General features: G+C 42.9%; 1 protein-coding gene across 9 annotated transcripts; it reads left to right on the forward strand.

Annotated features, from left to right (window-relative positions):
• Nucleotides 1–3,352: 3,352 nt before the first annotated feature.
• Nucleotides 3,353–60,737, forward strand: NUCB2 (nucleobindin 2). 9 transcript variants are annotated; one of them, XM_075928070.1, is made up of 16 exons: nt 3,353–3,596; nt 14,609–14,706; nt 15,399–15,468; nt 15,961–16,134; nt 17,944–18,051; nt 19,896–20,022; nt 28,741–28,844; nt 31,917–32,102; nt 32,825–32,915; nt 39,553–39,611; nt 41,215–41,307; nt 42,628–42,717; nt 43,273–43,443; nt 44,038–44,119; nt 56,087–56,128; nt 59,505–60,737. In XM_075928070.1, exons 4-16 carry the CDS (start codon nt 15,973–15,975, stop codon nt 59,648–59,650), a joined length of 1,461 nt encoding a protein of 486 aa, XP_075784185.1. In that variant the 5' UTR covers nt 3,353–3,596; nt 14,609–14,706; nt 15,399–15,468; nt 15,961–15,972; the 3' UTR covers nt 59,651–60,737. The 9 variants fall into 9 exon arrangements, with proteins under 9 accessions (XP_075784185.1, XP_075784188.1, XP_025046219.2 ...); XM_075928073.1 differs by lacking the exon at nt 15,399–15,468; XM_025190434.2 differs by lacking the exon at nt 14,609–14,706.
• Nucleotides 60,738–60,948: the final 211 nt, after the last annotated feature.

Consider the following 60,948-nt stretch of genomic DNA (forward strand, 5'->3'; position numbering starts at 1 on the left):
AAAATAGAACAGATGTGGTTCTTTCAATAAATTACATTTTGCATCAAAGTTATATCTAATCGATCCTCAAAAGGTCACTCTCTTTCTAAACTGCTTAAAACCAAACTCCCTGTGAGCAGAAACTTTGATTACCAACAACATTCACACTGCAGCTATGTCTACACTGGCGGGTTGTTGCGCCAGAAGTATGCAAATGAGGCTAAGTGTGGAATATCACCAAGCCTCATTTGCATACCTAATGAGCCGCCATTTTTGCGGAAGAGGCTCTTGCGCTAGAAGGAGCTGTCTACACTGCCCCTTCTTGCACAAGAAAGCTCTCTTGCGCAATGCCGCTACGCTGATTATTTTCAGGAATAATGGCATTGCGCAAGAGGGTTTTTCTTGCACAAGAAGGGGCAGTATAGACGGCTCTTTCTAGCACAAGAGCCTCTTCTGCAAAAATGGCGGCTCATTAAGTATGCAAATGAGGCTCGGCGATATTCCACGCTTAGACTCATTTGCAGGGGTCAACAAATTATGGAAAACCCTACTCGCCAGACAAAAAAGGGACTTGCCACCCTCCACAAAAAGTGTTTTTTAACGGCATAAATTCCTAATAAGAATAAGAACAGTAATTACTAATAAGTTATAAGTTATTAATAAATATCTTATAAACCCCTACCTTTTCTCTCTGCTACCATGTCTCCTCCCCTTGCTCATCAGCTCCCCTGGTGCCTGCTGGCCCCCAACCCCTCACCCTGACTCTTGCCCCTCTCACTGACCTCAGCCTTCCTGAGACCTGCCCCCTTCCACCAGCCCTTCTCTCCCCCCCTGTGCCCACTCCTCCAGTAGCCCCACTCTGATCATGTGAGCTACCCCTCCTCATCCCCTCTCCTAAAACCTCCCTCTACACACCTGCCCTGCCTCTCTCCTCTGGTGCTGGTCCCACCCCTGCAGGTGTCTGCCCTTCTGCTTCATCCCCAGAATCCTTTGGCACCTGCACCCTCCTGATGCCTCCCCCTTCCCTCACTGCCCCTGCCCCCTTTGCTCTTTTTCCCTGATACCCACCCCCTCACCACCTTCTGCCCCTGTTCCCCTCATGCCCCTGTGCCCTCACAGATGCCTTGCTCCATCCCAGACTTCCTCATGCCCACCCCTTCTTTCAAGCCTTCTTCCAGCACCTCCTCCTCCCCCTCTAACCTCCAGTGCCCTTACCCTCTCCTCTCCCAGCATCACCCTGTCCCCCCTCCCACTGACACCTCCCCTCCTGCCCTTTTCCTCATTGTCTGCACTTGGCCCCCTGGCATTTGTCTCTCCTGTACCCCTGTCCCTTGGTACCTTCCCCTTTCTTCTTCTTCTTCTCCTGACCTCCTCCCCTCAGCACAAGCCCCTTCCCCATATTTTTTCCCTCTCCTCCCCACTCCTCCCTTCCCCACATACCAGCCCAGCCCAGCCCCTTCCCCTCCCCCAGGGCCAGCTCTAGGTTTTTTGCTGCCCTAAGCAAAACATTTTTTGGCCGTCCCCCCCTTTTTTGTTGTCTTTTACACGTTTGCATTTTGCAGTGGGTTTTTTTTGTTTGTTTTTGTCCCGACATTTTAGCCCTATAAATAGCAAATAGCATTTTCATTTGTTTTTTTCCATAAAGGCAAAGGTGCTTCAAATGAACTCCCCCTTTCACTCCCTGCTGGGTCACAGCAGCCTTTTCCCTGCCCTGTCCAGCCCCTTCCTATGGACAAGCTCCCTTCACTCCCGACCCACAGGGGGAGCAGGGTGCAGGGACAGCACATAGCCAGAGGGGTGCAGGGAACAGTGGGGGCGCACGGGGGTAGCGCAGGGAATGGGAGGCACAGAGCCAGAGGGATGCAGGGATCAGGGGGAGCAGGGTGCGGTGGAGGCATGGGTAATGGGACACAGGGAACGGCAGCGGCAGAGGGATCGGGGTCTAGGGGCAGTGCAGGGAACGGGCAGCAGAGAGCTGGGGAGGCAGAGATCGGCGGGAACAGGGTGCAAGGGCAGCACAGAGCCAAAGGGTCACAGGGAAGAGGGAGAGTAGGGGGTCCAGGGTGCAGGGGAGCAGGGTTGGCGTGGCGAATGGGCGGCGCAGAGACAAAGGGGGGCTGGAGCCATGGCAGGACTGGTGCCGGTGGGGCGGGCCCTGGCTGCAGCAGCTCCTAGCTATGGCGGTTCCAAGTGGGAAGTTGGGACTTCTTGCAGAGTGCATTTTGTGTACCTTTTTCCAACAAAAACTTGCAGTCTAGCCGTACCCTTGGTGGTGGCAGCTACCTCCCAAGGTAAGGGAATCTGTAACCTTGAGGAGCTTTTAAGCAGAAGCCTATAGAGGCAAGGTATTTTTAAGGTCTCATGTTGGCCCCAACCTTTGGCACTCGGAGTGCCAAAACACTGACAAATGCTAACTATACTCAATGGGGAAAATACTTATTTGCCACTGCATTTACCATGGAATCACTTCTCGAGTTAGGGGAGAGAAAATGCAGTGGCAGGAATTCACTGTTTACATCTTTGGGGAACTTTATAATAGATGCAACAGCATTCTCATGAATGCAAAGAACACACTAATATAGCTCCCCCACCTCCCTAAAAAAATCTTCTCCAGCAACTCTAAAGTCCTGGAACACAAAACACCACTGTGCTCCGGGACAGTCCTTTCTCTCTGCTGTGCCCTGACAAGTCTACTATTCGGAAAAGTGCTTCTCAAACTTGGGAGGAGGGAACCGCTTCCATAGCGACACTTGGCAGTTTCCAAGCCGTAAGACTCCTACACGTTGGAACCCAGTTCAAGGTGTTTCGGATTCCCAAGGCCTCCTTTGTTTTAAAAACAGACTTAAAAACCCACCTCAGCACCCTGCACAGACATCGACACGGGGGGAGGTTTAACCCCCCCAGAGGACTGGACCAAAGGGCAGAGACTTGGAAAGCGCACAGCCCTGCCGAAGGCAGCCAATGCAAGTGTCAGAGCAGCTTGTACCCAGCAACGCCTCGCCCCCGGGCTCCCCCCGCTGCGCTCCCAGGACAAGGGGCACGCCCCGGCAGGCGGTGTCCAGGCTCCGCCCGCGGTAGCGGGGCCGGGGTCTCGGGATCAGGCGCCCGGGGAAGGGGCCGGAGCACGAACCACGACTCCAGCCGCGCTGCTACCTCTCAGCCCGCGGGCGGGCAGCCCCGCCCCGCCGCGCAGCCGAGAGGTGAACGAGCTCCACCCCCCTGAGCCGGCGCCGCCACGTACCTTCTCGCCTCAACCCTCCTTGAAACCTGCCTTCCCGCCCGCGCAACCTAACCCGCGGCCCTGAGGCCGCCCAATCAGCACCCTACGCGATGACCAGACGGGGGTCAGCCCCCGCCAATCCGCGCTGCCCCAGAGGCGGGACGTATTGCCATAGGAACCGCAGCGGGGTCTGCCGGAGAGCTGTCGCTGCTGCTGCTGGGGGTGCAGGAGAGGCAGCGGCGAGCGGGAGGCTTCTGGTGGCGCTGTCAGTAGCGGCTGCGGAGCCCGGCCCGGCGCGGAGCCTGCCCGAGCGGCGCTGGGAGGTCTCCGAAGGCTGCTCCACCGCAGCAGACGCGCAGCGCCGGGTCTTGCCCGGTGGGGCCCGCGGGAGAGAAAGGTGAGGTGCCCGGGCTCGCCTGGGTCCGCCTGCCTCTGGGCACCCGGGTCCCGGGCAAGCAGGGGCGGAGACCAGCCCCCACGCGCGGTCTGCCCGACAGCAGGTGCCTAGGTAGGTTACTAGGGGAGGAGGTGCGGTGCGCCCAAAGGATGGGGCCGGGATGCCCTCCATGGGGAGCTGGAGGGGGTGAATGCCTGGGCCGGAGCGGTAGTAGCCCAGGCGCCCTGAAGGGGTGGGAAGGGGGCTGGCAGGGGCAAAAGGAAAATGTAGGTTGAAGCTCAGTCAAACGTAGTGAGATCCGCTCACTTGAGGTGTGGGTTCCCCCAGGAAGGCAGTGACAGCCCCAGCCCGGGAGGGAGAGCTACAGAACTGAAAGAGAGCAATCATGCAGTGGGCTAACCTGCCTTGCATGGATTTCAATGTATGTGATGCGCCACAAAACTCCTTTTCCTCTTCTCCTACAAGTTGAGGAAAAGAGTTGATAGTGCTTAAAAAAACTCTGCCTGCCTTGGTGTGCTACTAAATATCAGAAATAATAGATGATTATCTTGTTACCTGTTGACAGTACAATACTCACTAATTAACCTTCATGGTCAAACTCCTGCTCTGCAGTACAGCTGAGCACAGCCAAGGCTACCGCAGGACCAGAAAATTGTTGCATATACTGTATATCATATTGTGTCAGTATGTAACAAGCTCAATTATCCAAAATAGGCTGGATAAAAGAGAAATTTTAGTACATGTCAGATAATGTGACTTTTCAGGGTAGCAGGGAAATATTAGATAACTAGCAGATATTCTTGGGGATTGATCCCTCCTGCACAAATACAAATTATCCTTACTCATCTATGCAGGCCCCATTGAAGAAGTATGTCTGAAGAAATGACACTTGAGCAACCCATGGCTTTGCGTGTGTGTAACCAGAGCTAGTTTTAACATAGTGGAAGGATGGTTGCTTACCTTGCAGCAGCAGACGGTTGACTGACGGTTTATTGTGCCATCAGAGTGAGGGTTGTGGTTTTCCAGGAACCAAGAATCTCCAGAACTGCTGCTACTGCTGCTCTTAAAAATACTATTTTATAGAGTAATGATCCTAATCACTACAACTTACAAAAGTGTTGTGAGCAGCTAAGGTAGAATGTTGTGTAGTGTACGGCTAACAAAGTATGCAAATATCACACAAGAGAAAGTTTAATTGTGTCTATGAAATGTCAGTTTCTTTTCAAACTTTCACAAGAACACAACTGTGTGGCTTTCACAAGAGTTTGGTCTCTGATATTTCAGTGTGGGTGGATGGGATTTACATTGGGACTGTGATGTCGATATTACACATGGGAAAGGATGGCATCCACTATTTTCAAGCTTAATACATCATACTAGGTCAGACACTGAATGAGATATGAAGGCAATTTACTTTAAAGAAATAAATTAATAATCAAAATTATCCTGGTGTGGCCTTGGTGATGCCACTATTGTGGCATAGATCTCCAGCCTAGACGACAGGCAGGAATGGGGAAGACTCTTACTTCCAAAGTTATAGAGCTGCTGAGGAACTATGCCTGAAAGCAGGGTGGAGAACTTGGGATCTAGGGGCCAGATGCAGTCCCTGGTTTGCCTTGATCTGGCCCCAGCTTTGGGAGCCTGTGCTGATGCTCCAGCCCAACACTGTCTTTCCATGGGGCTGGAGCACATAAAATCTATACACCTGAGCCCCTCAAAGATCTGGTATGTGAGGAGAATGTCTTGCTTCTCACTCTGAAGCCACCCTGATTTTTTAGGAGCAGTCCCTGACTCAAAAAAGGTTCCCCACCCTTTCCCTAAAGTTCTCAGGCCCAATTTCTGGAATAGTTCTTCTGGCCCTAACACAATCCCCCACATAAGATGAGGAGAAAATCCACATAGAGATGGACATTTCTGCCCCACTGCCTCCCCTTCCCCCCCTCCCCCATTCTGTAGGCTACCATGTAAGGAACTTGCTCAAAGCAAGGAACCACACAGGCAGTGCCTGCATTATGCAGCAGAACCGTCCTAGTTGTACTGTACAGAATCTCTGCATTTAGAGTAAGGGCTAGATTTGCCCATTTGTATGTGAAACTTCTAAGGAATCAAATAAGTCATTCAGAATTGTCTATTATAAAAATAAGGGATATGAACATACAAAATTATGTTTAAACAATATCACAAACCCACAAAAGCAAGGGAACACTAAATTAAGGATTGCATTCTCCCACATTTTGGTCTGTACATGACTTTCATTAGCATTGAGCATTATTCCTTTAATTTATGTCTCTAATTTAGTTACTGAATGAAGGGTTTCATTAAAAAGCAGTTTTAACATCCAGTACAAAAGCAGACAGGATACATTTGTTGTAGTTTGATGCTGTTACGCAGCTGATAGGTCATCTTTACCTTGGTGCACGAATTGTGTACAAAACCAAAATCTGGGCTCTTAGTCATTTAAAATAAGATATTTTAAGGGAACATGTCAACAAATTGACCGTAGTGTTTCTGAATATAAAACATTAGCTAATATAAAATGCTATAATAAAATATTTAGAATTTTTATACATTCTAGACCTCCGATACCTCCATACAATTCTATTGCAATCATTGTAGTTGTATAGATAAAAGTGAAAAATTTGGCTCTATCACAAACTTGTTTTACATATCACAGATGTGAAAATATTGACCCATATTTCTAGTGATATGTTGACTGAACAAACGTTTTAATAAAGAAAGATAATGTAATTCATTGTTAACTTAAAAGTCCTTATCAGTGTGAACTTCTGTACAATAAAGATGTTTGCCTAGTGAGGTCTTGTACTTATCTTTTTATTTGTTTGCTCAGTAGCCAAAATAAATACCCCAGAAGCTCTTTTAATATACATAGTAAATAACGTGTATATACATCCCTATATAGACATACTTTATGGGAGCATTTTGGCTGTGGAACTGCTTTCCTTTCCTCAAAGTCATTGTAGAGTAGGTGCCATATCCTCCTATTGATGGCAAAACTCACATTAACTTGACTGGCACCTGGATTTGTCTGTTACAGTGAACAATTTAAAGGACACTGGAAGAATTAAACAGTCTATCGTATTAGAACAGTGTCAGCTGTAATCAAGTCCTTGAGCTCAGAGTTCACTTTGTGTTCAAGTGTGATACTGAGAATATGGTTACATATTGGAACTGAAAGATTCAGATTGTGGTTCTGAAGATTGTGTGTTTCGGTGTTATATTTGATTTAAACTAGATGTGAAATGAAATTGTTCTGTATGTTAGTGCTTGCTGAATGATTGCATTGTACAACCTTTTAGGGGAAATACAAATTGTTCTAGGAATATATCTGTGTCAAGATACCAAGACAAATCTAAGAAGTTTTCAAAATAACAGATTTTGAAGACAATACGAGTTTTGTTCAAGTCAGAACTCTAGATCTAGCTAATTGAATTCAATTGGATACTTAAATCAGTAATTGGCCCCAAGAGGATAAGCACATTTTAAACACTGCAGTGAGAGTCAGGGCTTGTCTACACAGGGATGTTAGGATTGTTAGTCTAAATTCAGTTAAGATGCGAGTAGTTAAATTGCATTCCAAGTCTGCATGGACACTCATTTTCAGAATGAACTTGGCCTTAATTTAATTTAGTGAATTCAGATTAACTTTCCTGAGTGTTCCTGTGTGGAGAATCCTCGGTTTTTCTGGACTACCTCTCCTAGGAGGAAATAAAAATAACTTGCTTGAATTGTTCAAAGCAAAGCATTACGTGATCCAAGTACGCATTTTTTCCTCTCAATTAATGAAGCAACCTCATAGGTACGTTGTGCCTTATTCTAAAGAAATAATAGGAAAGTCACTTGGAGGCAGATATTTGGTGACTTTCTTAAAGTAATGAAATGGTACTATTGCTATTCCAAGGGATCAGTGCCGAGAAGAAAGAAGTGAGTAAAGATTTGCAGGATTGACCCTTATGAGGATAAAGTGTACCAGCACATGAGTAAGGGTTCAGGGTCAGGCCCTATATGTAAAGTGCTGTCATGCCATGCACTTTATGCTATAGGTTTAAATGGTAAACAAGGCTCATTTGTTTATTTATCCTGTCCCAGATGTTCATGTGTCTGTGATGCTCAACAGTATCTCCTAGCAACATCTGATGAAGTTTTGCCAAATACTAAAGTGTTTGTCAAGGCCGAATCCCCACTCTGGCATGATGAATACAGAAGTGGGGGCCCGCAAAAGTACCCCAAAACCTTATCTTTCTAGGTTTTGGTATAAAGCTTCCCCCAAAAATCTTAAAAACCTAGATTTTGAGGATAAAAATCTGCTGCCACCATCCAAGTAATGATAAGGAAACCAGGGAAGAGATCACTTGGGAAACCTCAGCCCTAAAGTAAAACCAGGACACACACAAATTAACCAATACCAGGTTAATAAAAAAAGAAAGAGAAAGAACTTTTAGTATGAACACAATACTCCTGTTACAAGCATAATGACCAGATGGAAAAGTCACCAATTAATAAACTCATGGGGGAGTTCCACCATGGGCCAAAACTTAGGTACAAAGGAGAGAAAAACCCATTTTTAAATGCATAGACATCAGATTGCCGTTCCCAAACAATAAAACCGAACAGATTTATCTAAACTTTACCCTACTTACAGATAGTGAAAAGTCTTTTCTTGGAGAGAGAGAAATGTCTGTCTCCCTCAGTATCTGGAGAAAAACTGTCCAGGGACAAAGAAGGGGAAAAACCAAAAATTCCTTTGTCCCAGTTTAAAAATGCAGATAGGGATTTCATTGGCAGACTGCTACCTGGCTTGGGTATAGTTAATCCCTTAATTCCCAGGTTGCTGGCCATCCCTCATGATCATGACAGTGTTGAACTATTGTCATCAAAATTGTATATGTATAGTGTTGTCAATGTATGTTTGCTTTGCAAACCGAACAAGGCATGTTCTTTCTGTTTGGTTGTGAGGTATATTGCAACTAGGGGTGTAAATGGTTAAGCCTCACTCTTAATGGGTGAGACTTACTGGTTCTGGTTAACTGGTAGGAGCTGGAGCAGTTTCCTGCCTGCCCCAGGTGGAGGGCTGCTCCAGCCCCACAGGGCCCATGCAGAGGAAGGGATCCCTTTGACCAGCCAGCTAAAACAGCCTCTGTCTGTGGCAGGCCCACTCACGGCAAGTTACACACTGGTATCCAGGAGCCAGCCACAGAGCCCTCAGTGAAGCCTCCCCAGCAGCAGGGCCAGCAGTTTATTTAAGTTTTATGCTGCAGAACCTGCAGCATGTGTAACTGTTAGGATTTTTAGAGGTTACACGGTTACATTTTTAAATGACTTTTTACATCCCTAGTGGCAGCTATGCTCAGTGGCAGAAATTTACATGCTTAAGGGACTTTTATGATGAAATTGTAGCTGTCAAGGGATTTTAGATATCTACAGGTCCGGTGAGCAGAGGATTTGAGAATCTTAAGGGTTCTTAAATTTTGTGCTGAGGTGCCATGAGTGGGGAGTTGGATGCCTACGTTCCTTTCTAGATCTGAGCCTAAGAGTTGCTCAAGGCTACTGAAGGGGTCATTAAATAAACTGAGCTCAATACAGAAGACCATTAAGCAGATTTACTACCTGTCTGTCACATCTCTTGGATTTTATATGCATCAGATCATGCTCATCTCCAAAATACAGTAATAAAGTAGGAAATCATAGCATGGTTTTGCATACAACCCATATGGCTGGCGTTGCTAGCTGTGCTTTATTGCTCTCACATCAGATGAAGCAGTTAGAGATCAAGTTTTCTAGTGAAGAAGCTCATTTGTGTGTCTTGTAAGCCTGGATCTATGTACACATTTATTAGGATTGCAAAGGCAATCTGGCAAAAGTGCTCATAAAAAATGCCGGTTAGGATGCTTTGGCATTCAGTTGTGGTCTTTGCTATTCAACTGCCAGGTTTACACATGTTGCCATCACTGTGTACACAAATGTTGTTATAAAATATTTGTGAGCCTCAGTTTTTGAGAACTTGGCTTTGAGCATTACTTTTTCCAAGAGATTAGAATTGGAGCTGTTTTCCAATTGTTAACCAACTCTCAAAAGGAAATTTTTAGGCTTGATAATTTCAATATTTCATGTTTAAAATATAATCCTACAGAGGTTTTTTTTTTTTTTTGCTATGTAAGTCACTGAAACATACTTTGCAGTACCTGAGAATGTTTAGTGGTGATCTTCCACAGGCTACAGTTCTTGACAATCTAAAAGATCAATTCCTATTGAAGTCAAAAGGAGAGACTGTCATTTACTTCAGTGGGAGCAGGATTCAAGAGTGCTGTAATATGCAGTCTAATTAATCTTCCTAAAAAAATTTTTTTTTGCATTATCAGTTTTTTCTGCTGAATCCCTCATTATTTTAGATTTCATTCTAGATTTTTGTAAACATTCTCCTGTGACTTAATGCCTGGAAGAGTGTTTAGTTTTCAATGAAAACAGAGTATTTGGTGTCTTTATGGACTTTAATATTTGTAAAATTTTATACCATTACTTTTGTAACTAGCTTTCCAAGAAGAAATCTTTATTCAGTGAATCTGTTAGTTCATGTGGAAAGTATTACAATCCTAAAATTAAATATTACAGAATAGGATTTTTGGTATTTGATCTCAATATCATGCTGACTCTTTAGAGGTAGTAAAACTATTTCACCTTTTCGGCATACTTTTCTAAATGACATTCATATTGCCAGTTGATTGCTTTATTGTACAGTAATTCCAGATTTGAATGCAAATTTGGTGACTAACATGATAAATAACGCAAATATAAAGCATTTTAAATCTAGAAGATAACTTTAATTTCAAGAATATGAAATATGCTTGCTGACAAAAATCAAGTATTCATATATTTCCTTATCAGTGACTAAAGATTGGAATGTAATTGATTTTCTGTCTACGCTGTTCATGAATTGACAGACTTGTATGTGTATTTTTTTTTTACCATAGACAATTATATGATTTCTTCATAAGCGAAGAACGAGAGTCAAAACTAACTGCTTTTTACTCTAACAGTTTCCAACTGGTACGTGCATATACAGGCTGTCCTCACTATAAGTCCAAAAAAACATTCCAAAAAACTTGGACTTATGGCAAAAGAACTTAAAGTGGGGAATTTTTTTCCTGTGGCTGACTTCCATTTGAGCAAGTTGGGGTTTTTTTTTTGCACCACTAAGAGTGAGAAATGGGAGGACTTCTAATGCAAGCATCAATGACTTAAGTGCAGAACGGATGTATACCGTGAGGACTTATAGTGGGGACGCCCTGTATACTGGATGAAATGAGACTTGACAAAAGTTGGTGATCATCCTTTATGTTCCCCTTTGGTAATAGGTCATGGTACAAAGATGATCTAAATCTGAACAGCAAAAATGAAAATAAACTTTAAAAAAATGAAAATAAACAAGCTTATATTTGTGTACTAAACAAGAATATGCTGAAGGATATCACTGAGTGTAATGGAGGTTTATTTCTTTAAAGAAAATTAAATATTTATTTCTAAGCTTGTCTCCCACAGTCTCATAAGTTGAGGTTATTAAAATTAGAGAAGTAAAATCCCAGTTAATCAGCTAATTGGTTAAATAGTAGGTTAACTGAATGCTTATCTGGTTAACCAGCTACAGCAGGATCTGGGCTGGGGATTGCTCCAGCCCATCTGGAGCAGCCCCCAGCCAGTGAGTGTCCTGTCCCCAGCCCTGTGCTGGAGCTGTCACCGGCTCCCAGTCCCCGCCAGACCAGCCTATGTCTGCGGCAGGCCTAGTCTCCCCGCGAACAGAGACTTTTCTGGATGCTGGAGCAGTCCCTGCCTGTGGGGCTGTCTAGGCCCACTGTGGACAGGCAGGGTGCTGCTCCAGCACCCACGAGTTACTGGTTAATCAGAAGTGGTAAGCATCACCCATTTAGGGTGATGGTAACCAATTAACTTTTCACATCCCTAAATCAAAGTCATTTCTGATTGTAAGAATTTTTGGTTTGCATTGATCTCTCAGCTGTTGAGATCTGTGTATTTGAGACCAAAGATCCACAAAACCAATGTTGTTAGTGTAAATATATCCATTTTGTTCATTTATTGTTTGTTAAAAAAAAAACCCTGTAAATATGCACTGTATGCCATCTACTCCATTACATCTTCTCAAGACATTAACATTTTCTCAAGGCCCTTTCTAGTCCTATGATTCTATGAAGAATAGCTCTGTCCTTTTGCCTAATATCTTTACTCAATATCAAAGGTTGTCATCATCTTATTTTACCTCTTTTGTTAAGTGTTGCATTGTAGAGTTGTTTCAGTGACTCACAGTAAAGACTGTGTAAAGACTGACTCGTAACTTAGTCATCCATTTTTGCATGCACAATTTGATAAATATAATCTTATGCCAAGATGCGTCAGAATCTGGTGACTGTTGTGATCAGGTTAATAATATTTGCTATTTTAGAAATCACGTTTGACTAGTATTTTAAATGTACAACAGTTTGTGAGAGCAGCTGGGTTCCTTCAATATATTCTGGAAACTGTGACCCAGGAACCTCTTGCTACTCAAAGGTTGCATAGCATTTTATAGGGATCCACTGTGTCCAATATATGCAAAGGGTGATGTGTTTGAGGTCTCTTTTGAGAACCATCAGCCCACCAGTCATCATAATCATTGCAAAATGGATAATATTTAAGGAGTTGTTTGTACTGAAAATTATGTTTTTAAGGCTGATAACCAGGAGGTAATATGTCTCAGGTTCCTTTCAAGCATGAGGTAATAAAAGCATCTATCTGGTCATGTGTTTACTTGGCACTGTGTGTCACACTGGATGCCTGAGCCAAACACTCAAAGAGTTTGGATCTCCCTCTTTCAGAGTAAAGACAGTAGATTTCTGGTATATGTCTGGAGGTACAGAGGTACACCCTGAATCTTTCACTGAAAAGGCAAGCTAACTATGTTTGACTTGTGAAACAGTGATAGAAATGTAGCCGTGTTAGTCTGGTGTAGCTGAAGCAAAAAACAGGACTAGGTAGCACTTTAAAGACTAACAAGATGGTTTATTGGGTGATGAGCTTTCGTGGGCCAGACCCACTTCCTCAGATCAAATAGTGGAAGAAAATTGACACAACCATACAAAGGATACAATCAAAAAAATGAACACATATGATTACCTGCATCCTGCTTCAAAGACCTTTTCACACCAGACTTGAAAGAGAATTCTCTGAACTGTCATTCATACTTAAATTCAACACTTATCACCTAGGTCTAAACAAAGACATTAATTATCTTACCCATTACAAAGATAGCTTCCCCAATTATCACCTCTAATATCATTAGCTCACAGACATTTACCTCCCTTCCTCATCCCCCTTCTGTTCTGAAATTTGATTTGTCCTTTTCATATGTGTTCATTTTTTTGATTTTATCCTTTTGTATATATGATTGTGCCAATTTTCTTCCACTATTTGATCTGAGGAAGTGGGTCTGGCCCACGAAAGCTCATCACCTAATAAACCATCTTGTTAGTCTTTAAAGTGCTACATAGTCCTGTTTTTTGACTTGTGAACTGAGGGATGCAGTCAAGCCTGGCTGTAAACTGCTGTAAGGACTTACAGAGCATGGTTCTGAGACAGGAAAGTATTTAGTTAAGAGAATCTGAGTTCTAGAATGCTTGTTACAATTTTTATTTTCTGGGTGAGCATTTGTTTCCAATACTTCTAATTGCATTTCTATACCTTGCTAAATAAAACCTTTACTCATGTTCACTGTAACCATGTCTGTGTGCTGTATGTTAAGTGAGGAAGTTAGTTAAGTAACTAACCTGAGGGTACTGCTTCTTTGGAAGCAATGAATCTGAAAACTGACAGAGTCCAGTGGAACAGGGGCTAGATCCTCAGAGAGAGATGCTTGGAGTTGGAGTGTGCATGTAGCTCACCTGTAGACTAGAAGCAGACAGGAGGGCCTGCATAGGCTTAGAGGTGAATGCTTGTGTTGCCTGTAGTTGGTGCATTAGGGGAGCGGATTCATGGCAGGCACAAACAAGGCTTACTTGTGCTGAAGCCAGGTGGTATCAAGGTTCTCACAGCCTTGGGTTCCCCCAGGAAACATCATAAACCCCGCGGTTAAAACTTAAAGAGTTTTGCAAAGTCAGTGGCAATTTACATATTAATTTTTTTGTCCATCAATTTCAGCTACTCGGTAATTTTAACTCTTCCCCATATCAGCAAGTTCTTGTTTAGGCTAAACTAGCACACTATCCATTGTATATGCAATGTATCTGTAGCCACGTTGGTCCCCAGGATATTAGAGAGATAAGGTGGGTGGGTAATATCTTCTGTTGAACCTAGCAAGATATACTATCATTGGAATGCTGCAATAGCTACCCAAAAAGCAAAAAGGTCAGACCCAGCAATTTGCGCCTACTTTTGATAACCTAGTTTTGAAAGTACTGCATTGTGTCAGGTAGATGAGACAAATACAGGAAGGATTAGATCACATTCCAGTATCTTATCAGATAATACTTAATCAGAGGGTGGAATTTTTAAGAACACCTAATTTGCTTAAAACAGGACTGTCCAGACTAACAAGGCTACATTTCTACCACTATTTGCTTAGGAATTCAAGTCTCCTTGTGCTCCTAATTTTGAACATCCCACGCAGACTAAATATCTAATCTGAAAAACTATGAATATATTTCAGATTCTTAAAAGCTGAACAATTTCCACAAATTTAAGGATTATATTTTAATGAATGTTTTTACATGCACAACCGTTAATGGTGAGGCTTACCACTTAAACCTTCACATCCCTAACAAATACTCATCCTTGTCTACTCTACCATCAGATTTACCTCAAATTTACAGTGTAAATTACTGACTATATTATTAATTGTCAACAAAATCCTGAAAATGAATCTGTGTATTGTTGCAATTGTAAAGCTAGACCAAATGTTTAAAAAAATATAATCTTAATTCCTGCATTTTTTTTTTTTTGTTTTTGATAAGGACACTTCAGACTTCTAAAAATATTTACAACAGTGAACAGCCTCACACATCAACTGTATAGGGTCATTGCAGGCCACAGAGAAGTCACCAACTCTCTGGTGAGGCTAGAAATTAACCTGATTCTAGCAAATAACGTCAGATTTTTTTTATAGGAATGATCTTATCTACTTTGCCCATAGTGCTAACACTGAAAATAACACAATTCAGTGCATGGTTAGTGGCATCAAGAGCAACTCTTGCCAGATACTGAGGATCTGCTAAAATCAGACAAAAGAGCAAAGGTCCCCTGCTTTTCTACTTCATTATACATCCAAGAAAACTGGCACTGCATGCTCTATTCATCTCAAAGATTTGCAGTCATTGAATCTAAATACTTTGTGATAGAATTCTCTGCATGGCTAGTTAAAGGATTTATACAAAAATTGCCCTGGTAGGGAGTACACTTATTTTGGTTTGGTTCACAGTACATTTATTATATATTACTACATCTTTTTTGACATACCTAAGCTAATTACACGTGCATGGCACCTCATTGGAAAGTTTTAGCTATTTTCTGAGAATTATCTACATCATTGACCTCGCAAAGGAGCATGCAGATATTTTCTCATCTGTTACTAATCCATCCCCTGAAAGGAGTAGAAATGCTAAAACTACTGTGCATGAGCAGCGTTAAATAAAATGTCTTGTGGGTCATACAGAACCTTAGTGGGCCACAGGTTGCCCACCACTGCTATAAAGTTGTTGTGGACATTAACAGTCCATAAGTTTAAAGGCTTCTCTATATCACCAGATTCTGGAACTGTCTGGTGACTTCTTTTGAAGATAGAGTAGTCAGAGGAGAATCTTGGTTCCAAAAAAAGGCAAGTTCTATACAACTTTCCTGTTCCCATTATAATCACTGGGAATCTTGCTATTGATTTCACCTTGAGTAATCTGGATCATATTATCTTTCACACTAATGGATGATTGTACAGGATTTTGAACATCTAAATTAGTGCATATATCCTAAATTTTATCTCTGCCCAAAACATTCTGTAGAATTACTGATAGGCTTATATATGTTTATATGAAGACAAAATAATAATTCACATATGGGTAATCTTTGACTTCTCTGTGGCTAGGGTACTGGCTACATTGCCTGTGCTAGCAGTGTACTGTTTGGACAGTCTAGTGAAGTCTAATTATTAATCTGTTAATTTTAAAATAACCCTTGAGTAGTATTTGTTTAATCCTTTTAGGCTCTAGTGTCTCTTAATGGCTTTATACTGTATAATGAGTAGAATTATTGCTGGTGTTAATATGAATGTGTTTATACTGTCCAATAACCTACTTTATTTCTGTTTAAAATCTAGCTCCAGTGAGTGATGATGATGTTGTTTCAGATGAGGTGGAGATCCATCCTACCACAACAGTGTGTTCTGCTGGTGATATGTCTCCTAATTAATTTGGAAGCAGTGCCTATAGACGTAGACAAGACAAAAGTGCAAGGGGAGCCCCATGTAGAAGGAGCTAAAATAGAAACCCCAGTAAGTAAATGAAAGGTATTTTATTAATACTTTGTACTGATTGGCAGTATTTTTATCCATTAACAAGCTCATTGATTTTTTTTTTTTTTTTTTTTTTTTAATCTTGAGATTTGTCCATGACTGGTCCTCTGAGGTGCTCTAATAAATAATATTTAACTTTGTTGGTGCTGTACTCCAGTGGGAAGCTAGTGGTATTTCACCTTTCCATATAGTGTGTTCATATTCAGGGTTCAATAACTAGTTCAGATCTGTTGCTCTCTGATGTGGTAGGGCTGGGGAGGTAGCAGTGGCAATGCCAAAGCTCCTGCTGGGAGGAATTGCCTATTGCACAACTCCTCCCAGCTAACTGTGTCATTAATGGGCTACAAAAGGAAGTTGCTCTCAGTCATCTTGGGCAGGAAGAAAGCTGGAGCTCCACAGAGAATGGAAGAGGGTTAAACCAAGGAAACACTGGATGATTTTCACAAACCATTTTCCTAGTAGCAAAATGCAATGAATAGCCATGTCAAATAATGATCACTGTGACAATGTTTGCCAAAGTGCAAAATGGAGATGCTAGGAAACAAAGTGCATGTAAGAGCGTTTAGTTATTACACAATAATATTGCTGTTCAGAGCACCAAGTGAAGTCCTGCTGCTGAACATGAACTCTTGGAAGGGGGCAGTTCTGTATCCACAGGGTTCAGCTCTAGCGGGCTAGATTCCTCTGGATTATTTGCCCCAACCTCACAGGGGAAAACACAATGGACATTAATATAGCCTGATGCCAGGGCAGTTCATATGGGGATGCCAAGCCTGGGACAAAATCACCTAGAGAGGCTCCCCCTTAACATATTTATATAGGCAGGGGGCCCTGATCCACTTCTATCAATCTGCAGACTTCCCCGTCCCCTGTAATTGGGAGTCAGCAGTGCTGTTCTTTCCCAGTGCAATTAATTCCTACACCCTAACTTTCCCAAATCCCCACCTCCAGACCTCAAGAGCAAGGGACCTGCAGAGTACAGTACACAGTGCACCATCCTCCCAATTAATCCCTCCCCTCCCCCCCCCCCAATACTGCTGTCTGCCCATGAAGCATTCACATGCCTAATTCACCCCTTTCCTCAAAGACAGATTTCATTCTCAACAATCTGCCACCAACCATGCATGACTCTCAAACTGTAACACACTCCAGCAGGCATCTATTTCAAAACTCCTTTTGTCTAATGGAGTTGTGATTGACTTATCTATAGTTAAATTAACTTACTGTGGAGTGAGTTCACACTAGGGATGTTAGAGTTTAACAGTGTAACTGATAAGCTGATGTTTATTGGTATCTGTCAAACTCAGCTTCTGGGGAGGTGGCTTTACTATGGGAAGGCAGCAAAGCATCCTCCCCTGGAGCAAGGCAAGCAAGGGCTGGCAGCACCATTCCCGGGGAGGCTTTGCTGCAGTATAAAAATAGGCTTTATACTTCAGAGCTTGCAGTGCATGTAATCACTGAGAATTATTTAGTGTTTACACGGTTACCATATTAAACCATTTTTAACATCCCTAGTTCACACTATCGCAATGAAGACAATGATTCATCCAGACATTTAGTACCTCCCTCTCAGAAGTACAGTAGGGAACAGGTTTGGGAGCTTGTGTAAATGATAATTGTGCAAACCAACAAAAGCAAAGAAATTCATATCGTGTTACCGATATACTGAATCAGTGTATTATGCTCAGTATTACTCAGATGTGGGATTAGATTAAATCCTTTCATTTATATGAAAGTGAAAACATTAGGAGGCATTTTTTTTTCTAATCTCAAACTTTTTTCCTAAAGGATACTGGGCTTTATTATGATGAATATCTCAAGCAAGTGATAGATGTCCTAGAAACAGATAAACATTTCAGAGAGAAACTTCAAACTGCTGATATAGAGGAAATAAAGGTATGTGCAAAGATCAACCAAAACTAATCAAGACAAGGGTAGACAGCTACATATCAATAATAATTTGAGGTGTTAGCATGTTTATATTTTTCCATGCCTCTTAATTTTATTTAATATTGCTTTTCTCATTAGATTGTACACTTTTTAAATTACTCTTTAAAGAGATCTTTATCTCTGCAGTTACAGGACAGATGTCCTGTTTTCTAAAGATATTGTACCATATCAGTCTCCCAAGAAGTTGTAATTTGCTACCTAATTACTAATAGAACAATTATATGCAGATAACCTGCTTCTGGGAAACAGTTATTCACTGTATCCTGCAAAATGGAAAGCAAAGCCTTAAGAATTCTTTGAAATTCAAAATGAACAGCATAGTGTTCACTAGTTCTTAGCATTGCTCTCACTTTGTTGCCTGCCAACTAATTCAAAGTACTAGTGAGCCAACAGCAGAGGCTTTTCTGCCTGCTCAGGTGGAAGCATTGCTCTCACTTTGTTGCCTGCCAACTAATTCAAAGTACTAGTGAGCCAACAGCAGAGGCTTTTCTGCCTGCTCAGGTGGAAGCAATGTGCCACATATACATTTAATGACATGAAAGAGTGGAGGAGGGAGAGAAACACAAAAAAGCCTGACCTTGAAGACACTAGGAGTTGAGGACAACACACTGCTTTCAAGTTTTGTGCTAAAGTGATAGTATTTGGGAAGAATAAAAAAGATTAAACTGTGGTTCTCTTCTTTTCTCAGCACTCCTACTTCAGGTACCATGCCAAGCATGGTCTTGGTGCTCTCCCTTCTCCTGCTGTTACTTACCACCTTAGGTCATATTCACTCCTCCTCTGCCCTTCCCCAATCCTGAGGCCCAGATGGATGCTTCACATTCTATTATGAGTGCTGGATTTGGGTAGGGAGGGAGGAAACCTGGCCTGCAAATGCATGGTGAGACTGGGGATCGGAGAGCTCCAAGTTTCTATTTGTCTTGCATTCCCTTTGATGCAAAGCTCTGATGCTGCTGCTGGAGCAGGGGTGGGCAATAAGTGGCCTGCGGACCAGATGTGGGTTGCCAGAGTTAGCGCCTGGTGGGCCGCCAGCACTAAATTTACACAAACATCTGCAGGAATGGCCAATGGGAGCTGAGGGAAGCTATGCAGGCCGGACCACTGCTTCCCACAGCTCCCATTGGTTGGGAATGGTGAACCATGGCCAATGGGAGCTGCACCTGCAGATATACAGGTAAATAAAGTGTCTGGCAGCCCACCAGGGTCTAATCCTGGCAAACGGCATCTGGTCCATGAGCAACTTATTGCCCAGCCCTATCCTAGATTCTGATGGCTCTTGGCTCCGCTCCATTCCTTGCACAGTCCCTGGAGATTGGTAACAATCCTCAGATGCATTCTTATAGCACCCTCAGGTGGCTGCTTTTGTGCTGATTCTTCCCTATAGCTGTTACAGTCTTCAGCAAGAGAGTGGTGCCCACATTGCTATGTTGGTCTGCAGGTCTCTGTGGATCACATGATGAGAATAGCTGTTCTACAGCATGGTCACTTTCTATACAGATACATAGCTCTACTTCAGGGGTCTGATTTAATTATGGTATTTGGAACATCAACTTTTTTTTTTAAAAAAAAAAGGCAGTTTAAACAGTCTTTCAGTACCTTGCCCTGACTTCCATTTTCATAAATTTACAAAGTCAATATTTTCTCCGAGCAATGTTTGAGATATTTATGGTTTTTATAAGATCTTCAGAATGGGCGGTGACTACCATGAGTGGAGTCTTACAACCCACATCTGGTGGGTATCTGAAAACTACAACATGTTTGTCTTTATAGATCATTGTTTATTTTAACAGAGTGGAAAGCTAAGCAAAGAGCTAGACTTAGTAAGCCATCATGTGAGAACAAGGTTGGATGAACTGAAAAGACAAGAAGTGGCAAGGTTAAGGATGCTAATTAAAGCTAAAATGGATTCCTTTCAAGGTAAGAATACAAAGTATAATTCAGAGAGAATTAACAGATGGGTGCCTAGAATTCACCATTTTTGATCTCACTGGTGCTAATCAGCAATATTGATTAAACTGAGTTGGAATGGTAAGAAGGTTCCCTTTTCATACTCCTCAGATGGAAGATATGGGGAATTGGCCTTCTAGGAAACTGGGGAGAAGGGAAGCAACTGATTCTGACAATGGGACTTTTAGATGCTTTTATAACTGTTTCTCAGACAATGGTTTCCCCTAACGTCTCACTGTCCACATCCTTCACTGTAGTCTAGCAGCTTGGCTGGGTTGAATTTAATCAGTTAAACTGTTTAGAGATTTCCCCCAAGTACAAAACAACATGAGCTAGTCACTTAGCTCAACATTTGGACGTCCATGGTGCCTACGTTTCCACTGGTGGACATGAACTCAGCTACCTAACTCCTGATGCAGCTCAGCTCCCTGTTGCATGCCTAAGACCCAGTATGATTCTTAAACTGTTCCCTGCCTGTCTTTCCTGCTGGGCCTGATCCAATAAGACAAGCTCAGAGGATGCATCACCTGCACAAAAGACAGCATGGGAGATCAGATCAGGAATTAGTGTGTGGGATTAGGGCACCCACAGGGTGCTGTAAGAGACCAGTTTTCACCTCCTCTTTGTGCCTTATTTGGAGCAGGGACTTGAACTTGGGGCTCTACGCACCCAGGAGAATCCCCTAAGACTGGCATTCACAGGGACAGACAGAGAAAGATAGATGCTGAAGCCTGATGGCTTAGATATTCACCTGGGATGCAGGAAACCCATGTTCCACTACCTGCTCCATTGAACCATTGGGTTGTTGTTTATAACAGATTGGGGTCATGTCCACAGCTACCTGCCCTCGAGAAGGAGAAAGGATTGACTTGACCTGAGCTCCAGGAGCAGCTGTGTGGCACCAAGCAGAGATAGGTGCCTTGCTACCTTTGAAAGGTGTTACCCCTCTCCTTGACGTTTCCTACTGGTTAGCTTAGGTAGCACTCTGCTCAGCATGCTCTGGCTTATATGAATACCATCTTTAGGAACCTAACGGTCCCCATGCATGGTACAGGGAGCCTGGGTGCCTTACTTGGGGGTGAGAATACCCTTGGGTGCCAGGGAACCTAAAAATTAGGTAATAGATATGTAGCCGTGTTAGTCTGGTCTTGCTGAAACAAAAGACAGGACTATGCAGCATTTTAAAGACTAGCAAGATGGTTTATTAGGTGATGAGCTTTTGTGGGCCAGACCCACTTCCTCAGATCAAATTGTGGAAGAAAATTGGCATGACCATATATATCAAAGGGATACAATTAAAAAAAAGTGAACACATAACATTGACAAATCAGATTTTAGAACAGAGGGGAAGCGGGTAAGGGGGAGAGGTTAGTGTCTGAGATAATCTCATAGACACTCACCTCCCCTCTGTTCTAAAATCTGATTTGTCAATTTTGTGTGTGCACTTTTTTTTTTTATTGTATCCCTTTGGTATATATGGTCATGCCAATTTTCTTCCACAATTTGATCTGAGGAAGTGGGTCTGGCCCTCGAAAGCTCATCACCTAATAAACCATCTTGTTAGACTTTACAGTGCTTCATAGTCCTGTCTTTTGTAAAAATTAAGTGTTAAACACCTTTGTCTCTTTGTGGATTTAGAACAATCATTTTTTTTAAAAGGTGTTAACAGGTTTTTATAACTGGCTCAAAAGTGGCTCTCTTTCTTTGAAACTTCTCCTCTGCCGAAATTAATTTTAGGCTTATGAGAAACTCCGCTCAAAGGATAATATTTTGTTGTTGCAGTCCTAAGCACCATGAACAGGGTTTTGGAATGAAAGTTCTCTCATCCATAATTATAGTATTAATGCTACACTGCAGTCTACACTCAGTAGGTCTTTATATTTAGAAAAAAAGTACCCAAGTTTCCAGCAAGTACAGTTACTGTCAATTTGCTTGGCAGGAGGTGTTGCCTCCTTACCTAGCCCAACACTGCACAATTTAATTCTAACATGCAACATATAAAGTTTAAAAAAAAATGACCAGAAAGACTTGATGAAAACCTTTTACTGTAGGTATCTTTCTGAAAAAAATTGTATTCACAAGCACAGAATTTCTGGTGATGACTTGCAAGATCTGCTAACAATATTTTCCAAAATGTTCTGGTTAGTTTAAATAAAATTGCTGTGTAATTTTTCTGTGCAGATTTCAATGTTATAGGGGCCTGATCCAGTTACTCATCAAGTCAGTGGAAAGACTCGCAGTGACTTCAGTGGGCAGTGAATCAATCTAAACTTGTATTCTTATACCACAGTGGCACTAAAATACTGACAGTTTAGTATTGTGGGGAAGGTGGGCAGATTGAGGGAATTGTGTAATGTCAGGAAAAAGCCAAATATCTTTGGATAAGGACTGTATTTATTCTGCTTTTTCCAATGGTGGACTAGTCACTAGGCCAACAAAGCCCATGTTCAAGTGCCCTGGCCAAGTGTGAGACCCTGGAAAATGGGTGCCCCCTCACCCTGACCCACTCTGCCCACCTGGTGCTTCTGCTGGGGAGCCCCCATAGCCTAACCCTATTCCTCACTTCAGTGCTGGCAGAGTTAGGCAAGCCTCCATTCTCAAACCTCACTTCCCTGCGGGCACACTGGGAAGGGGTAGAACGGGTGAGGAGTGACTCCCACTTTGTTTAGCCCAGGGGATGCACAAAACACTCATCTGCCCCTGCCTCCAATGGAGCCTTGATCTCCGATTGCAGCATTTCTTGTATTTAGATCTCTAACTTTAGGTTTGAAAAATTTGACCAGTGTATCTAATTTTAGATTCCCAATTTTTGGAAGTGTTGAACATGCACAAATTCCACTGAAGTCAATAAGAACTGCAGGTGCCCTGCCAGGCAGTGCCATGCTAAGCATCCAGATGCCTAAGCTCCCTCCTGCACAAATCATCATAGGCACCCATCACCAACAGCAAGCTTACATTGCCATACTCCATGCATTGCTGTAGCCCATCTGGTGAAGACCTGCTCTGCAGACAGAAGAGTTGTTGCCCTCATCATAATTAGTTCACCTTCAGGAGAGTCAGAAGCAGTGTTGGTGGGAATATGTCGTCTCCTGCCCACATAGCACCAGTGTAACTGATGTCACTTATAGAGGATGCAGTGTTACAGCAGCTTAGTCAGTAGCGTTGACTAGCCATAAGAGAGGAGTTGCAGCAGAGAATCCCAAGTAAAAGGAGGCACTGTCTTGGGTGCCTAAGGCCCGCTTACCCTTTGGCATTGTGGCATCTCCCACTGGCTGTTTTAGGGGAGGCACCACCTAGTGACTGGCTTTTGTGAATTCCATTCTGAGGAGCTACTCTTTGTTCATTGTATAGAGAGCTTAGGTGCTGAACTCAGGCTGAGTCCCAGTGATTTGCTAGGCTCCTAAATTCCTTTGTAAATTTATCCCTTAACCCCTAGACATTGAGACTCATGCACATGTTTTAGGCACCACTACAATCCACAAGACTCCCTGTTGGTTCCCACCAAACGCCATCGGCGTCTAAACTCACTCAGTGCTTGTTGTCTGAATAAGAGCTCCCTGGATGCTTATATTTCTGCTTCCAGGCATGCACACTGCCCTTGGGTACCTAAAGTGCATTGTAATACACGAATCAGTAGAAGATAAACATTCACCCATTTACTGTGTGGTAGGGCTAGATTGGGTAGGTATGCCCAGAGATTGCCTTCCAGATTGGATTCCAGTTGTGGTTATGGTGGTGCTAATACTGTCCAGGTAACTTTGGGCCCACTGTCTCACCTAGCATGTGGGAAATACGGGTTCCATTCCCACCTCAGATGCAGCAACTAGAACAGGGCACTATTGGACTCTTGAGTTACATCTACACAGCAACATTATTTTGAAATATCTAGCATTATTTCAAAATAACTTAACTGCCTGCTGTATAGATGCAGACTATGTCGAAATAATGTCAAAATACTGTCATGCTGGAGGACTTCTTACTCCAATTCCTGTAATCCTTACTGCATGAGGAATAAGGGAAGTCAGAGGAAGAGTGCTCTATTTTGAAATGTGCTGTATTGCTAAATAAGCTATTTTGAAATAAGCGACACAGTTGATGTAGCTCAATTTGTGTATCTTATTTCAAATTAAGCCCTGCTGTGTAGATGCATCCTGGATCTCTTACCCTACCAAATCACCTAATCCTAATCACCAAGCTCTCTCTGGCCCAGCAACTAATATTTCTGGAGTCAGACAGCTGAGGTAGACGCCTCACTCCACACACAACTGTCAGAAGAGGAAGAGGTGATGGTCTTATACCTTTTAGCCCTATGTCTAGAGCACTCGCCTGGGACGTGAGAGACTCGGCTTCAATTCCCCCACTTAAAGGAGCAGTGAACAGAAGATTTGCATAAGGATCTTCCACTCCTCTGAGGGTGCTAACCAGGGTATTCTGATGTGGGTTCTTTCAGTCTCTCCTGTTGAAGCTGTTCCACTGTGCATAAGGAAGGGTTTCCAGCTGGGGAGTGCAAACAGAGCTAGGTTCCTTCCTGCAACTAGATTCAGGTGCCTATATCCAAGAGTGGACTGGTTTAATACACCCCGTCTCATCAGTATTTCCAACTGGCTAGTTTAGATGGGGAGCTGCCTTGCATGCTAGCTTTAAAAACAAAACCCACCACATTTTTAAGTGCCTATCTTTCCCCATTTACTGTATAGGGACTCTAGGTGCTCAACTCAGGCTTTTTGGATCAGTGTTGTCCGTGACTTGAGGTTCAGCATTGGCATGCTTTACATGCTCACAATGCCAAAATCCCTTTGTGGCACTGAGCCTTTGTGCCCGCTGGGAATTAGTGGAGCATATGGCCCTTTAGGTATTCCCTATCCTTCCTCTGCCACCCTTAATCATGCTGACTTTACAGTATCTTGGGATTCCCTGAGATGCCCTGTCAGGGTATCTTTCTGGGGGCTTTGCACTGTCACTGGGGGTATGTCTACACTACCCTGCTAGTTCGAACTAGCGGGATAATGTAGGCATACCGCACTTGCAAATGAAGCCCGGGATTTGAATTTCCCTGGCTTCATTTGCATAAGCGGGGAGCCGCCATTTTTGAAATCCCGCTGGTTCGAACCCCGTGCAGCGCGGCTACACGGGGCACGAACTAGGTAGTTCAAACTAGGCTTCCTAGTTCAAACTACCGTTACTCCTTGTGGAATGAGGAGTAACGGTAGTTTGAACTAGGAAGCCTAGTTCGAACTACCTAGTTCGTGCCCCGTGTAGCCGCGCTGCACGGGGTTCGAACCAGCGGGGTTTTAAAAATGGCGGCTCCCCGCTTATGCAAATGAAGCCCGGGAAATTCAAATCCCGGGCTTCATTTGCAAGTGCGGTATGCCTACATTACCCTCCTAGTTCGAACTAGGAGGGTAGTGTAGACATACCCTGGGAGAGTGAGGAAAATCCAGGATTAATAAAGGTCTTAGCATTAATTTGGGATGGACGTGTTACTCTCAAGTCTAGCCCTACAAGATCTTGAGCCTTAAAACTCTCATTCAGAACAGAATATTTCCTGTGCTACACATCAGATTAGTCTAGAGAGAGTTCAACAGTTGTGTATATGTGGATACAGGGACATATTTTTCTGACAGTATGCCTGAAAAAGTAGTGTCTGTTTTTAGCTGCTTGAAGATTTGTTAGCAGTGGTCCTGGAAAAGATAAATTAGCACACATCTGAAGTAGTCAGGCCTTTTTTGTGTGTGTGTGTGAAGGAACCACATAGGCATAAGAGTTCACATAATCATGCATATTAACTATATGCAAAATCTAATTCCATACACACAATGCATCTTTAGTAAGGCTTTGATAGTTTCTGTAACATGGAAAAAAGTCAGGGCCTCTTAACGACTCATTATTTAATGGGACATTACCCAATTCCTATGCTGTACATACAGCATCCACGTATCACTTTATGCATCACGTGGAATGCAGTTTGTCACAATGCTATCACCATTACATATATAGTATCTGTATAACTTGAGTTACTCTCTGCCTCAGTTGCCCAGCTGTAAAATGTGAGTGATAGTACTTCCCAACTTCAGAGGAAAGATACAATAAAAATGTGAGCTGCTTATACAGGTTATACGTCTCTAGTTCAGCACCCTCCGAACCTGACTGGTGTTGAACTAGGGATGTTAAATATTGATTAATTGAATAGTCGAGTAACCTCATTAATTCTTATCAGTTACACGATTATTCTGTAGTCCCTGAGGGCAGGGCCAGCAGCCAGTGCGCTTGGGCTCCACTCCCAAGGAGCCCCCTGCCACTCTGTACTGCTACCTCTGTACCAGCTCCCGTCGTGGACCGGCTGCCTGTCACCCTGTGCTGCTGCCTCTGATAAAGGGGCAGCAGTGCGGGGTGGCAGGAGCCCCTGTTTAGGCAGGGATCTGAGCTCCCAGACCCAGCATGAGCCACAACTGAGCCACGCTGCCTGCCCACCTGGTTCCTAATAAACTTTAAATACAGGGCCGCAGCAGAGTTAGGTCCTGAACCCGTTGCAGGTCAGTACTGAGCCAGGCTGCTGGCCAGCCTGCTAAAAAATTTACAGTGGGAAGGAGAGGGTGGGAAATGCATGTAGTCTGTAGCATTAACCTATAAGCTTTTGCTTATCAGTTAATTGACTACACTATTACATCCCTATGTAGAACCAGGGAATTTGCTGAACTATAGTAGGTCAATATTGCCTAGCAGTATTACCAAACAATTCTACTGCTTACTGGGCTTTTAGACATTTAGGCGTAAATTAGAGCTAAGTAACAGCACAGAACACTGAGAGCCAGGAATGGTGGCTGTAAACAAACTTCGTGACCACAAGAAACTTGGCCACTCCCAGATAAGTGGGCATCTGGCTAACTAAAATCATGCCGGACCATGGATGTTGCTGGACCAGAGTGTGCTGGACTAGAGAGGTTCAACCTGTACTACAGTAATAAGGTACTCACATGTCCCTAAACAGATGTATTTTTACACTATTTCATTTTTAAATTATCAAACAATAACCTTTTGTCTGTAACTAGCAGGGATATGGAACATTAAATTTTAATTCTGCACTTTTAAAAATGCTTTATAACAGTCATTCATCAGAGAATGCATTTAGGAACAAGTTATGATCTGACAGTGGAGGAATGGTAGTTAAAATATGCACTGGCCACAGTTTGCTGGCCTTTGATGATTTAAAAAAGAAAATAGTACAGATGTGAGAAGACTAGCTTACTAAAGGGTAACAAGTTGAAGGAAAATTTATCCTGCAGTCTCCTACATAGATCAAACATTTCCTTGGGCGGGGGAAGGGAGGGAGGAGTAGGGGGAGGGAAGCCATTCTGACAAGATGCCCAATTTTAAAAAAAAACAAACAAACCTAATAGCCTTCTAGAATCACTGGGCATAACGGTCATATCTGTCTTAACAGAATGGATGTGTCCAAGGTATTAATGGTCTAGAGTATTGTATGGTTGTAGTGACAAATCATAGTACCATTTGAAAAACTCTGGCAGCATAGAAGTGTTTGATGCTGTTACAGTACTTGCATGCTTTATATCACTGGAAATGGCCTCTACAGAGGGGAGGGAGAAATGTTTGCAGCCTCTTAATTGGACACAGGACTGTCTTCACACTGCCTTGTAGTTAGTTCAAAAGGAATCTGAACTGCTACTATTCTGATTTGGTATTGTTTCACATCCACTTTGGGCCGATATAGGTGACTTTGCAAGGTGTAAGGCAGGGGTGGAGACCTCTTCTTGGGTTAGGGGCCACTGACTCTCAGGGGAAAAAATCAGTCGGGGGCCGCACACATGTGAGAAGCAAATCCTGTCGCTGACATGGTCCCTAACTGAGAAGGAGAAAGACACACCCCACATTCTGCCCATAGTGGGGCAGCAGGCTCCCCAGTGCTGTGGTGGAGTCCTGAGCCCTAGGGCCTGAGGTTCCCCACCCTGATATAAGGCATCAAGAAATCAGCTCTATAAAGTTAGTTTAGCTGGATGATGTTGGTCAACAATTTGGCACTCCAACTGAGTCCATCACAATTGTAGAATCACCTGCTTTATTTGTTTTACCAGTTGTTTGCATGAATTAGAAGTAGTGCAGTGTCTCCTCTTAATTGTGAAGCTTGAAATGCTTGTGAAACCTGCTTTAGTTTTTGCATGTTGTAGAAGGAGTGCTGTCCAAATTGCTAGAGCAGGAGGGGAACCTTTTTATGCTTAGGAGCCATTGGCCGACAGAAAAATCACTCACTGACCTGGCTCCCAATGAGAAGCACAACCCCCTCCCCCCCAAATCCTGTCTAGAAGGAGAGCACTGAGGCTCAGGGTGGCGGGAGCTGGCACTCATGCTACATACTTGCAGCAGGGTGGGGGTTCCAGCCTGCACCATAGAGACTTGCTGCAGATGGATCAAACTAAGTGGAGGGCCAGATTCATCACCCCTGTCCTAGAGGCTCAATGAACCTCACCAATCTTCCTTAAGTAACACTAATCTAGAAATGTTGCTTTTCTTTAATCAATTGCAAATAACTATCCAGTCCCCAAGGTGCCTCAAATATTCGCATATCACAAGCTTGCGCTTGAAAGCTTTTAACTTCCAGAACTCTTTCAAACTTGTTTGATGTTTTATGTTCAAAATAATGTTTTAAAAACATTTTTTATCTTGTTCTTTCAGACACTGGCATAGACCATCAAGCTCTCCTTAAACAGTTTGAACATCTCAACCACCACAATCCTGACACGTTTGAATCAAAAGATTTAGATATGTTGATCAAAGCAGTAAGTGTTACATATATAATATTGTAGATGTTCACTTGCTATGATTGACCGTGTATTTCTCTGAAGTGAAAGCAAATCCTTTTACTTTATCTATGCCAATCTTATGTAAATATAACCAGATCTTAATTTTTAAGGAACTTGGGTCCATTGTACATTGGAAAACTTCTATACCATTGGCAGGTGTTTGCCACAAAAGCTGTTAATTTTTCAGGTAGCATCCTCTAAACAGTCTCATTCTTGTGTGAAAGTGAGCAGCTGTGGGAACAGAACATGACTTGTCAAGGGCATATAAATTCAGTGAAGTTTTGACAGAGGCACATTATGCCTGTAGACTATTTTAAACTGTATTTTATACCTAAATGACTTTAAGCTTGTCACATGATGACTTTTTAAAGTGAGATAACAATTGCCCTTCTCAAAATGGCCATATAGATTTTTGGACCTGCCTTATGTATGGCTAGGGTGACCATCCATTCCATTTTTACCAGGACTGTCCCTTCTTTAAGACTTCTTCACGGCATCCCGACTTTAAAAAAAAAAAAAAAAAAAAAAAAGGTACATTGTCTTGTATTTACCCTGCAGTGTGGCAGGGAAAGAGGGGTAGCTGCCAGCATTCTGGGCTTCAGCGGCTGAAGCCTCAAGTACCGATGGGTGCCCTCCCCACCCTGCATGCTGCGGGGATGAACTACATCCCTGCAGCGGGTCAGAGTGGGTGTGGAGACACCAGCACTCGGAACTTCAGCTGCTGGGGCCCCAAGTGCTGGCAGCTCCCCCCTGCAGCACTGAAGCCCTGAGTGCCAGCATCTCCCCTCACCCCCGCCCCCTGCAGGGCTGAAGCTCCGAGCGCCAGCAGTTGCACCCCCCCACCATTGTGGGGCTGAAGCCTTGAGCGCTGGTGGCTTCCCACCTCACCTTCCTGCTGCAGGACTGAAGCCCTGAGTGCTTGTGGCTTCTGCCTCCCCACCAGGGCTTAAGCCCCGAGCACCAGCAGCGCCTCCTCCCCTTTGGGAGCTCCGCAACTCCTTCCCCCCCCCCCCCCCCCCCCAGCCCGGTATCCCGTATTCATCATAGGGAAATATGGTCACCCTATGTATGGCAAGTTGCAATGCCACACCACCACTCAATTTCAGATATCAATATTAAAAGTTGCTTAATGGGCACTTACTGAACAATAGGTATGGTAGAAATTAAGTAAATATCAATCTCATATGTGGTTCTTGCTCAGCTGACACATCAGTGAGCTGCAGTTTGGCTTTTTTCCAATAGTGAAAAATTGGGTATAGATGGCAATTTCTTCTTAATTGCTTTTATAAACATGGAACATTTTGGAAATGAATTCTAAATAACTGGAAAGGTAGCATCATAATATGAATATCCTTTAGGGGACAGCATGAGACTGCCAAACTTCCTTTAATACCATTAAATACATTAACATAAAACCCTGAAAACTAACCAGCTGCAAACTGTTTTCAAGCATAAGCAAGTCTACATTAACTACTAGCCCCCATAAAGGTATATCTAGACTAGCATGTGGTCTTGTTTTAACTCAAGTTAATTAGCAATTAGCTCACATTAATTCACGTATCTTTAAATTCTAGGTCATCTAATCTAGTCCCTTGCACTCATCACAGGACTAGTACTACCTAAACCATTCCTGACACATCACTTTATATATTTGTTCATTAAACAGCAAGGTAAACCATAAACATTTGTATCCTGGAATAAACACCAGCAGTGATAACACTAGCATTTGCTATTTTAAGTGGATCATAATAAAGCACTCATTCTGGAGTAAATGTCCAACATGAAGCTAAATAGGTATTAGGAAATAATTCTGAATATAGATGAGCCTCAACATAAACCTCCAAATATTATCCATTTTCACTCATAGTATTTAAAGTGAGCTATAGTTACAGATTAAGAGTTAGATTGCAGAGTTGCCATAAACCCTGGGTAATGGACAATCTGACCTTAAAGTCTAAGACTTTCCAGAAGGAACCATTATGACCATCTAGTCTGACCACCTGCACATCACAGGCCACAGAACCTGACCCACCCACTTCTGCAGTAGGCCTATAATCTCTGGCTGAGTTACTGAAGTCCTTAAATCTTGATATAAAGACTTCAAGTTACAGGAAATCCACTACTTACTCTAGATCATACCAGCAAGTGACCCCTCCCCCATGCTACAGAGGAGGGCCAATCTGACCTGGGGGGAATGCTTTCCCATCCCTAAATATGGCAATCATTTAGACCCTGAGCATGTGGGCAAGATCTACCAACCAGACACCTGGGAAAGGACTATCTGTAATAACTCAGAGCCCTCCCCATCTAGTGCCTCATTTTCAGCCATTGGAGTTACTTGCTATTGGCAATTGTTGATAGGCCATCTGCCATTATAAGCAGTCTCATCATACCATCTCCATAAATGTATCAAGCTCAGCCTAGAAACAAGTTAGGTCTTTGCCCCTCATTACTTCTTTTAGAAAGCTGTTCCAGCACTTCATTCTTCTGATGGTTAGAAAGCTCTGTCTCATTTCAAGCCTATACTTGCCAATGGCTAGTTTATATCCATTTGTTCTTGTATCAACATTGGCCCTTAGGTTAAAATAATTAATCTCCTTCCCATGTGTTATATCCTGTGCCCCCCTACCACCACTTAGCTCCTGAGAGGAAGTGCACTGTGCTGACCTTAAGCTGGATGCATCTTCACAGGGAGAATGGAGTCAAAACTATGCCAATTCTCCAGTCTTTGCTCATCTGTTGGGATGGAGAGTAATGGCCCAGTGTAAAGGCCTATACAGAAGAGCAAAGATGCCTTACTACCCCCTCTTACCAATGCATGGGTGAAGAATGCAATTCAGTGGATTCCAAGAACATTACATCGAAGACACGGATTGGTTTTGCTGAACAGGTGTGGGGGGAGGAGGAAACAGATATTACACGGCATTTTGTTGAAAGAGGATGCCCAATTAGTTTACTTTGTGTTTGGTAAAGCAATGGAAATATGGCCAGGCATTCACACTTTAAAGCAATACAGTCTTCTTAACATAAGCATGTTTTTACTTGCAGGCTACAAGTGACCTGGAAAACTATGACAAGACACGCCATGATGAATTTAAGAAATATGAGATGATGAAGGAACATGAAAGGAGAGAATATTTAAGAACACTGGATGAGGAGAAGAGACATGAGGAGGAAGCCAAATATGAGGAAATGAAGAAAAAGCATGGCGATCACCCCAAAGTGAATCATCCTGTAAGGATGCAGTATTGACACATTTCTTACTCTGCAAGAGAAACCACAGAGCAAAGGCTTAAAATAGGCCTGGATAACACCTTGTTCATTCACAAATGATCAGCATTAAAATGGGGAATAGAGACTAATACTCTGAGGATAGGATTTTTAAAAAAATCGTAAACTCTGCTTCTCATTGAAATCAGTGAGGCTTTTATCACCATGTTCAATGGAAGCAAAGAAAACCTATGCTGAGCACTTTAGAAAAATCCCACTCTACTGCCTGTAATCTTTGCTGTGTTTGGTACACAGTTATGTGATATACTGGCAAAATGCTAGCACATAAAACAGATTATTCAGGATTAACTTTGCCCCGCTCATGCTTACCCTGCAAATCCCCATATTACAGCTCCCTTCCCTCTGGGCAAGAAGATTGAAATTCACTTGTTCAGAACTTGTATTTAGAGTGATTCCAGGTGTTCCTTTTCCCCAGAGGCTGAGCATGCCACTCCCTGGCACTCTCAACCCCCCTGTCTTGTGACAATGTAGAACCTGACTTAGACCACACTGAAAACAACAGAAAGAGACTGCCATTGATTTCTGTGGCGTTTGGATCAGACCTATAAAACAGGGCCATTTTGAAGGTTTTTGAAAAGCCTTTTTGAGCAACTTTAACTCCAAATTAGTGCAATAAAATGACATACCCTTACTTTGAATGATTTCTATTTGTAACCAATCTACAGGGAAGCAAAGACCAACTGAAAGAGGTGTGGGAGGAGTCGGATGGGCTGGATCCTAATGACTTTGATCCAAAGACGTTTTTCAAGTTACATGGTAAGAGATTAGATTTAGTTTAAAAGATACAAGTCAAGTGATTCTCAATAGAAGATAACTCTTTCCAAGCAAAAGGATCATTCAAGAAAGAGTCTGGTCACACAAGCTATTTGGATGAAACCCAAAGGACAGAAGAGCGAATCAGCAGTCTTTTCCAGTTCAAACTGTTCATGCAAGAGCGATTAGCACCACAATGAGTACATGTATTATTGAACTGCTGCACACTCAAATGGAACAATATAAACATTCACTATATTAATCTTGAAAAATCTCAAGTATCTCCAACAGGAGTGTATTAATGATATGTGGAAGTAGGTTTCAGAGAAGGAGCCCACTTCTCTGTCTCTTTCCAGAGACAGTAAGATGACTGGCACTCTGTTTATTGAATGAGAGTGAGATGGTGTAATGGTCCTTCTGTGGTGAAGCAGCTAAATGATTAAAGTTATGGGTTTGCAATGCTGCTTAAAATTGAACACCCTATTAAGATCACAGGCAAAGTTTATACCTCTCTGCTACTATTTCAGGTTCTGGCTGTAGAAACCAAAAATATTAGAGGCAGTTTTATTTAAAGGACCATGATGGTCATTGTCTGGTGGGATAATGTGCTCTACGGCAGCTGATTTCTAAAGTGCATTATGTGTCCTTACTTGTGCAGCTGGATGTGCCTGGCATTGTGCTAATAGTTTAATGAAGGGCTGAACAAGTGGCGAAAACTAGGTTTGGTTTTGAGACATAGTTCACAAGGGGGAAAAATGTATAAGCTGAAACTCATGCCAGCTCCAGCTGACGCAAGGTAGTTCTGAACTGAATGTCTGACCTTTTAACATCCTGGTTTAGGAGTATATTAAATTCCTATGCAATTCCACCCTGCTTCACATTCAAAAAAGTATGAGATTTTGTTTCTCTCTAGGAATCTAAGTAGAGCAGTATTGCTTCTTCTTTTTGGTCAGTTTTACCAGAACAGAAATAGCCAGCTTTTGCCATTGAAAATAAACATACAAGTTCTCTGATGCAACTAATTTACAATAATATATAAACATTTATTTGAATTAGACTAGACCAGTGGTCCCCAACCTTTTGAGGTTGTCGGGCGCCAGGGGGCGTGGCCGTTCGCCCGCCGGGCGCCAGAGGGCGGGGACACTTGCGCGCCCGGGGGCGGCTCCCCCCCCATAGCCACTTGCCCGGGGGCGCCCCCCCCCATAGCCATGCGCCCGGGGGGCCGGGGCCCCCCCGCAAACACCCCGCAAGCGCCGCGCGCCCGGGGCCGGCGCTTCCCCCTCCCCCCTGCAAGCGCCGCGCGCCCGGGGCCGGCGCTTCCCCCTTCCCCACTGCAAGCGCCGCGCGCCCGGGGCCGGGCCCCCCCCCCATAGCCACGCGCCCGGGGCCGGCGCTTCCCCCTCCCCCCTGCCGGCGCTTCCCCCCCCGCAAGCGCCGCGCACCCGGGGCCGACGCTTCCCGCAAGCGTCGCGCCATGTGCCCGGGGCCAGGCCAGCCCCGAGCACCTGGCGGGCGCATGCACCGTGTTGGGGACCACAGGACTAGACAGTCTCTCAACCATTAAAGTATCATGGATGGTCATATAGCATGAATAAGGCTAAGATTTGTGGTTATTTGTAATTTAAAAAAGTCACAGACAATACAGAAATTCACAGAGCCTGTGATCTGTCTGTAACTTTACTAAAAATAACTGGAGTCAGAGCTAGGTAGGGAGGAGGAATAGAGTGTCACAGAATCATAGAATAATAGGACTGGAAGGGACCTCGAGAGGTCATCGAGTCCAGCCCTCCGCCCTCAAGGCAGGACCAAGCTCCGTCTACACCATCCCTGACAGATGTCTATCTAACCTGTTCTTAAATATCTCCAGAGAGGGAGATTCCACCACCTTCCTTGGCAATTTATTCCAATATTTGACCACCCTGACAGTTAGGAATTTTTTCCTGATATCCAATCTAAACCTCCCCTGCTGCACTTTAAGCCCATTACTCCTTGTCCTGTCCTCAGTAACCAAGAGGAACAAATTTTCTCCTTCCTCCTTGTGACACCCTTTTAGATATTTGAAAACCGCTATCATGTCCCCCCTTAATCTTCTTTTTTTCCAAACTAAACAAGCCCAGTTCATGAAGCCTGGCTTCATAGGTCATGTTCTCTAAACCTTTAATCATTCTTGTCGCTCTTCTCTGTACCCTTTCCAATTTCTCCACATCTTTCTTGAAATGTGGCGCCCAGAACTGGACACAGTACTCCAGCTGAGGCCTAACTAGTGCAGAGTAGAGCGGCAGAATGACTTCACGAGTTTTGCTTACAACACACCTGTTGATAAAACCTAGAATCATATTTGCTTTTTTTGCAACAGCATCACACTGTTGACTCATATTCAACTTGTGGTCCACTATGACCCCTAGATCCCTTTCCGCCATGCTCCTTCCTAGACAGTCGCTTCCCATCTTGTATGTATGGAACTGATTGTTCCTTCCTAAGTGGAGCACTTTGCATTTCTCTTTATTAAACCTCATCCTGTTTACCTCTGACCATTTCTCTAACTTGCTACGGTCATTTTGAATTATGTCCCTATCCTCCAAAGAAGTTGCAACCCCACCCAGTTTGGTATCATCTGCAAACTTAATAAGCGTACTCTCTATCCCAATATCTACGTCATTGATGAATATATTGAACAGTACGGGTCCCAAAACAGACCCTTGCGGAACTCCACTTGTTATCCCTTTCCAGCAGGATTTAGCACCGTTAACAACAACTCTCTGACTACGGTTATCCAGCCAATTATGCACCCACCTTATCGTGGCCCTATCTAAGTTATATTTGCCTAGTTTATCAATAAGAATATCATGCGAGACCGTATCAAATGCCTTACTAAAGTCTAGGTATATAACATCCACCGCTTCTCCCTTATCCACAAGGCTCGTTATCCTATCAAAGAAAGCTATCAGATTAGTATGGCATGACTTGTTCTTCACAAACCCATGCTGGCTATTCCCTATCACTTTATTACCTTCCAAGTGTTTGCATACGATTTCCTTAATTACCTGCTCCATTATCTTCCCTGGGACTGACGTTAAACTGACCAGTCTGTAGTTTCCTGGGTTGTTCTTATTCCCCTTTTTATAGATGGGCACAATATTTGCTCTTTTCCAGTCTTCTGGACTCTCCCCTGTCTGCCATGATTTTTCAAAAATCATAGCTAAAGGCTCAGATACCTCCTCTATCAGCTCCTTGAGTATCCTGGGATGCATTTCATCGGGACCTGGTGACTTGCTGACATCTAACTTTCCTAAGTGATTTTTAACTTGTTCTTTGTGTATCCTATCTTCTAAACTTACCCTCTCTCTTTTTGTATTCACTATGTTAGGCACACCTCCAGACTTCTCGGTGAAGACCGAAACAAAGAAGTCATTGAGCATCTCCGCCATTTCCAAGTTTCCTGTTACTGCTTCTCCCTCCTCACTGAGCAGTGGGCCTACCCTGTCCTTGGTCTTCCTCTTGCTTCTAATGTATTTATAAAAGGTCTTCTTGTTTCCTTTTATGCCTGTAGCTAGTTTGATCTCATTTTGTGCCTTTGCCTTTCTAATCTTGCCCCTGCATTCCCGTGTTGCCTGCCTATATTCATCCTTTGTTATTTGTCCTAGTTTCCATTTTTATATGACTCCTTTTTTATTTTGAGATCATGCAAGATCTCCTTGTTAAGCCAAGCTGGTCTTTTGCCATATTTTCTATCTTTCCTACACAGCGGAATTGTTTGCTTTTGGGCCCTTAACAACGTCCCTTTGAAATACTTCCAACTCTCCTCAGTTGTTTTTCCCTTCAGTCTTGCTTCCCATGGGACCTTACCTACAAGTTCTTCTTCGAGTGGCCCCGTGGGTGCTCCACTCTAGGTGTCGGGTCCGTCCCGGCGCCACTGATCGGAAGATTTCAGAGCCATACCGGGCCGGGCCGCGCATGCTCCCTGCGCTGCTGGTCGTTCGCGCCCTTTCCAACGATCGCGGCTCGGCCCCCCCGCCAGTTCCTCTCAACCGTCCTCGGTTGCTGACGGAAACTGCGATCTCTCTTCGGTCGCTTGCCTTTTTCTCTGGAAAAAAACAAAACAAAACCACTAGTCTGTAAATAGTTTGACCTTTACTGTTAGTTAGTTAGTTAGTTATTAGTCTTTGTTTAGTTAGTTAAAAAGGAAACAGAAGAGCTTTAGTCAGTTGCGCGCTGAAGCGCTTTCCTGGTCAGTTTCACTGCCATGTCCGGATCACCCGGCTTTAAGCGGTGCGGACAATGTAAGGAGGCAGTGCCTGCTTCTGATGGGCATACTCTCTGTTTTCGTTGCTTGGGGGAGTCTCATGTCCCAAGCAAGTGTGCCCACTGCTCTAAACTAACTAAAAAGCCTCCCCTGTCCGCTCCCTGCCAGCGGTCCCTCTCCCTCCGGTGAATCAGGGAGACCGGGGATCGGAGAACAGCCGCTCTGCGGCTAAGTCAATTTCGCAGTTGTTTTTCCCTTCAGTCTTGCTTCCCATGGGACCTTACCTACAAGTTCTCTGAGCTTATCAAAATCTGCCTTCCTGAAATCCATTACCTCAATTGTGCTGGTCTCCCTTCTACCTTTCCTTAAGATCATGAACTCTATTATTTCATGATCACTGTCCCCTATACTGTCTTCCACTTTCAAGTTCTCAACTAGTTCCTCCCTATTTGTTAAAACCAAATCCAGAACAGCTTCTCCTCTGGTAGCTTTTTCAACCTTCTGAAACAGAAAGTTGTCTCCAATGCAGTCCAGAAACTTATTGGATAGCCTGTGCCCCGCTGTGTTAGTTTCCCAACATATGTCTGGATAGTTGAAGTCCCCCATCACCACCAAATCTTGAGCTTTGGATAGTTTTGTTAATTGTTTAAAAAAGGCCTCATCCACCTCTTCCACCTGGCTAGGTGGCCTGTAGTAGACTCCTAGGATGATATCATCCTCGTTTTTTACCCCTTTTAGCTTAACCCAGAGACTCTCTACACAGCTATCTCCTACGTTCATCTCCACTTCAGTCCAAGTGTGTACATTTTTAATATACAAGGGAATACATAAGGAATGGAGTCTCCTAGGGGGGACAGACAGGCAGATCTCCCACCACCGATGTGGCAAGGTCTGGATCCAGCCCTGTCAAGACCAGACCGCAGCTCTGAGAAATCCTGAGGATTTCAATATCTGTTGCAGCCACCAGGCAGGAGTGTGTGGCCCCAGCTGCAGACCCCAGCACAAGCTGAAGGGCTGGGATGCACCCAGGGGCACAGCCAGAGGTGATACGCAACCCTGGCTCTGAAGTTGGGAGACGGGGCGCACAGCCCTGGCTGCAATCCTACCAAACTCCAGCTGCAATTGTGGGAGCACAGCACATGGCCTTGGAACACTTTGATGGGGTGGGGTGCATGGGCCTGGCTGTAGGTCCCAGCAAAACTGCAGGCTGGGGCACATGACTGGTCCCCATTTCAGCCCCTGGTGGGAGCTGTGAGATTGGGACACAATGAGTGACGCAGTCACAGGGAACACACAGCCTCCATTCCTGAGCTGGCCACAGCTGTTGGACAAGGGTGTGCAGTCTGAACACACCTCTTCTCCCCCATCCCTAAGTTGCAGGGCATGGCCTGCTGGGTCCTGGTTCCAGCCATGCAGCCCTAGTTGCAGAGCAGTGGGCCACAGTCCCATCTCCAGCCCCAGCTGCTGACAGCTGCAGTTGAAGAAGTTACAGATGTCTGGTGAAGTACAGAATCCTGGACTACTGTGACCCCCGTGACTACCATCACAGCCTGAAGCATGAGTTACTGATCCACAGTTAAATATTTTGTACATTTCCTTTTTGCATGCCTTTCCAAGCTCATTCTAAACTGGGTCCAATGGAATATTGTTATATTCACCAACAGAACTCTAGAATTTGCTTGGAAAAGCTTCCATACAGTTAGCCAAACTTCTCCAGATTCAGCTACCTTTTCTCATGTTGAGCAATATCTTAGTGAGAGAATAGCCTGGGTATCCTTATTTTATGTTTTAACCAATGAACACCAACACCACACAAACTGCCCCCAAAATTAAATCTGTGTTTATCCAAAAGACTCTAGGAAATCACTAGAACTTATTACTTGTAGCTAAGGGTCTGTTTACACAGAGCAGGAGTGAAGACTGCTGTGCACAGTCAGGATCTACACAGATTCCTGTAAAGGTTCCCACATACACTTTAGCATAGCTCTGTTTTGAAACGTACTGTGTTAAAGCACACTAAGGAACATTGCAAAGAGATTATAGTGTATAGAATAAGAAAGTCTTGAGAATACCAATTTTTGGACTTCTACGTGAAATTTGAAAATAATAAATCCCACAAAAGACACGGGGCCTAGAGTAGCCTCATTATGACCTGTTAGTATCAGTTTCTTTTAATTTTAGATGTTTTAGTCGCCAGAAATCTAGTGCAGATCAACCCCAGCCTGATTTAATGTTAAGTGGAATAATCTCCAAGTCATATTCTGTACCCAACATTTTATTAGGTACAGAGGTTAATCCATTCTAGACTCTATGCTGGCATCTGCTTATTTGACCCACTGTGAACTACTTTATTCATAATTTTCTGTATTTACATTATCAACTCTTATACTTTTATAGATGTCAATAATGATGGCTTCTTGGATGAGCAAGAATTAGAGGCCCTGTTTACTAAAGAGGTAAAAAGGAGACTATTTCAGATCATTCAATGCGTTGATGCTTTCCCTGTCTTTCTAAATGGACATTTAGGGTGCGTCTACACTGCACCACAGCTTGAAATAAGATAAGCAATTTGCATAGCTCAAATTGCATATCTTATTTCAATATTATTTCACTTATTTTGAAATAAATCACTATTCTGAAACGTCCCTTACTCCTCATGGAATGAGGTTTACAGGGACGTCGAATAGCAAGCCCGTTATATTTCGAAATAATGGGTGCGCTCAAAAGACACGGAATAGCTATTTCAGGATACCTCCAGTATCCCAAAATAGCACTGCCATGCAGACATAGCCTTATTTATTTTATTTTGATTTAGACTATGAACAAGAACATTCATCTCCAGGTCTGAGTGACCTCGACACATTAAAATTATTCAATACACCATTGAGTGAGAGAAACAAAGGGTTAGTGATTAAGGTAGAAGGCAGTTCAAATATCTTGCTCTGCCACAGATTCTCTTTTGTGATTTGGGATAAAGTCACTTAGGTCCAGAAAATTCTCAAAAGTATTTAGGTGCTTGACTGCCATCGATTTCAAAGGAAGTTTGGTACCTAAGTAAGTTTGAGGACCTGGGCCTTACTCCCTCTTCTGTGAAAATAGGGGATGTTGCTACTTGTCTACAGGATGTGAGGATATATACATCGGTGATAGACACTACTGTGAGGAGCGCCATCATGCTGAGTTCAAGTAGAATAAATAGACTTTTGGTTTTTCAGCATGTCTTGTCTCAGAACAAGACATTTTAAACTGCTTAATTAAAAAAAAGCCATTTGTGTCCCTACCATGAGCCAGTTAGAAGACATGGGCCTGATAACATAACCTCAGAGTTAACAAATTCCGTTTATTCTGAACCGAATTTGAAAGTGCAGAGCCCTCACAGAAAGCACCTTGCCTGTAGCCTCCTCTGTCATACCAGTAGGGTTCCAGTATGGCACAGGGAGATAGTCTTTAGATGGGTATGTGCCAACACTTACTGCTTTGTAAATTAAAGTCATAACCTGAAAAATCCGTCCCAAAATTAAAGGTAGCCAATGCAGATTAAGGAACTCAGAACAACAGTACACACACAAGATACCACTTAAATGCCTACTGGATTCAGTGCCAGATTTATGCCCAGGACCTGCAATTGACTTTATATGGTCATATCTCTGTGCCCACATGGTGGTCCATTGAAGTCAGTTGGGCTCCTCACCTGCACTAAGGCAGTCACTGGATCAGCGTCTAGATTTCCCTATGAATTTAAAGTATAAGCCTACGTAGCAGACATTACAGGACTCCACTTGAAATAGCACCAGGCTTCACTGTATGCCATTGAAAGTCTCATATTCTGCTTAAAAAATCATGCTAAAATAAGTTGCTTTACCTAAAGCAATCATTTCCCATTGGATTTACTGTCTGTAGTGCCTCCGCTAAATGTAGTGCAAAAGCATATCAGTATCAGGACTGGTTCAAATTGGCCAAGTTTTGTTTTTAAAGCAATATTTTACATAGTCTCAAATGGGCTGTATTCTGAATAAGCAGCCCTTTCTTCCAGCTAATTTTTATTTCATGTATTTTCAGCTGGAGAAAGTATATGACCCCAAAAATGAAGAGGATGACATGGTGGAAATGGAAGAAGAAAGGCTAAGAATGAGAGAGCATGTTATGAATGAGGTGTGGTCTGAAGGTTAACAGAGTTGGCCAAATCCTGCTCTGTTGTACCTGTGCAATCCTATTGAAGTCAGCAAGATTGCCCAGGTACAGCAGAGGGAAATGTTGCCCATTTTACTGCTTCACAGTACTGCTTCACAGGCATACAATAATTCAAAGTACACAATGCTGCAATGCCAGGCAATATCTTGTCCTCTCTCAGAAAAGAAGCTAGATGGCTGAAACTGCTTGGAAAAATCCATATTCTCACTTATACGGAGTTCCAGAAGAATCGTGCTTGGAATAGACGTGGAGAGCTCTACATATGTCCCAGGATCCACTGATATTTCCTGTATATCCTGGGGCCTGGAGTAGCACAGGGCTGTCCTCTGGGCTGCTCCCTTAGCCGGCCTGTTAGGTCTCTCAAAACAGCTACATGTGCAAACAGCAATTGTGTCAGTGCCTTCTTACATGTATCCAGCCCTTCCCCCACTTCCACAAGGAGTCTGATCTGAGAGCGATGAGTGCCAACATTCATTCTTACAGACACTACCCATGAGTGTTGAGGTGGGAAGAGTTGAGGTGCTAGATTAGTCAGAGGGAGGACCAGAAGAGGTTATTCTGGGGCCATTCAACTGGTTTCCTGCTACTTTAATTTCCTCCTAACATGGAAGATTAGGATGGATCGCAGTTATTAGCAGCAAGTTTTCAGTCAGCTTTTAGGGAGAGCTTCTTTTGGAATTGAAAGGCCAAGAGAACTGAATCCTAGATATCAAGATAATAGATTTGTTCCAAATCCTGGCTTGCAGTTGGGACAGCTCAAAAACATAACACTGTGTTTAACCTAATCCTACATTAATGTCTTAGTGAGACATTCCAATGAGAGACTGTCCTAAAGCAAACATTTGGAAAGGAAAGCAGACTGGAAACCAACTGAAATTTTCTAGCATGTTTTCAGGCAGCCTGAGAATTGGCCTTTTTGCCCTCCCAGTATTATTCTTGCTAAATTTGCACTAACAAAACAAATTGTGAAATATTCTCTCAGGAAAAGGTATTTGTATCTTGTTGATTCCTTTATTACTCAGCACATGCAGAATATTATTTAGTTTAGAAATCTTGAAATATAAGATCATTTCTATTTTTATGCCAATTTTGTTAACTTGTACTAGGTGTCAGGAAGAATCAGTGAAAAAGTTGCAGTTTTGCACTTGAAAGTGAAATTGGTCTGGTTTAACATGAAAATACAATTACATGACTGTTACCTTATAAATGTAAATTCAACCCCTCCCCCAAAGTCTCTTGTATTGCTCAAAATGGATTATATTTTGTTTTTGCTTTAAATAGATTGATGTCAACAAGGACCGGTTAGTAACTTTACAAGAATTCCTCAGGGCTACAGAGAAAAAAGAATTTTTGGAGCCAGATAGCTGGGAGGTAATAATAGCATGTTCCACATGGAACATACTGTACTGTGACCAGTCTAATCAGAATCTAAGTGGCATGTTTGTCTCTGACTTCTCATTTTTCCTCCTCCTTCGTATGTGCCTGTGTGCTGTGGTTAGAGGTGTTAGCTAAATAAAATATAATCTAGGTGTTTAAGAACATAAATTGCATAGGTCTTGTGCCTTCATATGGATTATCTGAAAGCCTGTTGGCTTGCACAAGCCTTTAAAACCAAAAACAAGCATTTTGGCTATGGATTTCCTTGGATGGAAATCAGTCAGAAGCAGACAAGGTGAATTTTTCCACCTCATCTGAAATTTTGAGCAGGATTTAAGCCATCTCACAAGTGGCAGTGATGAATTCCTTCACATTACCATATACTTTTAGAAGTAATGCTCCAAATGTTCCAAGCCAAAATGTTCTGTAGTAGTGAATTTTAGAGTCCAGCTAGTAGTCATAGCATTGTGAAGATTACTAATTTCTCTTTGTGAGTTATATTGTCATTATTCTGGTGTGAAGTTTCTTTGTTCTCTTATTTTCTTGCAGACATTGGATCAACAGCAGCTCTTCTCAGAAAGTGAGCTGAAGGAATTTGAATCACATATTTTGCAGCAGGAAGATGAACTCAAGAAGAAGGCAGAAGATCTTCAAAAACAGAAGGAAGAGTTACAGAGACAGCATGACCAGCTTCAGGCTCAGAAACAAGAACTTCAACAGGTGCTGTCATTGTAGTAGGAGGATTTCTCACATTTGTAAAGCCTTTCTCTGAATTTTAAAAAAGCGAAGAGGTACTACCTCTGGAGTCATTGCCCCTTTGGGCAGCATATGAGCCATGAGGGCTTCATGTGACTCATTTTCCCTACAGCAAGATACAACCTATGATTTTAGATTACATCAGATGACCTCAGTTTTTCCACTGGTGAAGATCACATGTAACAAGAATATATACTAGGGCTGTCAAGCGATTAAAAATTTCATTGTAATTAATTGCATGCAACTCCCCTTTGGAGTCCTCAGCTAACCCTGGGCTCCATGCAGTTGAAATGGAGTCAGCTGGAGTCCCCGGCTCTGTGGTGCAATGCCCCTTTGAAGTGCTGCTCTGGCACTTCAAAGAGGCAGCACAGCATTAATGCCTGTGATTAATGTGTTAATTTTTTTAACGCATTAATCCGGTCCTGAGTTAATCGCAGGTGTTAACGCAGGTCAATTGACAGCCCTAATATATAAAGAGCATTGACTTATGGAAGGTAAAGCTGATGCCAGTGAGTTCTCAGACCCCTCCTTGTTTTTTATTCTCCCCACCTGAATCAGGTTGTACAACAGATGGAACAGAAGAGGCTACAGCAAGGAAGTCCTTTATCAGGACCAGCTGAAGAACTGAAATTCCAGCCACGTATGTAAATGTTATTGCATTATGGACATAAACTTTTAAATCCTAAAATCCCATTTCAAAAGTGGTTTAACTGCTCTTATCTTTCTGGTGAAATTATAAGAATATCTTGTCTGCAGACACCCATTTCAGGGAAAATTGCTGAGCTTTCTTTAGAAAACTTCAATACTTTCTTCTTAAAGTAAAATGATCTTGAGCTCAAAGTACATCATTAAAATATCACTAAACTTAATAAATATCAGATTGCCTAATAACCTCCCTGGAAAAGCTGGAGTTCATTTTTGCAGCGTTTCAATTATGTGGTTTTAGAGATGGGATTTGCCTCATTTCAAAGTGAGCATGTGTTGTGGCCTTCCAGTCCCCTGAAATCTGGGAGATACATTGGTTGCATAATGAATATGCAAATGTGCAAATAAAATGTTACTGGTCTGCCAAACGTTTGAGAGTGGGTTTGCTGGTCTGCAGCATAAAAAAGGTTGGGAACCACTGGATTAACCTGTAAGTGTACCAGTAAGCCTCATGCTTACCAATAAGTTTACCAGTTAACTGTTTGACATCCTTAAGATGCAGACAAATTAGAGAGAGTTCAGAGAACAAAGAAAATGATAGAAGGTTTAGAAAACTGGACCTTTGTGGATTTTTTTTTTTAAACTGAGCATTTGTATTTGGGGGGAGGGGCAGAGAGGGAGGGAAATTGAAGGAGAGAACCCAATAATAGTTTTAAGGGCTGTTATGAAGAGGAACTGTTCTCCATGTCTGTTGAAGGTAGAACAGGAAGGGCATGCCTACTCTAGGAAATTTCAAAATAATAACTCCCAAAATAATTATTTTGAAATAGCACATCCACTATACAAGGCAGCATCTAAATGGCGCAGAATTATTTTGAAATACAGGCAGTCCCTGGGTTACGTCCAAGATAGGGACTGTAGGTTTGTTCTTAAGTTGAATTTGTATGTAAGTTGGAACTGGTACATATTGTAGGGGAAACTCTAGCCAAACATTTCTCCAGAGCTCAGTTTTATTCTCCCACACCTCACTTCCCTCAGTCCTTTATTCTCAAGCTGAGGTGTCTACTGAGAAAAGCCGCTCCACGTCTCCCTGGTCTGCTGGGGGGGGGGGGCGCTAGCTTCGCATCTCCCTGGTCTGCTGGGGGGAAGCAGCTAGTGCGGGGTTGCCTCACCCCCTTTGTAAGTAGGGATCCGATGTAAGTCGGATCCACGTAACCCGGGGACAGCCTGTAGTGCATCCACACTGATTGGAGCCTACATTGCATTTTGAACCCCCGGAAGCACCCCAGGAGGGGGACAAGGAGGGTGGAGACTTCCTGTAGCTCCTTGCAGAGGCTAGTTCAAACACGCCCTTAAAGGGGCTCCTCTCTACAGCCGCATCTCACATGCCTTTCCTCCACTGCCTCGCCCCACATGGGACATCAAACTCACATTATGTGCTCCTGTTGCCCTTGTGGATGCCACAGCACCGACAACAAGTGGCCGGAGCTGCCGTAAAGCAGTGCCAGGCTCTCAGGCCTCATGCTGCAGCTCATGGCACAGTTTATCCACACTGCCCATGTGCTCCTTCAGGACGCTGATCCCCAGCCCAGATCCGAGGGCCTCTTCACCTAGGCTCTGGCACTCCTGATGTAGCAAATGACCCTCTATCTCCTGCACACCATGGAATGCTGCTTCTGGCAGAGGGAGAGCAGTTCTGACTGGTGGGATTGCATTGTCCTGCGGTGATGGGATGACCAGCAGTGGCTCCAGAACTTCTGCATGCGGAACTTCTTGGAGCTCTGCGAGTGTCTCGCCTGTGCCCTAGGATGACGGGACACCCGCATGAGACCCGCCATCCCCATGCAGAAGCACGTCGTCATCACCCTCTGGAAGTTCGCTGTGCTAGACAGCTACTGCTTCATGGGACCGGGGGGGGGGACCAGTTTGGCTTGGGGAAATCTACGGTCAGAGCCATGCTCATGCAAGTAGTCAAGGCCATCAACGCCATATTGCTGCAGAGGGTCATCACCCTGGGGACCGTTGATTCCATTGTTAATGGCTTTGCCACTATGGGTGTCTCCAACTGTGGGAGGGCCATAGACAGCACCCACATCCCCATCCTGGCCCCCAACCACCATGCCTCAGACCATATCAACAGGAAGGGTACTTCTCCATGGTGCTGCAGGTCCTAGTGGACCACAAGGGACGGCTCACAGACATTTACATTGGGTGGTTGGGGAAGGCGCACGACACCCACATATTCCAGAACACAAGCCTGTTCCAGAAGATGCAGTCTGGCACTTCTTTCCCTGACCGCACCATCATAGTCAGGGACATGGACATGCCCATGTGCATCTTGTGCAATGCAGTCTACCCCTTGCTCCCCTGGCTGATGAAGCCCTACATGGGCAGCCTGGACCTCACCAAGGAGCACTTCAATGCTCAGCAGGTGCCGCATGGTGGTTAAGTGTGCCTTCGGCCACCTAAAAGGGGAGGTTCAGAAGTTTCCTTACCTGCCTGGATCTCAGCAATCACAACAGCCCCTACATGGTGGCAGCCTGCTGTGTGCTCCACAACATATTTGACAGGAAGGGGGAGACTTTCCTGCCAGAGTGGGAGGCAGAGGCTGAGTGACTGGGCAGGGCTTACAAGTTGCTGGACACCACTGCCATCAGGAGAGCACATCAGGGGGTTGTGTTCATCCGGGAGGCCTTGAGGGGGCAGTTTTAGCCAAGCCTGCTGTAAGACTTTCCCCCCTATGCTCTCCACAAGGGGTCCCTGTATTGCCCATGTGCCTTTCTCCCCCCACCCCTCCCTTCTCACCTCTCCCCCTATTCTGCAAACCAAATAGAGATCTTGTTTGAACATACAACTCTGATTTTTTATTTGAGGGATATGCAACAGGAGAGGGACACTTTAAACAATGTAAAATTCATTCAATTAATGATGGGTTCTTGATTCCCATAGACTGATTTGAAAAAAATCTCTATCATATTAAAGATCCAGAGGTAAAATAGAGCAGTCATCTAGCATAGATGACAGTTAGCTAGCTTTTGTATCTGTACATAAGGATCTTGTTTTAAATTTGCTGAAGTTATTCTTATAGTGTAAAGTATGATTTTTCTGAAAAAATTCATAATGATATGATGCAATTGGCATGTTTATATAGTCCCAGTTTCAATTCAGAACACTCATTTTTCTAAGTAAAAAAAGTATCATCTCCCCCTCCACTCCATAATTCCCAGACATGGAAACTTAGCTTGGAATCTGAACATTAAACTGGCATGCATATTTTCGCATGTAAGAATTCAGCAATCTGAATTTAATTAGCAGTGCTGATGTGTAAGCCAGAATAAAACCCAGCTCAGTCTTTCTTGGCTGGCCTGACTTTGCAGGACTTGAAAGATAAAGAATAAAAATAGGTTTGTCACCAAAGTCAACTGGCATAGCTGACTATACAAAAGGGGCAAATTTGTTTAGGTATGAGTGTCATTAATACCTGGAAATTCATATTTGCAAGAGTTTGAAAAATTGGAAAAGATAATGTGAAAATAGTAAAATAAAGAAACGTTCCCTATAACACTTCTCAGAGGAGGGAATAGCATTTGAGGCTCATTTGCAGTGTTTATTCATGTGTGCATGGTATATAATTTGCATGTGCAGGCTGTGGTTCATTAAAGACAATGGGCTTCAGATCCACAATGATTGTATGTGAAATTGTGCTACACAATTTAGCTCTGCCCTCCTATGCAAATAAGTCCCACTGTTTTCTAGTAGGAAGTTAGAACTTTAGGTTCCTATTATCACACCTCTTTTTTGCCAAAGTTGGTCTACTTAACTTTTGAAAAGATCATGGCCAACCACTTGGGTATAATTTTATTTTTAATGTTTTATGCTATTTCTTAAGAGCTGGAAAAACCTTTCTGTTTCAGAAGCATATATCCAAATCTGACACATGGGTTGCATGCTTTTCCCTGAGTCATGTCCTTCTGTTGAAGAACTCTGAAAATTCTCTTAAGCAAGTAGTTAGTCAAAGTGGGACTTTTAAAAGCACCTGTAACACTTAGGGGCACAAGTCCTGAGGACTCCCAAGCCACACAGGTAATTTAGGAAATCACACTGATAGCAGGTAAGGCATTGTGGATGATCATGGCAGGTTGGTTCTTCACATAGTACAGCCCATGACTAACTGCTTCCTGTTCACATTGAGAAGAACAAACCCAGTTGTAAATTGATGCACATGTCATAGCAGAGAAACTGACCGGTAACGAACACTTGTCAGTAGATTTCTGTTTTCTGCTTTGAACGTATCTTGCACTTCCAACATACCTCAAACACATTTATTCCTGAATGGGACTGAAATCAACATGGTTTTGTTAGCTTCCATATTGGAGCATCACTAGATCAGTATGACGCATGCAGTGTGTAGCATATATCTCAAGCCCCAAGGAGCCTTGGTCTGGGTCCTGACAGCTCTTTGAATAGCAGCTGTTCTTTGATTAACTACTACTGCAGGGCTAACAGAGGATGCTCAAACGTCTTCACTCCCAGCTTTAATTATTATAGTTCAGTCTTAAATATGCTGCAGTTCAGTTGCTAAGCCATTCAATTCAGTGAGTAACTAAAATTAAAGCATAACTTGAGGATCATTTTGATTTCTGAAGTTCTGAATGGAACAACAGATTGTTAGGTTTAGTGGATAGGTGGTGTTGTGGGAGGGCCTACAATATATTGGAGATAATGGTCCTCTCTCATCTCTGACTCTCTTAAGATGCCAAAACCCTATATATAGGAAAGTAATTCAAAGGACTATTCCATGCTGTACTGAATTCTTAACTGTCACTTGCTATTTATGCTGGCACAGTTAACTATGTTTTTCATAAGTGCCTGGTTCTCAGTACTCAAACTCTTTTCCTCTTCTATGTAATTCACTCTAAATGAGCAGTCTGATTTTTTGCATATCCTATAAACAGAAAAATAGTAGTAGAGCAACATGTCTCCTGTGTAATTTATGCAAATAGCACTAGAGATGTAAAATCCCATTTAATCAGTTAACCACCAGTTAAACATTAGGTTTAACTTAACAGATTAAGCAGGATCCTGGGCAGACGACTGCTCCTGTCCAGCTGTAGCAATCTCCAGCATGGGGTGGGGCCAGTAGCTCTACCAACCTCAGTGTGAGGGGCTGCTGGCTCTGAAGTCCTACCCCCTTGCGAGGTGGGCCCAGTAGGGGGTCACTGGGTAACTTACTTGGTAAGCATCATCCAGTAACTGTGATCCTTACTGGGTAACCAATTATCCATTCACATCTCTAATAGCCATAATGAAGGAGTTTTGTGGCAACTTAGTACTCTTTTCATCGTCTTGTTTTCCAGTGAAAGTCTCCCTGGTCTGTATTATGCAATGTGATTATCCATTAATAGGGCAAACATCAAACCAAGTGAAAATCATAGAATCATAGGACTGGAAGGGACCTCGAGAGGTCATCGAGTCCAGCTCCCCGCCCTCAAGGCAGGACAAAGCTCTGTCTACACCATCCCTGACAGATGTCTATCTAACCTGTTCTTAAATATCTCCAGAGAGGGAGATTCCACCACCTCCCTTGGGAATTTATTCCAATATTTGACCACCCTGACAATTAGGAATTTTTTCCTAATGTCCAATCTAAACCTCCCTTGCTGCACTTTAAGCCCATTACTCCTTGTCCTGTCCTCAGAAACCAAGAGGAACAAATTTTTTCCTTCCTCCTTGTGACACCCTTTTAGATATTTGAAAACCGCTATCATATCCCCCCTTAATCTTCTTTTTTCCAAACTAAACAAGCCCAGTTCATGAAGCCTGGCTTCATAGGTCTGTTCTCTAGACCTTTAATCATTCTTGTCGCTCTTCTCTGTACCCTTTCCAATTTCTCCACATCTTTCTTGAAATGTGGCACCCAGAACTGGACACAGTACTCCAGCTGAGGCCTAACTAGTGCAGAGTAGAGCGGCAGAATGACTTCACGAGTTTTGCTTACAACACACCTGTTGATACAACCTAGAATCATATTTGCTTTTTTTGCAGCAGCATCACACTGTTGACTCATAAGTGAACAGTAACTGTAATTGAAGATGAAATGTCACTTATCACTGTTTCCATGCACAATATTCTCTGTAGAGTTCTGTTCACTGTTACTTATGATTATCCATAAAATTAGGAATGTTTGTTCCATTAACATGGAATTCTCATTCACCCTGATAAAATACTGTATATAGTAGGAGGAGAAACTAGCAGAGCACAGACAAAATGGAAAGTAGGGTTAAGAAAGATAAAAAGTGGTGTTTCTGAACATCTAAGGAAATTTAGAATAATGTCCCTGACTTCATTGGAATTTGTGTAACCTAGTTTAACTGATTAAAACATCTCAAACATGCAGAAAGTGTACAATTTTATCTCCACAATCCAGTGAAACTCGAGGGTTTAGTCAGAGATGCTGCTGGCAATTAGGCAATTAGAGATGCTGATGCTGACACCGTTATTAGAGTAAGTACAAACCACTTATACCAAGTTCTGTGTGTGTTTTGGCATAAAACAGATTTCCTTCAAAAATCAATTACAAATATTTTAAATGCTTACTGGACTGTGTGTCCCCGGTATTAGTTAATCAAGATAATTTTGGTGAAAACCATGTAGCTAGTGCAATTAATTTGCCATATCCTTGACTTCAGCAAAAGGAAAGCAGAGAGAAAAAGAAATCTGATCACATCCCTAAGGTTTCCAGTCATTTATGATAACTGATGTTATTCAAGGGAAGGTGAGGAGATAGTGGACACGTTTAGGAGTAAAGTTCACTCAGGAGTTCCCATTTTCAAAAATTGGCTGTTGGTGTTTGTTTATGGATCAAAGGTTCACTTTACCCTTGTTAAGGTGACATTTCAGAAGGGCAAATTAATCTAATCTCCAAAGAATCATGATGATGAACCACATAATCAGAAGGTTTCAGAGGGAAACAAATGTGTGGAAACAGCTAATAATCCAAGAAGAAATTCTGCATGTTGTTGTGTGTTTATAATGTAATTTGGATAGACTGCTCTCATCCTTGCAATTTTGGGGCACGTGCGTGCATGTGCTTTTGCTCCAGTACACAAATAATTGATTCAAGTTGCATAAACTAGGCCATGCAGACTTTTGCTACCAAATCAGACATTTGAAAGAGCTGGCAAAAGTGTCAGGATCAAGGGTCAGAACAGGGTCAAGCTGGAGTCAGAGGAACAACAATGTTCAGAATCAAATTCCGCATTAGGATTGATACCAAGCGTCAGAATCAGGTTTCAGAGTCCAAGTCAGGAGGCGAAGTGTAAATCAAGCTAGGGTCAAAGAAAGGGAGCAGAAACTAAATGAGATCCAACTACGTGAGATCCACACTGTTACCTGGGCAATTCATGGACTATATAAAGGGTGGGGAGCCATGCAGCTGCTGATTGTCAGACTCCTTGATGTAGAGCTTCCTCTGGATTGTATTAGGGATAAAGGGTCAAACGGTCAACTGATAATTATTGCCTTACTGACATGCTTACTGGGGTAACCGGTTAATTGCTGCCCAGCCCAAGTGGAGCACCCTCCCACTCGTGGCATGATGGGCAGGTTATCTGGTTAAACATGCAGTTTAACCAGTTAACACTTTAAATGAGATTCTACATCCCTAGACTGTATCCACCGTGGGTCATGGGCAGTGGAATTCAAGCCACTTATTGCTGCTTAGTGGCAACAGAGTGCTGCCTGTCAGCTTCCTATTCCTGGGTTCAAGACCTAGTAGGCCTTATAAAGATGTCATAAGATCACTTACCAAAAACCTGTTTAAGGGGTTGGTTTTGGTTTTTTGGTGTGAGGACATAGATTAATTCTCTTAGGCCAGGGCTACATGTAAAAATTAGAGCCCAACTATGTTGCACTTTCTAGTGAGGATGACCTCTCTCTCCCCTGTGGATACAGCTAGGTTGACAAAAGAATTTTTCTGTCAGCCAAGCTGCCACCTGTTTGAGGTGGATTAATGAGTTTAATACAGGTTGAACCTCTAGAATTTGGACTTTCCTCATCTAGCAAATCCAGCATCCATAGGTGCTCTGTGGCTCAAGCACTCACAGGGAAAATCCAGGAGCCCTCTGCTTAGCAACTCCTCCTCCACCCACCCAGCACTTCCATATAGCTGATTTGCCCCATTCAACCTCAGGGAAGAAGCAGGGATTGAGGAAGAGACGGGGAGGCTGTGGAGCACTGAGGCCACGGACCTGGAATGGAGCCCCATGACTAGCCACCAGGTACCAGGATCTCAGCCTGGCGGCTGTGGGGTTCCACCACCAGCTGTGGGGCTGCACTCCCAGTCCCCAGCCACTGGGCTCTGCTCTTCCCCCAAGCCCCACCCGCATCCCTACTCCATCAGTACTGCCCACCTACCCTCCCCCTGCACTGCTGCTGGAGTGGAGCCTCCCAGCTAGGACAGCTGCAGCCAGCATTGACCTCCCCTGGTCTGGCAAATTCCCTGGTGACCAGTCCCGAGAGTGCTGGACCAGGAAGTGCAACCTGCATAAAATTTTCTTTGGTTCATGTAGAGAGTGTGTTCACTATTGCACTGCAGCCCCACTGCTGCAACAGCATTGTTGTTTGGTTATAGTGGCTGAAATGTAGGTGTACCCTTAGGGTACATCTATACAGAGATAAAAATAATACCTCCCACAGCTATCCCAGGACAGCTGATTTGAGCTTTCAGGACTCTGGGTGTGGGGCTGAAAAAAAAATGCTGTGTAAATGTTTGGGCCTGGGCTGGAGCCCTAGCTCTGAGACCCTGCAAGCTCACACCCACAGCAATTTTTAGCTCCACATCCCAAGCTCCATGAGCCCAAGTCAGTTGAGCCAGGCTAGCTGCAGCTGGGCCAACCATGGCCGTGACACAGATAATTTATCTTTGTGTAGATATACACTTAGTATTCTTCCTTGTGAAAATGGAGTGCCACAGCAAGGAGTTACTTCAAAACACACGAGTCCCAATTATGGTTTATTTTGTGTCTCTACACACATGCACTAATTTATTTGCAAGCAGATCATTCAATAGACACTGTGGCTATTTTAAAAAAAAACACTTGCTGCAACAATTTAATTTTAAAAGAAATCTTAAGGAAATAGTAAGTTTCATAACCACACAGAGGGGAAAAAAAGTCGTGTAGGGAAATTTTTATACTATTGAAGACACTGACAAGACCCCATCTTCATATCTTAGTTTTAAATCCCCTTCCCGAGACAGAAACTTAACAGTGACCCCTTTAATCCTGTATTGATAGGGAGATGAACTGAATGAGCTAACATTTTTTTCACTGCAACTCCAGATTGTTATGATTCTCCAAAGATGGGGATTTTTCTGCAACCTCCTTTGGAAACATATTCCAGTGCTTATCAGTAATTACCATTACAAAGATTTTCCTAAAATGGAACCTAAATCTTCCATGCTGCATATTAAGCCAATTAATTATTGGCCTACCTATTCAGTGCATGTGGAGGACAGCTGTTCACTATCCTCTTGGCATCAACCTTAACGTATTTCAAGATTGCTAGTAGGCCCCCACTCAGTCTTTTATTCTCCAGACTAAACATGCCCAATTTTTTTCCCCTACAGGTCAGGCTTTCTACACCTGGGTTTTTTGTTTTGTTTTGTTTTTGTTTTTGTTTGGGGGGGGGGGGTTTCCTCTGGACTCCCAACTGGCCACATCTTTCCTAAATTGTGGCACTCAGAACTATACGTAGTATTCCAGCTGAGGCCTCACCAGTGCTGCGTAAATCAGCAGTTACCTCCCATACATATGACATGACACTTATGTTCATACACCCCACAATGAGATTTTTTTTTCATAACTATTACATTGTGGGATCATTTAGTTTGTGATCTATTGCAACACCCAAATGGTTTTCAGTGGTACTTCCAAATAGCCAATTATTTCCCATTTTATAGGTGTGTATTTGATTTTGTCTTCCCAAGTATTTTACATTTGTCTTTATTGAATTTCGTCTTGTTGATTACAGATCAATTCTCCAATTTGTCAAGGTCCTTTTGAATTCTAATCCTATCCTCCGAAGTACTTGCAACCCTTCCCAGCTCGGTTTCATATCCGTTAGTCCACTCAAGAACCCCCACCCTCTCCCTACCTTCAGAAGTCTCTTACCCTGTGTTGATTGGCTGGTCACTCCCAGGGTGGGTGGGATTTTGCATTTTATAAGCTTACTCTCCTAGTAATTAAATGAATATATCCAGGACAGACAGACTTCTGTGGGACCTCCACTAGGTACATTCTCCCAATTAGACTGTGATTCACTGATAATACTCTGAGTCTTTCAATCAGTTTTGCACCTCCCTTATAGTATTTTTTCCAGACAACAGCATTTCCCTAGTTTTCTTATGAGAAAAGCATGTGACAATCTGTCAAAGCCTTACTAAAATCAAGACATACATCATCTACAGTTCTCCCACATCCGCTGTGCCAGCAACCCTATGAAAGGAGGAAATGGGATTGGTTCAGCATGATTTGTTCGTGACAAATCCATGTTGGCTTTTCCTTATAACCCTATTTTCCTCTAGTTACTTAGAAATTGATTGCTTAATAGTTTGTTCCAATATCCTCCCTGGTCTGTAATTTCTCAAGTCCTCTTTTATTTCTCTTCATGAAGGTAGTTATGTTTGATCTTCATGAGTCCACTGGGATCTCGCCAGTCCTCTGAGATGTCCAGGATAATCCCTGTCATTCTGATACTGCTTTTTCTAGATTTTTTCATCATGCACTGCTGACTAAAATATTTATACAAAGTCTCTAACCTGATTTTTCTATTCTGGCTCATGTTCCATTTCATACAAATGCTATGAAATGTCAAAACAAGTGACAAGACATTTCTTTGGAGACATTAAGATTTCAGTGTGGATGCCTACATCAGAAATGACCTTTTCAACAAAATCTGATTTCCATCTAGTGAAGAGAAAGTTGAACGGATTTGTGACTTCCACCTTGTCAATTATCCATCATCGTTAGCTTTGCAAGATACAAAGGTGCATATAGTTAGGTATCCATGATCAGAATTAGTGCCCTTTGGTAACTAGCACTGGGCATTCCTGTGGTTTGCTAAGTACAGGTACAGAAGATTTAACCTACATTAAATTAAGGTAAAACACAATTTTGGAGATTCTGAATCCTGTGCTTAATACATTTAGAGTTTGCTAATATAATCTCTCAGCTCTATAGTAAATTTCCTATATCGTTTAAACAAAAACCTCTCTATTGGGCTGCGTTTGCTGTAGAAGTTCCCCTTACCTTTTGCATTTTAAAATTTTCTGCTTCTGATTTATTCATCCTTGTGGTATGTGGGAGGGGGAGGGCATGAATGAACCTAACTCCTGAATCCATATCAATCCCATTGTTGGGCCAGCAGGGGAAAAGACAACAACAACAACAACAACAAAAGTGAGAATAAACCAACTTCTAGGCTGCACCATAACACACTTGTTAATACAGGTTGGATTTCCCTGATACAGCCCTCTCAGGACCTGAGTGGTCTTGAACAAGGGAGTTTGCTGGACCAGGGAAGTTCAAGCCTTGGGTTCTCCCCAGGCTCTTTTCCTGGCTCCTGGCTCCTGGCCCACCATCTGGGCTTCCCTGCTATGGGCTGCCAGATTGGCTCCACTTCCTGACACTGGGGGTCTCTGGTCCAGGGGTTCTCTGATCCAACAACATCCATGATCCTGCTGAACCGTGGATGTTCCTGGACCAGAGAGTCCCAGACCAGAGAGGTTCAACTTGTACTGTTATGAAACCTAATAATCACACATCAATATCTAAATAGTTTATTTACAGTAAACACATTGCAGGAATACCTACACTGGAATCTTATTTTCTTTTAGAGGTTTTGCTAGTTTGGGATCAGTTTATTTAAGAAATTGACACAGTTCCTTATTTTTGTTTTACAGCTGGAGAACACCCAGTTGGAAATGCACAAAACCATCTTGCAGGTGATCAGCCTTTACCGCCAGGACACATACCAGTTCAAGAAGCAGCCGCTGGAAGTGATCACGTTCAAATTCACCCTTAACCACTTGTGCCTCAACTTTATACCACCTTTATTATTTTGGGGGGTGGGATGGGGGACTTAGAATCAGAGTGAAATATGAACTGCCCACTTTCTTCACTTGCTAGTTAAGTCATTGGGAATGTTACAGCTTTACAATTCAAATTCAACTGATGTTTAAATGAGATGAATTTAATCTTCAATACATCAGTACAAAAGATGATAAGGAGATTCTACAGGCTAAAAAGCGAGCAGGAAGGATGCATGGGAGGAATGGAAGTAGTAACAAAAAGGCAGCATCTCTCCATTTTCTTTGAGCAAATTTCCAACAGCTCAGTACCTGGAGCATAGAAGTCCTTATTACCAATCGTTATTAGGCATTAATCAGAAACTTGCTTTCTGAAGAAGTAAGGAACTGGACTAGAGATCCAGCTAAATCCTATCTCATACCAAAACACTTTCCAACAGCAGAATTTAGTTCCATGAAATGAGGTCTACAGTTTCCAATAATGCTAACCCTCTTCTCCTTTGAGACCAAATAAAAACAAAAGCTGCTTTGATTAACATTCAGGAAATCTGTACTTTTAGAAATCTGCAGCAAAGACTTCTGGAACAGTGAATGCATCTCATGTTTACAGATACCTATGAACTTCACTATAAGCCTTCAGACAGAATACTGTACTTAAGGGGCATTGATTTGAACCTTCCTCATTGTTAAGATGAACAGTGTAGTAGCTGGGTGCTCATCCTGCAGACTGGCTATTAAGTCCTTATTCTCATCCTTCTTTCTTTCATTATCATCTAGAGGCTCTAAGCATTTTGCAAGCTATTAAAATGGGGGGGTTTTTTGGTTGATGGAAAAAAAATATTGTGAGAAGTAGAAAAGGACTCTGTCTTTTTGTGTGTGTGAGCAAATTATCCTACCTCTTGTGGTAAAATCTTCCTTTCAAAACCCACAGTATGTTTCAAAACTTTTTCCAGACATGACATTGACTGCTAAGAGTCTCAGTGGTTTCACAAAGTTAGTGCTCATTGGTTTTACAATAACCAGTATCATTTTATGAAATTTCCTGAACAGGCACATGTCATGACTGTATATTTTTGGTATTAGCTTGAAGCCTGTTTGGTACTAATCCAAGCTTTTACAAGAAATTATTTGTTTTACCTGTGAATTTTGCTAAGATGTGGAAAAAGATCCAATGTGTATTTCAGACCTAAAGGAAGCATCATAAAGCCCACACTCAGTCTCTTTAACATCAATGTTATTTTCTCCTTGTAGAAAGCTAGCGCTGATTTTAGACATCAGCACATCCCTTCCTCTAATCAGGGTCATTCAGATTTCCTTCCCGTTCTATAGCTACCTGCCAACAATGTGACGATGTGGAAAGGGTCAGCTTTTAAATAAAACAAAGTCAGTCTCTGTTCTAGAGAGATCCATGCTAGCATGTGCCATACTAACTAGAGAAGGAAAGATGCGCAAAGCAGTTGAAGCAGTTTTTCCACAGAAGAACTTTCAGACATTTGTTTAGTAGCATTAGAGATTAGATATCCTCTACCCCTCTGCTAATGCAGATTTCTTCCTGCAGGATGGACCATATTCCTCCTCTCCAATTTAGTTTTAAATAACTTATGTCTTTCCATGGGAAACAATTCCACATGGCCTAATAGAACTTGCTTGTCAGGATAATTTTCCTAATGATCAGTTTTGATTTTTCCCCCCTCCATTTCACCTTAGTTGTTTTTAGGCCACATATCCTTTTCTCCTGGTCAGTGACACTGTTCTAGCAGTGGTAGCTTTCTCCCCTCTCCTCATCTCTGCATAGTTTGCTCAAGATATAGATCATTTTAAACCTTTCATCAAATCAATCCATTAAGGTCTTTGGTCTTTCTTTGTTACTTTTACGGCAGTTTGGACCAATAATAATAATAATAATAATAAAATCAGGAACTGAATTACATTTCTGCAGTTCCAACCTCTTGCTAGGAATCCACCCATAAAAGAGGCCTGGGCAGTTGTAACCAGATCCAATAGAGTCACAGTAGCAGGGCAGGACACAAGGAAAGGGCACTGGGACCCTAGATTTAGCACAGGACCTTCTTCAATGGACGATCCTGGCATTGGGTGGGTAAGCTGATTCTTCGAAGGTGTAGTTCAACCAAACTGTTCAAAAAGGATTGACAAGGAGAAACTTGAAAAGGTTTATTCCCTCCTCCACATGGATTTTATTCTAGACGAGAGATCCAGTCGTAAGTTCGCATAACACCCAAAATGAAGGCACTGTAATCCTTGTCTGAGGGCCCTCGGCACAACTGTAATACAAGTAATAATAGGTCCTCTTTGTTAAGTCTTTGCCATCATAGTTGTTTACAGTCCTCACCAAATCAGTATATTGGGTACAATGAAATACAGACCTCTTTTTACATGAGCATTAAAATGAGATTTGCCACAGTTCATACCTGCACCCTGGAGACGCATATGTGATGGCGCGTCGGGGTTCCTCCGACTCCTGCACCCCTGTAGTGGCACAAACAGACTCCACCAGCCAGTAGAATAGAGGGAGTTTATTCCTTCTCCAGGATACAGCACATCATAGATGTAATCCAGTTACAGGGCCAGGCCTAAGATGCCTCAACCCCCCTTGAGATGGGGGAGACTGGGCTCCTAAATCTCAGCCCCCTAGTTTAGGCTGCTTTCTCCATAATTCCAGACAGAAACTAAAACTCTCTTCCAGCCCTGCCCCCCAGCCAGGTGTTGGTCTCCGCCTTCCTCCCTTTGTCTCCCTCCCTGGGAGGCTGAGCCTGGGTGTCTAGGTTAATACACATTTGGGAGAGTCAGTGAGAATCTCACATCACAGCGCAGGTGGACCCCGGGTCACAGAGCAGACAGCACCCCCACTCCACCACAGCTTGCTCTAAGCTTAATCACTGCTTCACTCAAACTAGATTTTTCTCGTGTTTAGGGTAAATGGCCAATATTACACCACTGGTCAAACCCTATTTGAAGGGCAGTATCTATGTAGTTATGATCGGATATCCGATGATCTGATTATAATAATGTCTTATTTTTGTGTCTTGGAAAGATGGGTGTTATGTAGGTGTGCAGCAATTTTTTTTTTCCAACCCTCAATCATCTAGGTATAAATAAACACAGTGGTATCTAAGTGCTAAACGTAGATGCTTCCGTACCTTTGTGTCTGCCACTGCAGTTGTGACTCCCTTGACGCAATGATGCAGGGAGAGCCCAAATTTTTGTTTGTCGCTTTGTTGTGGGGTCACCATTTTTCTGCATGCAAAAATCTCTCAATGGTTTTATCTTGCAGCTGCATCACTCTATGCCAGCCAGCAGGGTGAGCTCCCACCTGCCAGTAAAGCAGTGCACATGGTCCCATCAACTCCTGTGGGTCTGCTGTCGTCATCAGTTTTCTTGTTATACAGTGTTAGCTATTTACCTTCTTTACATAAATAGACTTTAAAAAAAAAAGATATAAAAGTTTACAGGAAACAGGCCATTTTCCCCTCTCTCAATTGTTGAATCAAATCCAGCTCTAGTCAAAGCTCACCTACTGAAAACTGCTTGATCTAAAATGTTCATGATGTTAATTAACTTGCTAATGGACAATGGTTTACATTGCACAAAAATTTACCTTAATGAGCCCCTTTTTTGCTGTTTGCAAAGAGATCAAGGAGTGAATGGACATAGAGACTGAATTTGCTCTCAAAAAGTTACCCTTCAGGTCAGAGTTTGGCATATTAGTAAGGTATACATGAAAAAGCTTGTCCTACTGCTGCCCATATAGCACCTTTTCTTGGGTTAAAGAGCAGTCAGTCTGGCGCTGTTTTCCCATACTAAATTCGCTAAAGTATTTTTTGTAAAAACAAGATAAAATGATACTTTGCTCCAAGTTCTCACTCTGCCAGGAATCCTTTGCTTAGAAAGAGGTTGTGCTGGGAGCCTGAAACAATGCCCATAAACACAATGTTTGATTGACTTGGAGCTTGCTACTTTAATTTCTGCTGTTTCTTGAATTGAATTTTTATTGGGGATGCTCTCTCATGCATGGGGCTGACTAAAAAGTATTACCTACTTCAAGCATATATCTCAACTGAAAATGTTATCACCATGGTACTGATTTCTGAGAAGCATTTCAAGATCATAGGTATGAATGAAGAATGGAGCTAAATGAGAAAATAGAAAGCGATAAGGTGTCTCATTCTAGCTTTTCAAAGATGTACCAGGGATTGAAATGTCATAGATACCACTACTTTAAGGCGTATTAGGTTTTATTATGTCTTAAAAGCCATTAAAAGAAAATGTAATGCAACTTGGTTTTGGCACAAATTCCAATACTCTAAAGGATGTAAACATCGAGTTTCATATTTTTATTTTACTTTATTTTGGGGGACAGAGGTGTGGGGGAAAAAGAAAAAGGATAGGTTGGTGGTTGTTGTAAAAATTCATATCCTCCAGTGCAATATTTGTAGAAAAAAATGGTTGCCCCCCTCACACTTTGTATAGATTAGATTTTAATTGGATTAAATTGAAACAACTGAAAGCAAGATATCTAGTGTTTCCTTTCTACGAAATTGTGCCTGTGAAAGTGGAGTGGATGACAAAGGGAGTCAAAGGAAATAACTTGCACGTTATTTGCCTCTCTTGATGAAGGAGGCAAGTTAGTCAACAGAAAGGACCTAACAGCTGAGAATCTGATGTAAAGCCACAACTGCTAGAAAAGTTACAGTTAAGGCTGAAAAATCTATTTTGGA

Source organism: Pelodiscus sinensis, chromosome 4 (genome assembly GCF_049634645.1).
Source record: "Pelodiscus sinensis isolate JC-2024 chromosome 4, ASM4963464v1, whole genome shotgun sequence".
In the NCBI taxonomy this organism is placed as follows: Eukaryota; Metazoa; Chordata; order Testudines; family Trionychidae; genus Pelodiscus; species Pelodiscus sinensis.

What these genes read in the sequence shown, in the direction of transcription:
- NUCB2 (XM_075928072.1), top strand. Translation starts at nt 15,973, where the DNA reads ATGATGATGTTGTTTCAGATGAGGTGGAGATCCATCCTACCACAACAG. An exon ending in CTGATATAGAGGAAATAAAG is followed by an intron (nt 18,052 to 19,895) that starts GTATGTGCAAAG and finishes TTATTTTAACAG; the next exon opens with AGTGGAAAGCTAAGCAAAGA. An exon ending in AGAACTGAAATTCCAGCCAC is followed by an intron (nt 44,120 to 56,086) that starts GTATGTAAATGT and finishes TTTGTTTTACAG; the next exon opens with CTGGAGAACACCCAGTTGGA.